At 44.6% G+C, this 72,089-nt stretch overlaps 1 protein-coding gene across 1 annotated transcript; it reads left to right on the top strand.

The window, feature by feature from the left end:
- The first annotated feature begins 50,857 nt into the window (after positions 1-50,857).
- LOC143961563 (toll-like receptor 12) lies at positions 50,858-53,858 on the top strand. Its single transcript, XM_077470872.1, has one exon. It carries the CDS (start codon positions 50,915-50,917, stop codon positions 53,726-53,728), a length of 2,814 nt encoding a protein of 937 aa, XP_077326998.1. The 5' UTR covers positions 50,858-50,914; the 3' UTR covers positions 53,729-53,858.
- Positions 53,859-72,089: the final 18,231 nt, after the last annotated feature.

Here is a 72,089-nt window from a genome sequence, read left to right as displayed (position 1 = left end):
TGTCAACACAAACATTTTGGAAATTGTTGCTTAAAATGTATTGGTACTTTTTTTCCATTTTTTTTATATTAGGAGATCACTGTGAAACAAAGAATCTCTTTATAACTAAAGGTCCATAGTATGTCCTTTGCTGTTTTGTCTAGCAAAAGCCAGCTACCACTTATGCATTTGATTAAAGTGGTTCTAAAGCCTTAAGGTTTTTCACATTAATCGGTCGCCAACCGCCCTATAGCACATTTACCGCTACAGGGCCGGCCGCGCTGCACAGGATCACATTTGTATATGTAATTCTGAACTTACGGGTATCGGGCGCGAGTGTGCACCGCCTGCGGCTCACTCCCGCTGTGATTCTACATAGCAGGAGCTGATCAGCAGGTGCTGCCGACTCAATGTCCGCCAGCATCCGCTGATTATTCAGTACACAGGCAGAATGGCAATCTGTCTATGTAAACAAGAGAGATTGCCGTTCTGTCAGTACAGAGGGCAACGCAGGAAGGCAAAGGCAAAAATCCATGCCATCCACTATTAAAAGCACCTCCCCTCCAGCTAGAAAATACATTTTAGGCACACGTTTAACACTTTGATCGCCCCTAATGTTAACCCCTTCCAAGCCAAGTGTCATTAGTACAGTGACAGTTCATATTTTTAGCAGTGATCACCGTATTAGTGTCACTGGTTCTTGACAAAGTGTCAGTTAGGTGACTGCCATAATGTTGCAGTTCCGCTATAAGTGACCGCCACCATTACTAGTAAAAAATGAAAAATAAATAAAAATTCCATAAATCTATCCCATAGTTTGTAGACGCTATAACTTTTGCACAAACCAAACAATATACGCTTATTGGGATTTTCTTGTTATCAAAAATATGTAGCAGAAGACATATTGGCCTAAATTGTTAAAGAAATTTGAATTTTACATTCTTTTTTTATCTGATGTGTTTTATAGCAGAAAGGCAAAAATATTGTTTTTGGTTTTGTTTTTCAAAATTGCCAGCAGTTTTTTCGTTTATAGAACAAAAATAAAAAAAAAACAGAGGTGATAAAATACCACTAAAAAAAGCTCTATTTGTAAGATAAAAAGGGCATACATTTTGTTTGGGTACTGTGTTGCATGACCGCGCAACTGTCAGTTAAAGTAACGCAGTGCTCTATCGCAAAAAATGGCCTGCTCGGGAAGGGGGCCATTGGCTCCCGCTGCTGTCAATCAAATGCTGTGAAATGGGAGTGGGGGGGGGGCACGGGGCCGAATCACACTGTTTTTGTCAATGGACACAGCAGCCGGATTCGGGAGTGAGCACCCACGGGTGCCCCCATGGCAAGCAGCTTTCCATCAGGGGCACTCGAGGAAGAGATGGGTCCTCGAGCATGGGTGGGGGACCCCAGAAGAAGTGGATTGGGGCTTCTCTGTGCAAAAACATTCCACATAGCAGGTAAAGGTCCCTGGACTAGAGCTGAAGGATGGCTTTTTAACCAACTCCCGTCCATGCTATAGCCGAAAGACGGCTACAGCATGGACCTAATTTGTCAGGAGGATGTCCATAGACATTCTCCCGTACTCAAGCGGCCAGTGTGCACCCCTGCAGGGCAGGCGCGGCACACTGTGTGATCAGCAAGTCTATGAGACTTCCGACCCCTTACCACGCGATCAGCTGTCAGCCAATGACAGCTGATCATGTGACGTAAACAGAGCCGGTAATTGGCTATTTTTTCTCCTCCTGCTGGTAGCGTCTGGAAAAAAAAAGTTGATCACCGGCTGCTGTAAGAAGGACATCAGTCCCGATTGTGGAGAGCCTCTACAGAGGCTTCTGTGCCCCCCAGCGCCACCTACCAGTGTTCACCAGCACCACCCACCAGTGCCCACAGTGTCACCCAGCAGTGCCCACAGTGTCACCTATCAGTGCCCGCAGTGCCTACTATAAATGTCACCAATCAGTGCCTCATTATCAGTACTGTCTATCAGTGCCACCTACCAGTGCCCATCAGTGCCACCCACCAGTGCCCATCAGTGCCACCCATCAGGGCCCATCAGTGCCGTCTTAGTGCCTATATGTGTCGCCTTATCTGTGCCCATCAGTGAAACCCATCTGTGCAGCCCATCAGTGCCCATCAGTGCAGCCCCCTCAGCGAATATCAATAAAGGAGAAAAATTACCCATTTGCAGAATTTTATAGCAAACTATGAAACATGTTTTTTTTTTCTGTCTTTTTTTGTTTGTTTAGCAAAAAATAAAAACCCCAGTGGTGATTAAATACCACCAAAAAGCTCCATTTGTGTGAAAAAAATGACAAAAATTGAATTTGAGTACAGTGTAGCATGACCGCGCAATTGTCATTCAAAGTGTGACAGCGCGGAAAGCTAAAAATTGGTCTGGTACCTCCCCTCAGAGCGATTCAGATTCCAACAAATATCACATTACTTACACTCAATCTGGTCAGAAAGACCAATGCTGCCTAGGTTTACTCCTTATGAACTATGGTGTGGCCAGGGATTGGAACAGAGGGGACGGATCTCGATCGTTTACTAGTACTACAGTACACGAAACTCCCCTATATGACAGCCTGGGAGTCAGATTTCCAATTCTGCTGGGAAACCTGGCAGTTGGCATGTTTTAAATTTTTCAAGGGCATTTTAAATACCTCCCTCGCAGAAGCCAGCTTGAAAGTGCTCTCTAGATGGTATCACATGCCCTCCAGACTGGCCGCCATGTACGAATCGGCAGATCCTCTGTGTTTCAGAGGCTGCCAACTGACAGGAACAATGGCCCACATATGGTGGGAGTGTCCCAGAGTGCGTCCATTCTGGAGGAAAATGTTTAACATTATCGATAAGCTCATTGGCAGCCAGGTGCCCAGGTCTCCGATGGTAGCTCTCCTCAATGGAGTGATCCCAAAAATCCCCAAACACACGCCAAGGCTGATACATTCCATTTTGGTGGGGGCTAAACTAACCATAGCTAAGGCCTGGAAACAACCAAAAATCTCGATCAAAGCAACCCTCAGGAAAATCTCCTGGATAATGTCCCAAGAAAAGTTATCCAGTTTACTACTGAACATGGTCGGCAAATTTGAAACAACATGGGAACCATGGCTCCAACATGTGGGCATATCCCTTTCCCCTAGCACTAAGCCTGTCTGAGACTTCTGCTAAACCCTTTGATAGACAAGTTCAATCTTATGTTCTCTTTCTCCTTCTTTCTCTCTACTTTTCTTTCATTATCCTGCTGCTCTCTCTCGATATTCAAATATGTGGGATGTCAGAATTTTTTTTTTTTTTGACGTTTTGTTGCTCAGTTGCACATAAGGCCAGCCATAATACTGGTTGCAAATGCAGATGGTGGGATGGGGTTGGATTCGGGGGTTTTGGGCCCTGCTCGGCACAGCTTGATCCCCATTGGGGTGCCGGGTGTAAAGGGTTCTACCCTGGCCTGATCTCTCTATGTCTGATTTTGCCTATACGGCACCCAGAGATCCGACTTAGTCTCCTGAAATTTTTCTTTGAGTCATGCCTCGGGTTCAGACACACGTCGTATAACTATACAATTTGCCTATTGTTTCCCCCGATATGTTTTTGTATTCAACTTGCTGAGTTATTTTTCGCTCCCTCAGAGTTACTCCAACACTAAACACAAAGCTCTGTTATCAGTATACTGATGTCGAATTTCTAAATGTATGTTATATCTTACACTGAAATTTTTTTTTTTTTTTTAGAGAAATAAAAATTGGTCTGGGCAGGAGGGGGGTTTAAGTGCCCAGTAAGCAAGTGGTTAATAATAAATGGTGGATCTTCTCTGAAAAATGACACAGTTGCGGTTATTTTGTGACATATCCGAAATCTATTTATGCAGACCTGCAAAGTTACTGACAGGTCCACATTACATGAGAAAAATATGTTATCATATAGAGTTTGCTGCAATAGCTGCAAGATTATTATGCGCTTATTTTTACACAGCAATAAGCAATGGGGGTTATTTACTAAAGGAAACTCCACTTTGCACTGCAAGTGCACTTGGAAGTGCAGTCGCTGTAGATCCGAGGGGGACGTGCAAGGAAAATAAAAAACAGCATTTCAGCTTGCACTTGATTGGATGATAAAATCAGCAGAGCTTCCCCTCATTTCAGATCTACATCTTAGATTCAGAGCGACTGCACTTTCAACTGCACTTGCAGTGCAAAGTGGATTTGCCTTTCATAAATAACCCCCATTGTGTTCCTCTTTCTATATTCTCCCTGATTTCTGTCACAGAAAAAAAGGAACTAATATAACGCTGATCTAGAGTAATGGCTACGCTGAAAATAAATTTTGTTCCTTTAAAGGGAAATGATAATGTTTGTGGGTGTAGCGAAGGCTTGAGTGATGAAGATGTGTGAAGAAGGCTGCAGCTATAGAAACATATGAAATAGACATATGCACTATTGTATATTTACATTATTTATATTATATTTATTGTAAAACAATTAAAGTTTAACTCCCCAAGAAAACAAAAATAAAGGAGCTGCAGGTGGAAAAAAAAACCCAGCTCCGCCCCAGTAATGTCCAGCTTTTTATTCTTGAAAGTTAATTATTTTTTTTTATTTTTTTTTAGCAGAACTCCGCTTTAAGTCAGCAGCTACAAATAATGCAGCTGCTGACTTTTAGTAATCGGACACTTACCTGTCCCAGGGTCCAGCAATGCGGGGAGCTCGTCTCCCCCTCCTCTCTGCGGCGCCAACATTGTAACTGTGGGCGCCTGGCTGTGACTCCACAGCCGGGCACCCACTGCGCATGTGTGCATCATGCGCCATGACTGACTGGGCAATCATCTGGGACCTGTGACGTGTCCCAGATGATTGCCGAGAGTGCGACGGGAGGATGTGGGAGCTGGGACCCTATGAAAAGAGGGTACCGGTCCCCCTCCAAAGAAAAAATGACATGCCAAATGTGACATGTCAGGGGGTCACCTCCCTTAAAGCGGAAGTTCCATTTTTGAGTGGAACTCCGCTTTAAGCTGTTCCTCAACTTTTACTTACATTTACCATTGGACATCCCTCTGTTATTGGTGACAACCTTCCCCTTGACCCTTCACACCTACCCACCCTCTAACTCTAACCCCCACAATAAACTACTTTGTAACCCCAACCCTAACACCTCTTCACACTAACCCTGCCTGTAACCCCAACCCTAACACTTATTCACACCAACCCTAACACTTATTCACACCAACCCTCTCTGTAACCCCAACCCTAACACCTCTTCACACTAACCCTTCCTGTAACTACAACCCCAGCACTTCTTCACACTCCTTGTAACCCCATCCCTAACATTTCACACTAATCCTATAAGTAACCCCTATCCTAACACCTCTACACATTAACCCACCTTGTAACCACCAACCCTAACACATTTTCACACTAACCCTCCCTGTAACCCCAACCCTAACACCTCTTACATTAATCATCCCTGTAACCCCAACCCTAACCCCTCTTCACACTAACCCGCCTTATCACCCCAACCCTAACCCCCTTCACATTAACCTACCCTGGATCCCCAGCCTTAACACCCTCTTTACATTAACTCACTCTGTAACCCCAACCCTTACACTCCTTCACACTAACCCTTCCTGTAACCCTAACCCCCATTACACTAACCCTTCTTGTAACCCAAACACTAACACCTCTTCACACCAACCCACCCCCCTGTAACCCAAACCCTAACACCTCTTCACACTAACCCTACTTGTAACCCCAACCCTAACACCTCTTCACACTAACCCTGCTTGTAACTCCAACCCTAACACCTCTTCACACTAACCCTCCCTGTAACCCCAACCCTAACACCTCTTCACACTAACCCTGCTTGTAACCCCAACCCTAAAACCTCTTCACACTAACCCTCCTTGTAACCCCCAATCCTAACACCTCTTCACACTAAACCCTCCTTGTAACCCCCAATCCTAACACTCCTTCACACTAACCCTCCCTGTAACCCCAACACTTACACCTCTTCACACCAACCCCCTGTAATCCCAACCCTAACACCTTTTCACACTAACCCTCCTTGTAACCTCAACACTAACACATCTTCACACCAAACTTACTTGTAACACCAACCCTAACACCCACTTCACATTAACCCACCCTGGATCCCTAGCCTTAACAGCCTCTTTACATCAACTCACCCTGTAACTCCAACCCTAACACTCCTCCACACTAGCCCTCCCTGTAACCCTAGCCCCCCATTACATTAGCTCTTTGTGTAAACCCTAGCACCCCTTCACACTATCCCTCCTAGTAACCCCAACCTTGGCACTCCCTTTACACTAACCCAACCTATAACCTCAACTCTATCACCCACTTCACACTAACCCACCCTGTAATCCCTACCCTACTACCCCTTCACACTAACCTATCCTGCAACCTCAACCCTAACACCCCTTCACACTATCCCACCTTGTAACCCCAACCTTAACAATTACTTTTCCCTGTAACCTCCTATTAAAAGAATGAGATTCTCTTCTGTAAATATTTAAACAAAGGATTCCGTGTTTAGGTAAAAATATATAGCTGCAGCCTCCCCAAACAAAGACTCCACAAAGTGGTGATCCCCATTGATCCCCCATGTCCCACCCACTGCTTCTGCATTCCCCTGAAATCAACAGATGCCCGTTTCTGATTTTTATGTGGATACCGCACTATATGCACCTTGTTCCGGAGTTAGAGAATGTATCGGGCCCAGGGACACCAGGACTGGATATCGCATATACTACATGCTCTTTATCCCTGCAGGGGTGAGGGCTTCTGGTGAGTGTATATACCTAAGGGGAGCACGAGAAGTCACCTTGTTTGTCGCACAGTCGAGATAAAGTCGCATCACTTGAAAATAATCACTTTATTGGGAATATGGATTTTTAATATTAAGAGACTTTCTTTTATATTATCTCACTGATGGACTGAGTGTTTATTTCATTTAGTTATTTTTACACAGATATTTGTGTGTTTTTTATTGACTGTGCTTGCTACAAGTTTTTTTGCAGCACAGTTTTTTTTCATTTATCGATTGCATTTTCACTTTTATTATTTGTTTGTTTTATGCACACATCTTTATTTGGTATCAGTGGGTCACTTTGCTACGTATATACATTTTTTATATAGCAATTATACATATTATCAGTCCTCAATTTCATGGTGGTTACTTACACTATTCAGGTGTGAATAAGGTTTTTTATTTCCTTTTGCACTGCATTAGCTTTTGTGTATGAATCATTGCATTGTACAGGGACCTACCTTAACATATATTTTTCACTGTCCCATATAGATCTCCCATTGTTACATCAATTTATTATTTGTCTTGATTAGGCGACACTTATGCATACTTCCACAATTTGCTAGCAGCGCCATTTCCCCTTTTTGTGATTATCTCTTCTATGAATACATACATTTTTTTTAATACTGCAGTTTCTGGCTTAAATTGACCGAATGTCTGTCAGCAAATTAGCCTCCCATTAATAGTTATAAGATTCTCTACAACAAACCTGTACCATATTTATTTCATTTCTACGTAAAAATGATGTCTGTTTTTTTTTTTTTTTGTCTTTTGTTTTTTATTGCTAAAATCTCCCTGCTCTCTCCCTTAGAAATAGCTGTCTATCCAAAATCACTTAAAAAGTGTACTTGATAGCACTAAAAATTTTCTGCTTTAACCAGACCTTCTGTCTGGGAAAAATAACCCAATATTTTTTTATTTTTTTTTTGGTGGATGCAATCTGCCTTTTATATGGCTGCCAAAAGTCCATAAAATATCAAAGAAAAAAGTGAAACAAATGGTGTCTTAATGCAATGTGCACTCTCCCCCTTCAGGTATGCCCTCGCCTTAAGGGCTTTAAAGACAAGCCTGTGGTAAATGGTAACAGCTTAGATCTGGGATATGCAATTAGCGGACCTCCAGCTGTTGCAGAACTACAAGTCCCATGACGCATAGCAAGACTCTGACAGCCACAAGCATGACACCCAGAGACAGAGGCATGATGGGACTTGTCGTTTTGCAACAGATGGAGGTTCGCTAATTGCATGTCCCTGGCTTAGATGGTCATCATCCATATAGTGGCTGGTTAATGGTAAACACAGATCCCATATTCACTCCACCTCCTGGTAAGAATGCTGATCAATAAAGCCACAACTTCCATCTGGCATTTTCAAAGATCACCTCATATGCATACAGGGAATAATAGAGGCGTGCAATAGTGTAATTCCGTTTAAAAATATTTAATGGCAACTAAAAACTCTGCAGATTACACTCACATTTAATATATATCAAAACCCGCATTAAGCTGTGATGGTGTGAAGGGGTGAAATGGTCAACTGTATTCCGGTCTGCAGTCCCGGCATACAGCGTTTCCCCTGTCCTATTTTCTCCAAGTTCCTTGTGCATCAGTCAGCCAGACTCCTCCTATTGGTTTTGTCACACCTCGTGACTTCCTTCTACCAGTTTCGTCACACCTCGTGACTTCCTCTGGGAGATATGATTGGCTGATGCAAATTTCATGCAATTTTAGAAGTGATAGCCGCCATTTTTTCATAGCCCACAATCACAAGCTCATTAATAATAGTTCATTACTGCTGATCTAGCTACAATGTTGATATACACACCATCTTTATAACAGTCAATATAAAACCAGGCATAATGCCCCGTACACACGAGCGGACTTTTCGACATCCAAACTCCGACGGACTGAGTCCGGCGGACTATCCGATCGTGTGTGGGCTGCAACGGACTTTAGCGAAGCTAAAGTCTGACGGACTTTAGAAATGAAGCATGCTTTAAATTTTCCCGACGGAACTCCGCCGGACCCGGTCCCCTTTGAAAAATCCGCTCGTGTGTGTGCTACTCCGACGGACTAAAACCGACGCTAGGGCAGCTATTGGCTACTGTCTAGGAACTTCCTACGTCGAATCCAGTCGTACGTCATCACGTTCGACTCCGTCGGAGTTTGGTGTGATGGTGTGTGGTCAAGTCCGTTCGGTCGAAAAGTCCGCCAGAACTCCGTCGGAACTCCGGCGGAACTCCTTTGGAGGTCTGTCAGACTTAATCCCTCTCGTGTGTACGGGGCATTAGGGATGAGCTGAACATCCCCCCGGTTCGTTTCGCACCAGAACTTTCTAATGGACCAAAAATTTGTGCGAACTTTAGAACCCCATTGAAATCTATGGGACTCAAACGTTCAAAATAAAAAGTGCTAATTTGAATGGCTAATATGCAAGATATTGTGCTAAAAAGGGTTTGAGGACCTGGCTCCTACCCCAGGGGACATGGGGTCAATGCCAATTTTTTTTTTTAAAACGGACGTTTTTTCGGGAGCACTGATTTTAATGATGATTAAAGTGAAAAAAAAGTGAAATATTCCTTTAAATATCGTGCCTGGGGGTATCTATAGTATGCCTGTGAAGTGGCACATGTTTCCCGTGTTTAGAACAGTCCCTGCACAAATTGACATTTAACGGAAAAAAAGTCATTTAAAACTGCTTGCAGTTTTAATGTAATATCTGGTTCTGGCAGTATGGATGAAAATCATTGAGAAAAATGGCATGGGTAGCCCCCCCTGCCCATTACCAGCCCCTTTGGGTCTTGTACGGATATTAACCACTTCAATACAGGGCACTTAAACACCTTCCTGCCCAGACCAATTTTGAGCTTTCAGCGCTGTCGCACTTTGAATGACAATTGTGCGGTCATGCTACACTGTACCCAAATTAAATTTTTATAATTTTTTTCCCACAAATAGAGCTTTCTTTTGGTGGTATTTGATCACCTCTACGGTTTTTATTTTTTGCGCTACAAATAAAAAAATACCGAAAATTTTGAAAAAAAATATGTTTTTTTTTGTTTCAGTTTCAAAACTTTGTAAATAAGTACTTTTTCTCCTTCACTGATGGGCACTGATGGGGCTACACTGATGGGCAATGATAAGGCGGCACTGATGGGCACCAATGTGGCACCAATATGGCACCAGTGAAGTGGCACTGATAGGCGGCACTGATGGGCGACACGGATGGGCGACACGGATGGGGGACACGGATGGACACTGATAGGTGGCACAAATTGGCACTGATAGCTGGCACGGATGGGCAGCACGGATGGGCGGCACGGATGGGCGGCACGGATGGGCATGGATAGGCGGCACAGGTGGGCATGGATAGGCGGCACAGGTGGGCACTCATAGGCGGCACAGGTGGGCACTCATAGGCGGCACAGGTGGGCACTCATAGGCGGCATCAGTGTTATACTATAGTAATGGATGCCAATCAGTGCCAAACAATAATGCATGCCAATCAGTGATGCCCATTGTGGGCACTGATTGGCATCCATTATGGGCACTGATTGGCACCCATTGTGCTGACTGGCATCCCTGGTGGTCTAGGGAGGATTATGACCTTTATTACCTTTTCCCTGTTGGTCTGGTGGCATCCCTGGTGGTCCAGTGTGGGCATCCTCGGGGGGGCTGTGCTGATAATCGATCAGCACAGACCCCCCCTGTCAGAGGAGCAGCCGATCGGCTCTCCTCTACTCGCGTCTGACAGACGCGAGTGAGGGAAAGCCGATCACCGGCTCTTCCCATTTACACTGTGATCAGCCGTGATTGGACACGGCTGATCACATGGTAAAGAGTCTCCGTCGGAGACTCTTTACCGAGATCGTAGTTGCCGGGTGTCAGACTGACACCCCGCAACAACGATCGCCGCGATGCGCGCCCCCGGGGGCGCGCAGCGGCTCATAATCCTGATCACGTCATATGATGTCCGGTCAGGATTATGAAACCACTTTGCCGCCGTCTATTGCCTATAGGGCGGGCGGCAAGTGGTTAAGGGGGATTCGGTACCCATTTAAAAAAAAGGAAAGGCGTGGGGCCCCCAGGCCCTATATACTCAGAACAGCAGTATACAGGCAGTGCAAACAAGACAGGGACTGTGTAGGTTTGTTTTGTTAAGTAGAATCTGTTTGTAATTTTGAACGGGTACATTTTTAAAGTGTAGCTCCAGTCTAAAAATCTATTTTTAAGATTTTTGGAAAACATAGGGAAGGGTTATTAACACCTGTTTTTTCATCTACCTTCCTGTTTTCTCCTTCCGTTTTGCAATTCGGAGATGTTTGTAAGTTGGAGGTTTGAAAGTAGGGACCTGCCCTATATGCTCTGCAATGTGGGTCTAAGGTTTTGGTGTTGCCACAACACTGTAAGCCCTTAAAGTGACTCTTGGTGGGCGCTGAAGCGCCCTGCTGTGAACGATTATATCAAGAATTGTAATTACATGCCATTGTTGAACAGTGGTAGAAAAATTGGGCCTGTTGTGGTGGTGGTGGTGCTGGTTCCACACTATAAGTCCTCACAATTACTCTCGGTGGGTGCAGGAATGGGCCCTGCTGTGAAATACTATATCAAGAACTGTAATTACATGCCCCTGTTAAACAGGGGCTGAAAAATTGGGCCTTAGGCACTGCTTTCTGGTGCCACGACACTGCAGCCTCTCCCAGATACTATAGTTGGAGTGAAGGAATGAGCCCTGCTGCAAGCATTGCATTCAAAATTGTAATTACACGTCCCTGTTAAACAGGGGCTGAAAAATTGGGCCTTAGACACTGGTGCTGGTGCCACGACACTGCAACCTCTCCCATATACTCTAGTTGAAGTGCAGGAATGAGTCCTGCTGCAAAGCATTGCATCAAAAATTGTAATTACACGCCCCTGTTAAACAGTGGCTGAAAAATTGGGCTAGTGGCATCCCCCAGAACCAAAAATGTTCTTCCAAGATATCAGCGGGATAATTGAGGAGGAAGAGGATAGTCAGTCAACAAAACAGGACAGTCACTCAGCATTAGCATTAGCAGTCTTGAAGGGATGTGACATTTCCAAAAAAAATATTCTGTTACATCAACTTCAGGCGCTTGGTAGCTGGTGGTGATCCAAGACTGATTCATCTTTATGAAGGTCAGTCGATGGACAGGCGCACCCTGTGATTGGATACAAAGCCACCAGCAGCACTGAAGGTGCGTTCCAAAAGAACGCTGGATGCAGGACAGGCCAGTAGCTCAATTGCATACTGTGCAAGCTCTGGCCAGTGATCCATCCTCAAGACCCAGTAAGCCAGAGGATTTTTGGTGGGAAAGGTGTCCAAGTCTGACCTTGCCCCTAGGTATTCCTGCACCATTTAAATCAGACGCTGGCGATGGTTGCTGGAACCAATCATACCTTGGGGCTACGGACTAAAAAATTGTCTGAACGCATCGGTCAGACAGCCACCTTCTCCACCGCTCCTTCTGACCGAAGCCTCAGCAAAACGTTGTCCAGGACCAGGAGCTTGTAACTTCCCAGTCTCTGGGAACGCATTGCACAGACCTTTCTGCAAGGCCTCCCGGAGATGTCTCATCCTCTGCTCCCTCTGCAATGGCAAGATAAGGTCTGCAACCTTACCCTTGTTATGTTGAGCCTTGAAATAAAGGACATCCACGAGGTAGCATTTGTCTTAATGTATATTTACTCAGAATACACGCTGTGCACAGGATCACACCTTCCAAGGGGTTGTGATAAAGAATACAAACTGTTACAGCCTTTTATAAGAAAATGATAACATGACAGTGTATTGCGGGCACAAACCCAAGTTACAAAATACGTAATACATTCAATAATAATTGGTCCCATATTACATATGGTCATATTGACCCAAACACAATAACAAGATGAAGGTCAATTTGACAGGATAGTGATTGATTATGACAAGACTAAAGTGTGTTATAAACAGGGACTTTCCATAAAAACATTTCACATCATTTCTGGGAATAATATCCTTTATCATCTTACTGGCAGAACATTTCATGTCATCCAGAGAGCAAGATACACAAACAACATATGTGTTGCAACATTTGAGAAATACCCAAAGAATAAAGAATAAAGAAACATTTAAGAAAGAAATACATTCTTATATTGAAGGGGAACTCTGAGTGGTATACAGATAGGTGTCATATATATCTTCATATCTTCACAGTCCCTCCTATGTTTATAATTCTTTGGGTGTTCCTTTTTAGACCTCCTCTATGTCTCTGGGTTGGTGTCCAGGAATGCAAGCCACCATTTCATGAGCCATCCTGACTCTTGACCTTTGGGGCTCAAAAGAACCAGTATTAGTACAAGCTTTCCAAATAGCATTACAAGAAGTTGTAGTTATTTTCAAACAACATTTGAATAACATAGGTGCACATTTGATTATAAGGATTATAAGTACTATGATACCAGCTTTCCCAACTTCCTTCAACCCAAGCAGTTTCAGTATGCTCTTTCCGAAAATTGAGCTTAAGCTGTTGCACCTGTTCCACATGTGAAATGATGGCATCTTCTGCTTTAGTATCATTTCCAATGTAGTTACAACAGCCTGTTCCCACTATGGCGCATATTCCTCCCTGGCTTGCTGTTAGATAATCCAGCACCAGTTGGTGCTGCAAAATCTCCTTTTTAACCATTTTTAGTTCTGTGGCAAGAGCCACAAAGTTCCTATCATACAATGCTGTAATATTATCAATCAAGTCAGCTAAATCAATGATAAAACTGAATGCCTTTTTAATACAACATCTATTTACCCATGGTATGGAGAATATTGGCTTTATTTCCTTATCATGTGACTCTACATTAGTGTTAATATCACTAGTATCAGTATCATTAGTATTTTCTTCAACAATAAATGGCGGTATCTCAATGTTAGTCTCACCCTCCTTGTTCATATCAGGATCTTTAACCTCATCATGATCCTCTTCCTCCCCCCCAGGTTCTAACTGAGAAGCTAAGTCTCTTTTGAGAAGATGGATGGGGATTTTACGGATTTGGGACTACTTAAACTCATTGTCACTCATATACCAAGTGGCAGGTATTACTCTACCAAAATAACAAACCCCCATAGAATTTAAAGGGATCCAATTATATGCTTTCTTCCCACTTATAATAACATAACCTGGGGGAGCTGCACAAGCCTTCCTGAAATTATACCCCTGCAAACACATTAATAATTTCATATTGTTTTGTCTAGAATGCTGACGATGCGTGTAGTCATGTAGTTCCTGATACCGATCCGTGCTCCATGCTGTATCCTTACCATCAAACCAATATCTGATCTCAGCATTGTCCATACAGTTGGAGTTCCCAATAGGTCTGGTAGTGCTTTGGAAACTCTGAGTAAGCAGCTCAGATGAATATTCTCGAGTGAAGTTTATACAGACCGAGGGAATTTTCATTGGAGCATTAGTGAACAACAGGAGTGAAACAACTCTGTCAACCATAGGTCTGCTTACATGTTCAAAGTGGGCATTGTTCTCTATTTCGGCCAATGTGCTGGGCACACCTAATAAGGGTATAGTCTTATGTGATATAGGTGCATGTGTGCATATCCAGCAATTAGAAATGGTCAGTCTTTTTGCTGCCTGTAGGTGCATAGACACAAAGGAGTTATGAAAGGGTTCACCCAATTTAGCGTGATACTCATGAGTGTCTCTTCTTGTTCTTTGATTGGGATTACGGCTCTCTTCAGATTGCAATTTTTCATTTGTGACAGTGGCATTGAAAAGGTAGGTGTCATGTATCTTACCCTTTTCTTTATGGTATGTCCATTCGAATGCCATGACTGTGATCCACACCACCGCTTCACCACAGAGGATAACGCTCCATAATGCCACATTCGGTCTAGGCCCCAGGAGATTCATTCTGGAGTCTTCTGGCTCTGGCACGAGTAATTGGCGGTGATGACCTAGAAGGCAAGGGTAAAGGAGAATGCCTGCTAACAGCAGAATGATCTGTATGTTCCTTCGGAGCTACAGTCTTTTTACAATGAGAATCATGAACCCAGTACTTGTAGTCTTTCAGCTTTACAGCAGTGGGAGATACAAGAATGATCTGAATTGGTGCTTTCCACTTAGGAGACAAAGTGGTCCAAATTGGTATTTGATTCTTGATGTACATGTGTTCCTTCACTTGTATCCACTGGTTGTCCTGCTTTGGCTCTGGAAAAAGTATCAGAAAACACATTGCGTACATAGTATATCATGGCATCTTGACCTTTTAGCAAAGTCACTGTCTCTGGTGGCACAAGGGTTGCAGGAAGTCTCTTAGGCGGTCGCCCAAATAGTATATCAAAGGGTGATAGTCCATGCTTCTCCTTAGGGGTGGTCCTAATGATAGCTAAGGCTATTGGCAGTGCTTCTACACATGTGCTTTTCCCATTAGCAGTTATCTTGGCCAGATACCCCTTTAAAGTTTGATTGCTGCACTCCATCATCCCGCTAGCTTGTGGCCTATATGGGGCGTGCAGCTGCGGTCTTATCCCCAGAATATTCACCACTTCTGCCATTAACTTGTTATCAAAGTGTGTACCTCTATCTGAGGAGAAAACAGCCCCTATACCAAATCTTGGGATTAACTCTCTAATGAGACATTTTACTACTGTTCGGGCATTACTCCTGGCACATGCAAACTAAAAGATACTTGAGCCGACCACAAGGGGGCATATCTGAGAAGTCAATCTGCACAATTTGAAATGGCTCCTCAGTATGTGGAATATGCTTCATATGGGTGGGCACTGGTTTTGCAATGTTATGCATTTGACATATTGCACATTCATTAAACTATTTAGCAGCATATGTATGAAAGCCTGGAGCCCACCAGTGTTTGTTCACCACCCAACACATCCCTCCTGTTGAGACATGGCAAGGCCCATGGTTCAAAGCAAACAAATAAGGAACCAGAGTTGGAGGAGCAACCATTTTTTCCTTCATAGTCCACAGGCCATCCTCATCACAAACAGCCCCTTTGGAGCACCAGGATGGTCTGTGAGGTGAGTTTTCCTGTAAGGCAGACAAAATGTGTAAATCAACAGGTAAATCAGTCAGAAACAACTTAGGCATGACACTGGATGGCTATTCGTAGATTGCTTCTTTAGCATATTCATTGGCTTGTTACACAAAATAGGTAGTAAGGTTTACTATAGTCAGGTAGCCCAAGATTTGGGGTTGTCAGTAAAGTTTCTTTAATTTCTTTATTCACTGCTGGGGTTAATTTGTCCTCGATAAACTTATAACTACCCTTTGTATGTCGCTTTAATAATACTTGTAAAAGACCTAATACTAGTGGAGGATTGAGTCTCCTTCATCCAGTAAAATTTTCATTTTTTATTTATTTATTTATTATCTATTCTTAATCACCGGGCAGCTTCCTCTGGTGACTTCTCTACTCAAGATACTGAAAAATTCTTGGTACTGACAGGGCTAAATCCCCATGACTTTTCACCGTGGCCACTTTCATATAGTCTGGTGAGAATTTCCAGTAATCCAGACTGCTGGATTCATAAGCCCCTTGTGGGCTTCTTGTAATCCCTCCTATTTAGAGTTAATAACGTTATGGCATAAGGAGCAAATTTAACATCTCCCTTTGCTTCAAGTATGTTTTACTCCCATCCCTTCAGGCATTAAAACTATAGTTACTCTTATATTTTCTCTGTCTAGCAGACTGCTAGGGGAGTATGGCGATACACCAACTCTTACCTATAGAGGTTTAGTGACTTTGGCAGTAATTACATCATTACTTACCTCAACCTGATTTGAAGTGGGAAAATTGCCATCACATATATTTTAACAAAGTATTTTTTGTCTTTCCCGTTTAATTTGAAGAGCTACAACCTGCACTTCAATACTTTCCATATGCAGTGCTGTTTTCTTAGGTATGGGAACTTGTTATACATTTACTATTTTTATCGCTATCCTTATTAATCTCTTAGATTCTTTAAGATCCACTATTCATTAATTCTAGCGCTGGCTTCTTTCTCCATTCTTTAACTTCCTATAACAATCCTCCCATGAAACTGTTAACCAGACCATGTCTTTACACTTTCTTTTAATTCTCCTTAAATTCTTATTGCCGAGTCAGAAACTGTAGCAGCAGGCTTCTGCCTGCACTGTTCCTTCACTCATTGACACGGAGCCTGTTGTCCCCTCCCTTTCAGAAAATCATAAGCACATCTGCAATTTCATTGCCGTCCCCGTGCACACCGATAGGGAGAGATTAACCCATTTGCTAACTCATCGCTTACTTTTCTCTAACATTTTATTGTTCACTAGCACCCTTATTCTTTGCAAATACGTTCCATACATCCACATACTTTTCAGGCACCACACAGTCAATCAAGATCCACATATCTGTATATGTGGCTTGTTGAGTCCTTTCCATCCACATCATTTTCCCATACCATTTCTTAGGACATTTTTCCATATTGGGCAGTTTTGCCACAATTGCTCTTATCTCACTAGGCTTCCATGGGACATAAACTTGAGCCATATTAGCTACATATTGATCTCCCACCACCCCTCCTGGCAGGGCCACTTCCCTTAGGGGCATAGTATCCCTAAAGCTTTATGCTTTGCTGCTGCTTTTTGCCTCGTATACACTGGGGTATAAGTCTGGCTTGTCTGTTTTATGGGGGTGTGTAATCTATCTATTTTTGCTAAAGCATTTGGTTTTGATGGAGTGAACTGCCAAATTTGTACATCTTTATCAAATATTACCCCCTCACTATTACCCAATGAGGATCCCAAACTCCTCCTCTGTTGAGAAGTCCCTTGGGCTCCTTCTAACCTTCGGCTCCTTCCCTCCTGTGAGAAGCTGGAAACAGCTTGTTGCTGCTGAGGGGTAGCCTGGAAAGGCATGTGGGGAGCACTCTGTTCTCCCGTGTCTTCTTCCCTTTCCTCCATAGGATCAACTTCATCTATAGGGGCAGACGCTGCTCTAGATGCTACTGCTAAATCCCTTCTGGCAAATTCATACGGGGATGCCCAAGCATTGGGAAGCTCCTCTTCATCTTCCAGATGTAGAGCAGCTTTCTCAGTACACATTTTATAAGGGGGTGGTTATACATTCTTTCGGGAAACTTCTTCCCAAGCAGCTAAACATTCAATCCCCCCACAATCAGACATTTTAAAGAGTAAATTAAATAATGCATTAATTGTTGGGGTATCGAGAGAACCTTCCGGTGGCCACCATCTTGTATTCCCTCTTTGTAATTTTACACCATTTTACATGATGCTTTAAAGCATCTGGCTCTCCACTTACCATCATCTTGATGATAGGAGCACTTGGATGCAATTTCGCTACGCTTAATCCTGTTTTCTTTGCTATTTTTAATAATTTCTTTGCCCTCTCCTTTGTTAACCCAAAAGTATTCATTACAGGTAAAATATTTTTTTCAAGCAAATTTCCCATTTTCTTTGTATTTCCCCTGTTACTCTTTTTCAGAAATGACAATAGTTTAGAGCTCCAGGACTGAGAGCTCTACTGTTTACTTCTTATGGCTGTGTACCAGCAGCCCAGTACATATATTGAGATATCTCACTTCGTTCTACTCTCAGAAGGACGTCTCCTTTCTGAGTGGTAATAGGCTAGTCCCTATCTCGACTCCCTATTCCAGAGAACATACAGCAGGTCATTCACCCATTTGTGGCTATCCGCTGAAGGCAAACCTATCCGCCTTAGGACCACAAACGTTTCTCAAAAAATCACACAAAAATTCAACATCTACCACCTTCTATTCACTCATAGAAATTGTGGTACCTGCATTTTACACATCCCTTAATAACATGACTATATTCATTGTCATTTCTGAGAGTAAGAAGAAGGGCAAGTAAGTACTTTTGCATGCTTAAGTTGTAACTGGTACCATTAATATTCTCAGTAATCATACATAGACAGAATGCAGTAAAATCAAAAAGGAACGTGTTACCTTCTGTATTCCACAAGCCCCACCCGGCTCCTCAAAACCGCACAGAAAGACAGTACTTTATAATATGAGAAATAAAAGTTTTCTCACCTGAGGCTTCTTTGCTGTCCCTCCTGTTGCGGGTTGAGAGCTGATGGTGGGGGTGCAGATAAGAAGACCATCCTCGGGGTCACCAACTGTTATGTTGAGCCTTGAAATAAAGGTCATCTACGAGGTAGCATTTGTCTTAATGTATATTTACTCAGAATACACGCTGTGCACAGGATCACACCTTCCAAGGGGTTGTGATAAAGAATACAATCTGTTACAGCCTTTTATAAGAAAATGATAACATGACAGTGTATTGCGGGCACAAACCCAAGTTACAAAATACGTAATACATTCCATAATAATTGGTCCCATATTACATATGGTCATATTGACCCAAACACAATAACAAGATGAAGGTCAATTTGACAGGATAGTGATTGATTATGACAAGGCTAAAGTGTGTTATAAACAGGAACTTTCCATAAAAACATTTCACATCATTTCTGGGAATAATATCCTTTATCATCTTACTGGCAGAACATTTCATGTCATCCAGAGAGCAAGATACACAAACAACATATGTGTTGCAACATTTGAGAAATACCCAAAGAATAAAGAAACATTTAAGAAAGAAATACATTCTTATACTGAAGGGGAACTCTGAGTGGTATACAGATAGGTGTCATATCTTCATATCTTCACACCCTTGTACCATGGATCAAGGAGAGTGGCCCGCCAGTAATTGTCCCTCTCCTTGATCCTAAGAATACGAGGATCCTTCCGCAGGCTTTGCAGGATCAGGGAGGCCATGCAGTGTAGGTTAGCTGAGGCATTTGGTCCAGAGTCTCTGGGTCACTAAGGACAACATGATCCGCAGCCACCTCCTCCCAGCCACGTACAAGTCCATGGGCTTCTTGGGACTGTAAATCCTCCCTAAAAGACTGATGCTGATGATGCTGATGATGCTGATGATGCTGAGTGCCAGGCTCCACCCCCATGCTGACACAATCCTCCTCCTCCTCCTCCTCTTCCTGTGTGATGGGTGGCACAACAGGAACACTGTCTGGATAAAAGGGGCCTTGAGAGGCAAGGAAGTCCTCCTCTTCCTGCCTCTGTTCTGCCTCAAGTGCCCTGTCCATTATTCCACGCAGCGTAGGCTCCAACAGGTGGACAAGAGGTACATTGTCACTGATGCATGCACTGTCACTACTCACCATCCTTGTGCCCTCCTCAAACGGCGACAGGACAGTGCATGCATCCCTGATCATGCCCTACTGGTGTGGTGAGAAAAAACCAAGCTCCCCTGACCATGTCGGTGCCGTAGTTGCACAGGTACTCATTGATGGCCCTCTGCTGCGTGTGCAGCCACTGCAGCATGACCAACGTTGAGTTCCACCTGGTGGGCATGTCACATATAAGGCGGTTCTTGGGCAAGTTCAACTCCTTCTGGAGCACAGCCAGCCGAGCACTGGCATTAAATGATCGGCAGAAATGCACACAGACTTTCGTGGCCTGCCTCAGGACATCCTGTAAGCCCAGGTACCTGCCCAAGAACCGCTGCACCACCAGGTTAAGGACATGAGCCACACAGGGCACATGGGTCAGTTGTTCCTGTCGAATGGCGGGGAAAAGGTTGGTGCCATTGTCGCAAACCACCAATCCTGGCTTAAGCTGGCGTGGCGTCAACCACCTCTCAGCCTGCCCCTGCAGAGCTGACAAAATATCTGCCCCAGTGTGGCTCCAGTCCCCCAAACAAACCAGCGCAAGCACGGCATGGCATCTTTTTGCCTGCGTACTTGCATAGCCCCTTGAACGCCTATGGAGCACCGCTGGTTCCGAGGACAGAGCAATGGAAGAGGCCATGGAGGAAGAAGAAGAGGAGGGGGTGGAGGAGAGAGGTGTGTCACAACCAGTAGTAGCATTTTGGAGGCGTGGTGGCGGAACAACCTCTAACACTACTGCACCTTGTCCTGCATCCTTCCCAGCTGCCAGAAGAGTGACCCAATGGGCCGTGAAAGATAGGTAACCTCCCTGTCCATGCCTGCTGGACAATGAGTCAGTGGTAATATGCACCTTACCGCTGATCGCCCTGTCCAGCGAGGCATGGACATTGCCTTCCACATGCCGGTAGAGAGCCGGAATCTCCTTCTGTGAGAAAAAGTGGCGTTTGTTGACCTGCCACTGAGGAACCACACATTGCACAAACTCACGGAAGGGGGCAGAGTCTACCAAATGAAAAGCAGTTGAAGCGCTATCAATTTAGCCAAGCTAGCATCCACTGGGCATGTGGATGGCTGAGAGTGAACTTCTTTCAGTGGGGTAGCAGCTGGGGCAGGGAACTTTGCCTGGTACAATTGGATGTCTGTGTACCGCTAGCAGATTGCCCGCAAGTACTTGGCTGTGACACACCTAATTCTACACCATTCCTCTCAGTGCAGGTTTCATAGAGGACTGAAGGTCTAGTGGGGTTGGAGATCCCAGCTGATGAGGAGCAAGGAGAGGTCCGCTTTGTTCTTTGGTGTGGGTCTTTAAGGTACGCTTGCCAATGAGCTGCATGGCAGGTCAACATATGTCTGGTCAAGCATGTGGTGCCCAAGCGGCTGATGTTTTGGCCACACGAGATACGCTTGAGACATATGTTGCAAATAGCAGCGGTGCGATCTGATGCACTCGTCTCAAAAAAGGCCCACACCAAAGAACTTCTGGAATAACGCACAGAGGCAGCGCCCTGCACAGGCGGAGCTCTGCGGTGTGATTCAGTCGGTGTGCTGCCCCTAAGCTGGCCCCCAGAGGGCATCCTGCCTTGTTGGAGATGTGCCTCCTCCTCCTCCTTCTCTCTCCTATCAGGCACTCACTTGGAGTCAGTGACCTCATCATCCCCTCCCTCTTCATCACTGGAGCAAATTTGGCAGTATGCTGCAGCTGGTTGAACATGACTGCCAGTTTGCTGTCCTTCTTGAGCATCCCCTCTCTCTGCGCTCACGCTACTGCCTTCCTATAGCTGGGTATCATCTTCCTGGAGCATGTACCCAACACTGTGCTCAAACAGTTCAGGGAACTCCTCAGGAGGACATGGTGGGTCTAGAGAAGGAGTGACTGATGAGGAAATTGAGACGGGGGGAAGAGGATGCCATGAATTTGGCGCGAATGTCCCACAGAGTTCTGGCTTAACCGAACGGGCGAACAGCCAATTTTTCGAGTCGAACATGCGTTCAACTCGAACACCAAGCTCATCCCTACCGGGCATCATGAGCCCCTATGGATACATATGCCTACATTGTACCTAGTGGTGAAGACTAAAATGATGTTAAGCAATTATCCATGAGGAAATACTCTGTGCAAAATAATCACGGAGCCGTGAAAACCACCAATTGCTGCATAGTGGTGTCACGGACACCATGACTGACAAGAAAAAAGAAAAAGCGCATTTTTTTTTTTTTTTTTTTAAAGACAACATGCATACCCAGAACACATACTAAGATTAAACAATGGATAGCATGCCCACCTTACTCAATACAGAGGTGGAAACATGATTAAAAATCCCTTCATCATATATAATACTAATAAGACCCCTATATATTTATGGGGCCAAACTCGAAAAATAATTTATAATAGGGTAATATTAATCAAGAAGATTATTATATACTACATTAAAACATAAAATATTAAAAAAATTGCTATAAAACAATTAAAATCAAGTTCCCTATTCAGGCCTTTGGGCGCTAAAGAGTCCAAGTCGTATACCCACCATGATCTCCTTTGACTGAGTGTCCTAACACAGTGGCTGCCCCTCCATTGTTTCTTGTACTTTTCTATACACCAAAAAGACATCCCTGTTGTTTTTCTATTATGTACCAATCTAAAATGCAGGTTGAGGGCCTATAGCATACTCCCAGTATTATTTTCCCCTTAGCTTCATCCCTTTGGGGCTCTACCCATAAGGATTCCACCTCCTCCCTAGCTCTCTTAGTGATGTCATCTCTCACATTCACTTGTACATTATTCTTGATATATAGGCATACCCCACCCCTTATTTTACCCTCTCTATCCTTGCGATAAAGGGTATACACTTGAATGTTTGCCAGCTAATCATGAGAGCTGTTGAACCAGGTCTCTGAAATTCCCACAAATTCCAAATCCTCTTCGTACAACAGTATCTCTAGTCCACCTATCTTGTCCACCAAGCTTCTGGCATTGGTGAACATGCCACGTAGTGTAGACCGGTCGCATCTTATCCTCTTATTGGGTGTTCCAAGATTGCAACTAGGACTTGCTACTATACTTACCTTGGGTTTATGTGCTTTGGTCAACCTACCAATAATGCCCCCAATACTCCCCCCTCCCCCCATTGCCTAGTTTAAAAATCCCTCTAACTTTTTGGCCATCTTCATTCCCAGCTGATCTGCACCATCCTCATTTAGGTGCAGTCCGTCCCTTCTAAAGTACCAGTTATCAACTGAGAAGTCAGCCCAGTCCTCCAGGAATATGATCTTATGCCAAGTACATGGATACCAAACACGACACACACAAACGTGCATCAGCGACAAAATACATACATTTTTAAAAGCCTTTACAGGTTACCACTTTAGATTTACAGAGGCGTTCTACTGCCAAAATTACTGCCCTTGATCTGACCTTCGTGGTGATACCTCACTTGCATGGTGCAATTGCTGTTTACATATGACACCAGACCGACGCTTGAGTTCGCCTTTGTGCATAAGCACGGGGGGACAGGGGTGCTTTTTTTATTATTTATTTTGCTTTCTTATTTTATTTTTAAACTGTTCCTTTCATTTTTTGTAATCATTTTTATTGTTATCTCAGGGAATGTAAATATCCCCTATGATAGCAATAGTTAGTGACAGGTACTCCTTTTTTTAAATTGGGGTATATTAGACCCTAGATCTCTCCTCTGCCCTCAAAGCATATGACCAGACCAAGATCAGTGTGATAAAATGCTTTCTCAGTTTCCCAATGGCGATGTTTATATCCGGCGAAACCAAAGTTATGAAATGCTCATACCTTCCGTTTTCTTAGGTCATAGAGATGGAGTCGCCGATTTATTTATCGTGGAAGCAAATGCTGTTGCTGCCAAGATAGATAAATCAGTGCTGCACCTGAATGGCATACTTGCTAAGCAAATAATGGTTAACAATAAAGAAAAGTAACATTACAGTATAACAGTAAGACATACCATGCCTGCAAAGTAAATACAAGAAAACATAGTAAAAATAAAAAAATGTTGTAATGTAATCTGTGGCTTAAAAATATATGCCCAAGCATGTTGGCAATCCGCCCCTGAGGTTAGGAGAAAATTGCTCCACCACCCCTGCCCCATGCTTTGGCATATACGCTCTTTTTTTTAAAATGTGGTGGTTGAAATCACCTCCGACAGAGCTGGAGTCATGGCTTTATGTATTGTGAGAGCAAACACTGTTGCTGTCAGAATAAATAAACCTGTGCTGCAGCTGAATGGCATACCTGTAAGCAAATGACGGTTAACAATAAAACAAAGTAACATTACAGTATAACAGTAAGACATACCATACCTTCAACGTAAATACAATAAAACATAGTAAAAATAAAACATTAAAGTTCTAAAATACAGTAACAATAGAAAGATAACAAAAGATATAGAACAATAGTGAGTGAACAATAGAGCAGACAGTAGAGAGCGAACATAAGAGAGGGAACAATAGAGAGAGAAGAAAAATAAAACCCCAACTATTTTTGGCTTTTTTATGTTATTTTTTTGTGTTTTTGTGTGTGTTTTTTTTTTACTTTTATAAAAACTGTAAACTGTGAACGTTCCAGATTAGGGTCTCTCAAAATGTGATGACCATCTCATCTTTCGAGACCCTGTGTAAGTGTGCCCTAGGACTGTGTAGTGCTGTACCCTATGCTAATACTCCACTAGTGTGTGGTAGCATTTGAAACAGTCACCGATGCAGAGACCAGGTTGGTCAGGACAGGAGGGACAATAAAAGCCGGTGTAATGCCTAAATCCACGTTTCCTGCAGGCACAACATCTTCTTTGGGGTGTTCTTTGGACAGGGGTACCAGGGAGGGAAAATGCCTCTCATGCAGCAGTCTCACTGCATTTTCGTTGGGAAGGTGGGCCACAGCACCTGGGAACAGGACAGCTGTGACGATCTCTTCCTGGAATTCTAGGAAGGATCCAGTTTGTCCTGAAGCTTTGTATAGCACAAAAGCATTCAGCAGAGCCAATTGAAATAAGTATACACTAAAGTATATACTTTTTTGTACCAGCATCTGGCCATATGGGCAATTAGGTACGGCGATAACAACTGGTTGTTGAGGTCCACCCCTCCCGTGCTAAGGTTTTATTCATGGACACAGAGGGGTTTCTCCACAACACCAGTCGCCGTAGGAAGGGAGGACAGAATGAAAACATTCCGTGAATCCCTCCACTTCACTGCTAACAAATTAATACACTTCAAGCAGGCTCTTTCCCCCATCTAAGTCGGGATTTTACAAGCCGCTTGTGAAGCCCTGGCAATTAGATTGCACTGTGCCACATGCGCCAATTCCATAATCAATTAGGTAACTAAAAGTGGCAATAATTGAAGTCCCACACAATCTTACCAGCACTCCGTATGTAGTCTGGGCAGTTCTTCGGCTCTACGTGACTACGTTTTCCCACGTAAACCATAAAACTATATGTATAGCCTGTGGCCCTGTCACAGAGCTTATACATCTTGACCCCATATCTGGCACACTTGCTGGGAAGATACTGTTTGATAGACAAGCAGCCAGAAAACGTAATCAGGGACTCATCAAAGCAGACACTATGAACCGCATGCTTGGCCAATCACAGCGCCGTCTGTCTAGCGAGCTGTGGCTTTGAACAGTTATGGCTCAGGGGGTTTAGTACACGCCCCACACTATATAAGGCCTTGTGTAGTGTGTTCCAGCGTGATGATAGAAAGAGAGAGATAGACAGTGTCATTTAATTTCATTTGAGTTAGATAGAGCAGGCAGGAGGCTAGTCAGTTATCTGCAGTCAGTGTATTGTGTGTATATATATATGTATGTATATATATATATATATATATATATATATATATATATATATATATATGCACTGTATTCAGTTTATCTAGATTATCTAGAACAATTGCTGGGGTTCTGATCCTATCCGCAGGCAGCTGTATTAATTACAGTTGGTGTATTGTGTCATCTGCACAGTGTGCACCTAAAGCTACCCCAATTTCTGGTGTATTGTGTCATCTGCACAGTGTGCACCTAAAGCTACCCCAATTGCTGGTGTTCTTCTGATCCTATACTACAGGCAGCTGCAGTAATTTCAGTTGGTGTATTGTGTCATCTGCACAGTGTGCACCTAAAGCTACCCCAATTTCTGGTGTTCTTCTGATCCTATACCGCAGGCAGCTGCATTAATTACAGTTGGTGTACTATGTACTCTGCGCAGTGTGCACCTAAAGCTACCCCAATTGCTGGTGTTCTTCTGATCCTATACCACAGGCAGCTACAATAATTACAGTTGGTGTACTGTGTACTCTGCACAGTGTGCACCTAAAGCTACCCCAATTGCTGGTGTTCTTCTGATCCTATACCGCAGGCAGCTGCAGTAATTACAGTTGGTGTACTGTGTACTCTGCACAGTGTGCACATAAAGCTACCCCAGTTGCTGGTGTTCTCATACTAATAATACTACAGGCAGGCAGTTGATTCTGCTAGCTGCAGTATAATCAGTATATATGTCCCAGCTTTGTGCAGCTACATCTCCATTCAGGCCATAAGTATTTTTGGAAGGTCAACAAGGAGAGGCAGACAGTCAAGAGCCAATAAAAGAGGGCAAGCAGGCTCTGTGTCTAGAGATAACAGTGCTGGTGAGGGACACGGTGCATCCTCAGCAGAACGTGGCCAGGGGACATGCGTGTCCTTTTTTTTGGCAGCTGGGCACGTTGAGCCGCAACATGCTGAAGACTTGGAAGAGTGGAAGACCAAGCCGTCCTCATCCTCCTCATCCTCTCTTACCCAGGCTCAGGGTACTGGCAAAGCAGCTGCCAATGTGGCCTCTTCCCTCGGCTCAATGGCATCAGTCACTCCTTCCCACGGTTTGAGCACATTGTTGGGTACATGCTCCAGGAGGATGCCCAGCGTTTTGAAGGCTCTGATGATGATACTCAGCTAGAGGAAGGCAGTAACATGAGCCTAGATAGAGGGGGTGCCACGGAAGGACTGCAATCTGGCAGTCATGTTCCCCCAGCTGCAGCATACTGCCAGGTTTGCTTCAGTGATGAGGAGGGAGGGGATAATGAGGTCACTGACTCCACGTGGGTGCCTGATAGGAGAGAGGAGGAGGTGGAGAATGAGGAGGAGGAGGAGGCACATCTCCGAGACAGGATGCCTGCCAGGGGCCAGCTTAAGGGCAGCACACCGACTGCATCACACCACAGAGTTCCTCATGTGCAGGGCGCTGCTGTCTCTGCGCATTATTCCAAAAGTTCTTTGGTGTGGGCCTTTTTTGACACAAGTGCATCAGATCGCACCGCTGCTATTTCCAACATATGTCTCAAGCGTATCTCGTGTGCCCAAAACATCGGCCGCTTGGGCACCACATGCTTGACCAGACATATGTTGACCTGCAATACAGTTCTTTGGCAAGTGTACCTAAAAGACCCACACCAAAGAACAAAGCGGACCTCTCATTGCTCCTCATCAACTGGGATCTCCAACCCCACTATACCTTCAGTCCTCTCTCTGAAACCTGCACTGAGAGGAATGAAGGTGTAGAATTAGGTGTGTCACAGCCAAGTACTTGCGGGCAATCTGCTAGTGGTACACCGATGTCCGATTGTACCAGGCAAATTTCCCTGCCCCAGCTGCCGCACCACTGAAAGAAGTTCACTCCCAGCCATCCACATGCCCAGCGGTTGAATGCTAGCTTGGCTAAATTTCTAGCACTTCAACTGCATTTCAGTTCGTAGACTCTGCCCCTTCCGTGAGTTTGTGGAATGTGCGGTTCCTCAGTGGTAGGTTCCCAAATGCCATTTTTTCTCATGGGAGGCGATTCAGGCCCTCTACCGGCATGTGGAGGCAATGTCTTGCCCTCGCTGGACAGGGCTGTTAGCGGTAAGGTGCATATTACCAGGACAGGTACGTTACCTATCTTTCACGGTGCATTGGGTGACTCTGCTGGCAGCTGGGAAGGATGCAGGACAAGGTGCAGTAGTGTTGGAGGTTGTTCCACCACCACGCCTCCAAAATGCTACTACTGGTGATTCTGACACACCTCTCTCCTCCACCCCTCCTCTTCTTCTTCCTCCATGGCCTTTTCCTGTGCTTTGTCCTCGGAACCAGCGGTGCTCCTTTTGCGTTCAAGGGGCTATGCAAGTACGCAGGCAAAAAGATGCCATGCGGTGCTTGCGCTGGAGTGCTAGGGGGACAGGATCCACACTGGGGCAGAGATTCTGTCAGCTCTGCAGGGGCAGGCTGAGAGGTGGTTGATGCCACGCCAGCTAAAGCCAGGAATGGTGGTTTGCGACAATGGCACCAACCTCCTCTCCGCCCTCCGGCAGGGACAACAGAACCATGTGCCCTGTTTGGCTCACGTCCTTAACTTGGTGGTGCAGCGGTTCTTGGGAAGGTACCCAGGCTTACAGGATGTCCTGAGGCAGGCCAGGAAAGTCTGTGTGCATTTCTGCCGGTCATATAATGCCAGTGCTTGGCTGGCTGACCTCCAAAATGCATTTCATCTACCCAAGAACCGCCTAATCTGTGACATGCCCACCAGGTGGAACTCAACTTTGGCCATGCTGCAGCAGCTGCACACGCAACAGAGGGCCATAAATGAGTACCTGTGTGACTATAGCACCAGGACAGGGTCAGGGGAGCTTGGCTTTTTCCCCACACCAGTGGGCCATGATCAGGGTTGCATGCATTGTCCTGTCACCATTTGAGGAGGCCACGAGGATGATGAACAGTGACAGTGAATGCATCAGTGACACTGTCCCTCTTGTCCACCTGTTGGAGCACACTGTGCGTGAAATAATGGACAGGGCTCTTAAGGCCCCCTTTATCCAGACAGTGTTCCTGCTGCCCCGCCGATCACACAGAAAGAGGACGAGAGGAGAAGGATTGTGTCATTATGGAGGTGGAGCCTGGCACTGAGCATCAGCAGCAGTCTTTTAGGGATCATTTATAGACCCAAGAAACCCATGAACTTGTACGTGGCTGGGAGGAAGTGGATGTGGATAATGTAGTCCTTAGTGACCCAGAGGACTCCGGACCGAATGCCTCAGATAACCTACGCTGCATGGCCTCCCTGATCCTGCAAAGCCTGTGGAAGGATCCTCATATTCGTCGGATCAAGGAGAGGGATCATTACTGGTTGGCAACCCTCCTTTATCCACGTTACAAGGGTTGCGGACCTTATCTTGCCATCGCAGAGTGAGCAGAGGATGAAACATCTTTGGGAGGCCTTGCAGAAAGGTCTGTGCAACGCGTTCCCAGAGACTGGGAGGTTATAAATTCCTGGTCCTGGACAATGTGTTGCTGAGAAGGTGGCCATCTGACCAATGCGTTCAGACAATTTTTTTAGTCTGCAGCCCCAAGGTATTATCAGTTCCAGCAACCATCACCAGCATCTGATTTACATGGCGCAGGATTACCTAAGGGCAAGATCAGACTTGGACACCTTTCCCACCGAAAATCCTCTGGGTTAGTGGGTCTTGAGGATGGATCACTGGCTACAGCTTGCACAGTATGCAATTGAGCTACTGGCCTGTCCTGCATCCAGCGTTCTTTCGGAATGCACATTCAGTGCTGCTGGAGGCTTTGTAACCGATCACAGGGTGCGCCTGTCCACCGACTCAGTTGATCGACTGACCTTCATAAAAATGAATCAGTCTTGGATCACCACCAGCTACCAAGCACCTGATGCTGATATAACCAAATATTTTTTTTTTTAAATGTCAGATACCTTCAAGACTGCCTATGCTGATGCTGAGTGACTATCCTGTTATGCTGAGTGACTATCCTCTTCCACCTCAATGGTCATGCTGATAGCTTATAAGAACATTTTTGGTTCTGGGCGCCGTCACCAGTGCCTAAGGCCAAATTTTTCAGCCCCTGTTTAACAGGGCGTGTAATTACAATTTTTGATGCAATACATTGCAGCAGGGCTCATTCCTGCGCTCCAACTAGAGGGGTTGCAGTGTTGAGGCACCAGCACCAGTGCCTTAGGCTCAATTTTTCAGCCCCTGTTTAACAGGGGCGTGTAATTACAAATTCTCTCCTGTAAGAGTTGATATGGGAAAAATGTGTCTCCTCTCCACTGATGCTTTATCACCAATCCTTGTTTCACTAAAAACCCCAAATTTTCAAAAAAACATTTGTCATTGGGACAGAAAGTGAGGTGAAATCTTCTGAAGAGGTGCACAGACAGCAAGAAAAAAATGTTACTGGGGTGATAACCCTTTCCTATGTTTTCCAAAAAGTTCAAAATTACAAACAGATTCTACTTAACAACAAACCTACAGTCCCTGTCTTGTTTGCACCACCTGTATACTGCTGTTCAGAGTATATAGGGCCTGGGGGAGGGGGTAGGTACCCATGCCGTTTGTCTCACTGATTTTCATCCATATTGCCGGGACCAGACATTACATTAAAGCCGCAAGCAGTTTTATATGACTTTTATTCCTTTAAAAATGTAATTTTGTGTAGGGACTGTTCTAAGCACGGGAAACATGCGCCACTTTACAGGCATACTATAGACACTCCCCAGGTATGATATTTAAAGGAATATTTCACTTTTTTTTTCACTTTAAGCATCATTAAAATCACTTCTCCTGAAAAAATGTCAGTTTTTAAAACTATTTTTGGATTGATACATGTCCACTGGGGCAGGACCCGAGTCCCCAAACCCTTTTTAGGACAATAACTTGCATATTAGCCTTTAAAATTAGCACTTTTGATTTTGAACGTTCGAGTCCTATAGACTTTAACTGGGTTCTAAAGTTCGCACTAATTTTCGGTCCATTCGCAGGTTCTGGTTCTGTTCAGCTCATCCCTGGTCACTAGTACTGTCTCTCTGCTCCATACGAGAGCTCTGTGGTTCTTGCACCTCAACGACATCAGAAGAACGGGGTCAGGTATGCCTGACCTTGGCGGGAACCATCAGAGCTATCTGTCAGGGTGCTGCTGCTGTCTACAGGTTTGTATTCTGAGCCTGAATCTGACATATGGGTGACTTCCACTTTACTATCTGTCATTCTTAGAAATATGTAGGCCTCTTCATTACTGTACCTTGACATTTTGGTCTCTAAATTTACTGGTACAGTAGTGGGGCTCACAGGAAAATGAGCACCTGATTGTCAGCGACTGCTTTAAACGCTACAAAAAAAACTGTTAGCATTCGCAGGGATCAGGCCTGACTCTGTGAACGCTGCAGTTATGTGTTGTGTTTTGTAAGTGACAGTAATCGATCGATACTGCACTTGGGTGGGCTGGGCTGGGCGGAGGAGCTAAACGCTGGTGCTAGCAGGTATCTTGGCTGATCCCAATAACACTACATTTTTGGGAACCCTAAACTTCTGGGGATGCTAGTATAGATCTTGTCAGATCAGATATCGATCCGTTCAGACACTATACTACTAAGGGAGTCGTATGGTGTGTGCATGGGTGTTAGCACTACTGCCACTAATCTGACTCTGCCTGGGGTGACGCAGACCCTATCTGACACTAAAACCTAACTGATATGAAGGGGTTAAAACTTTAATAGGGGGGCTTAGGGGGGTCCCTAGAGCAATCTGGGCCATCCACTAAGTACCCTAACGCTGATTTTTGTCACTAATGACACCAGTACAGCGATCAAAAAAAATAATAATTAACACTGCACTGGGTGACACAGTGACAGGGGGTGAAGGGGTTAACTGGGGGGGTGATCGGGAGGTGACAAGTGTACCTACGTGTACTGGTGTTAGTGTAGTGTTGGTGCACTTACTCTTAGATGTCTTCACTCCTCTCTCTGGAACGGAAAAGAGTTCCACGAGGGGAGATGACATCAAGGATTTCATTCGCAGGGACAGATCACCAGGTCCAAGCCAGAAATCCTGGAGACCTGGAGACTAATTGATTCTGAAGTGAATCAGATCGCCGTGGCCGCCTAGGGTAGCGAGTGCGATGTATAGCTACGTATAACTGCGGCGGCTGATCCAGAACTGGTTAATACATTTTAATGCAAAATAAAATACCATAGATAACACATTTTTTTTTTGTAAATCATAAAATATGATGTTACGCCGAGTAAATAGATACCTAACATATCATGCTTTAAAATTGTGTGCACTCATGGAACGGCGACAAACTAGGGTACTTAAAAATCTCCATAGCCGACACCTTAAAATTTTTTACAGGTTACCAGTTTAGAGAGGAGGTCTAGGGCTAGAATTATTACCCTTGCCTCTAATGGTCGCGGCGATACCTCACATGTGTGGTTTGAAAACTGTTTATATCTGCGACTTATTGCCTAACTTCTGTGTTTCACTTCTTATTGTCTCACTTCTTAGGCTGGATTCACACCAATGTATTTTTAGAGCTTTTTACATTTTGCAGATTTGCACTACAAAACGTGTTCCATAGGAAACCAAGTTAAATGGACTGTAGTGCAAATCTGAAAACTGCAAAAAGCACAAAAATGCATAGATGTGAATCCAGCCTTAGTGTTTCACTTCTGCATGCGAACACAGAGGGATGGAACGCTTTATTTTATTTATTTTTTCTGATTTATTTTACTTTTAATTTTTACACTGTCTCTTTATTTTTATTTTTATCTTTTTTTTTATTCCTATTACAAGGAATATAAACATCCTAATAGAAATAAGGATGACAGGTCCCCTTTATCGAGAGATTTGGAGTCAAAAAGACTTCAGATCTCACATTTACCTTTAGAAGCAAAATATCAAAAAGAAAATTTTTGCTTTAACCACTTACGAACCGCCCGCAGCAGTTTTACGGCGGCTGTTTGAAAGAGGATGTCATTATGGCAGCAGCTAGCTTCTTCAGCGGGCAGTCCACTACAAGATAAAAGTGTTCCCTGCGGCGGATTCGCCGCAAGATCACTTTTATTGGTGGCGGGAGAGAGGCCCCCCCCATCCCGCCGCGATCCGGTGCCTTCCCCTGCTTATTAGAGCTGTCGAGCTGTCGGCAATGGTGGAACCAAACGCGTCCTTTCAGTAGCTGTGCATGGAGACGAGTGAGGGGAAGATGGCCCCCACCCGTCTCCATACAATTGCTGGGCGGAAGTGACATCAAAACGTCACTTCCGCCCACAGCTCTTAAAGGGACAATTTTTTTAATGATTTTTTTAAATTACAATTTTTTTTTATTGTCTAAATATGAGATCTGAGGACTTTTTGACCGCGGATCTCATATTTAAGAGGTCCTGTCATGTTTTTTTCTATTACAAGGGATGTTTACATTCCTTGTAATAGGAATAAAAGCGACCGTTTTATTTTTTAAATAGTGTAAAAATAAAAGGTTAAATAAATAATAATAATAATAATAATAAAAATGTAAACGTGCCCCGTCCCGCCAGGCTTGCGCGCAGAAGCGAACGCATATGTGAGTAGCGCCCGCATATGAAAATGGTGTTCAAACCACACACGTGAGGTATCACCGCTTTGGTCAGGTAAGCCCCGGAATGAGCGGGAGCAGGAAGCGATTGAAGGGGCGCACCCCTCCCGCTGCTTCTAAAAGTGATCCCGCTGTGAATCTGCCTGTGGGACCACTTTTAGCTGAAAGAGACTTGGCTATAGTAAACAAAAAAAATACAAGGGTTGTGGCAGATAGCTGCTGCCATAACCCCGGTATTTAACATCAAACAAATAACGTATTATTACTATATACTGGTCGGCAAGTGGTTTTAACCTTTTTGCTGCCAGAGCTGTTTTTGCTTTTTTTTCTGCACACAGGTTTAAAATATAATTTTAGATGTGAATATTAGTTGAAACTGCCAAACATGATTTGTTTCTGAAAGCAGACGCCCTGGATAAGAAAATGTTTGTGCACAAAATTTTGGTAAAAATACACACAATTTTTCTTAAATTATTAAAATTGTACATCAGTGTCCCCATCAGAGTTTGCCCTTACACTGCTCTTCGTACAAGCAAAACCTGTGTCTTTTATTTTCACAGTGGCATGGCCTTGGACTGTCACACAAGTTTTTCTTAATAAATTAAGGCTGCTACGACCTATTTACCAGAAGTTGTTTGGCTCTTATTGATAAGGTGGGAAATAAGATAATAAATAAATGATTGTGCTGACACGTTTTTCATAAAACAATGAAAGAGAGATAAATAAATAAAATTTAAAGCGAGCGAGAGAGAGAGAGAGAGAGAGAGAGAAGAAAGAAAGAGAGAGAGAGAGAGAGAGAGAGGGAAAGAAAGAGAAATAAATAAATAAGGAATAACAGGAGAGAGAAGAAAAAAATAAAGAATGAAAGCATGAGAGCGCAAGAGAAATAATAAGAATAATTAAGAATTCAAGAGAAAGTGAGAGAGAAATAAAGACAGACAGACAGACCGAGAGATAGACAGATAGATAGACAGACAGATATGGGCAACTCGAGTGCTCTGAAAGCTAGTTCTCTCTGCTGTTACTAAAATTGCCATACTCATAGTAATAGGCACGCAGGTTTTGGGTTTTTTGGCTGCCTAGACCGTGTATTTTCAAATCATGGCTGGCTTGACTGCAGTGGGAGAGGCGAGGGGTCTCCTGGGAGTGCAGGGTAGGATGTATAATATAATTGTTCTGTGTAATGTAAATGGGGGGGCTTTATTAATAAATGGGCTATGTAATGTAAATAGGGGATCTGTATAATATAAATGGGCTGTGTAATGTAAATAGGGGATCTGTATAATATAAATGGGCTGTGTAATGTAAATAGGGGATCTGTATAATATAAATGGGCTGTGTAATGTAAATAGGGGAGCCGTATAACCTACATGGGCTATGTAATGTAAATGGGGGGGGCTGTATAACATAAATGGGCTGTGTAATGTAAATGGGGGGGGCTGTATAACATAAATGGGCTGTGTAATGTAAATGGGGGGGCTGTATAATATAAATGGGCCATGTAACGTAAATGGGGGGGACTGTATAATATAAATGGGCTGTGTAATGTACATTGGGGGGTTGTATAATTATAAATGGGATGTGTAATGTAAATGGATTGTGTAATTCATTTTTTTTATGAAAACCACGGGCAGTAATCATGGTGCTTCGTGAATCTTTGGCATGATAATCGTAATCAATTCGAATCGGGAGACCAGTGAAGATGCACACCTCTACTGCCTACCTGTGTAAGACCTGGTCCGTCCTTGACCTGTCTCTGGATTTCTGCCTGCCTGCTGTGACCTCGGCTTGTACTCTGACTCTGCTCCTGTCCTGTATTCCTGTACCTCACTGCCTGGCTGTGTACCAATCCTTGCTTGTATCCTGACTCTGCCTCTGCCTGATATTCCAGTACTGTGCTGCCTAGCTGTTGGTGACCTTTTGGCTTGTGTACTGGCTTTACTCCTGTCTGCTGATCAAGGGTGACCATGTTCCAGGTCCTGGTTCCTGCTTGGTGATCTACAATCATCTGATTCCTGCAAACACCAGCTGGCTCTGCCTGTTACACTGGCCCTTGTGCCACTCTATACTCTCACACTTCCTGTCATCACTACCAAGGGTGTTGGACAAGAGGTGCAAGAGAAGCCCCCTCTCCAGCTTGATCTCCACCAGGTATGTGACGGGTTACTTTGCTGATATGGTCAGGGATTCCTACCAACAATTCCATGTGTGCTGGGGCTGGCTGGGGGTACCCCACTTAACCACTTAAGGACCTAGCCTCTTTTTGAGATGTGTTGTTTTCAAGTTAACCGCTTGCTGACTGCCGCATGTACACGTCGGCACAATGGCACGGACAGGCAAATGGACGTACAGGTACGTTCCTTTAAATTTGCTGCCTTGTGATTACGGGTCGCAGTCAGGATAAAAATCGTCGCCATTACTAATGAAAAAAAAAATATTAATAAAAATGCCATAAAACTATCCCTTATTTTGTAGACGCTATAATTTTTGTGCAAACCAATCAATAAACACCAAAAATATGTAGAAGAATAAGAATCGGCCTAAACTGAGGGGAAATCGGTTTTTTTTTGGGGAGGGATTTATCATAGCAAAAAGTTTTTTTCTAAATTGTCGCTTTTTTTGTTTTATAGCGCAAAAATAAAAACCGCAGAGGTGGTCAAATACCACCAAAAGAAAGTTCTATTTGTGGGAAAGAAAGGACGCCAATTCTGTTTGGGGGCCACGTTGCATGACTGCGCAATTGTCAGTTAAAAGCGACGCAGTGCCGAATCGCAAAAAACGCTCTGGTCTTTGGCCAGCCAAATGGTCAGGGGGTTAAGTGGTTAAAAGCTAAAAAATTACTTAAGACCCCCAAACATTATACATTTTCTTTCTAACACCCTAGAGGATAAAATGGTGGTCATTGCAATATTTTCTGTTATACCATCTTTGCACAGCGGTCTTACAAGCACACTTTTTTTGGAAAAAATTAAAAATTTTGAATTAAAAAATAAGACAACAGTAAAGTTAGCCCAATTTTTTCCATATTGTGAAAGATAATGTTACGGTGAGTAAATTGATACCCAACATGTCAGGCTTCAAAATTGCACCCGCTCGTGGAATGGCGACAAACTTTTCCCCTTAAAAATCTCCATAAGTGAAGTTCTACAGGATGCATGTTTTGAGTTACGGAGGAAGTCTAGTGCTAGAATTATTGCTCTCGCTCTACCGATCTTGGCGATATCTCATGTGTGGTTTGAACACCGTTTTCAAAAGCGGCGCTACTCACGTATGCGTTCACTTCTGCGCGTGAGCATGGCAGGACGGGGCACGTTTAAAAAAAATTTTGTTTTTTTTTCTTATTTATTTTACCTTTTTTATTTTAATTTTTTTAGACTGTTTAAAAAAAAATTGTGTCACTTTTATTCCTATTACAAGGAATGTAAACATCCCTTATAATAGAAATAAAAAAAAAGGACAAGTTAAATATGAGATCTGGGGGTCAAAAAGACCTCATATCTCATATTTACACTAAAATGCAATAATAAAAAAAGGCCCTTTAAGAGATGTGGGCGGAAGTGACATTTGGATGTCGCTTCTGCCCTGCAATTTTATGGAGCCAGGTGGGGGCCATCTTCCCCTCACTCGTCTCCATGCCCAGCCAGGGGGAATATCCAATCACCTCCGACAGATCCGGTAAGCGGCGGAGGGCACCGGAGCGCTGTGGGAGGGGGGGGCCCCTCTCCCACTGCCGATATAAGTGATCTTGCTGCGAATCTGCCGCAGAGACCACTCTTATCGGAAAGCGGACTGGTGGCCGAAGAAGAGGATACCGGGGTTATGGCAGTTAGCTGCTGCCATAATAACAATATTCCACTTCAAATTAAGGATCTATGTTGGTCCAGAAGTGGTTAAGGAAGCAACAGAACACTTATTGAATTATTGGATTTAGTAAAGTAAAGTTTAACCAGTTCCCGACCGGCGCACGCCGATGTACGTCGGCAGAATGGCACGGGCAGGCATATTGGCATACAGGTACGTCCAATCTTCAATGCCGCCCTGCCATCGCGAGCGCGTGCTGGTCGGGACCCCCGTGGGTCTGGTCGGGACCCCCGTGAGTCCGGTCGCGGGTCCCGCGGACTCGATCGGGGCATACCCGCTACATGGCCCCTTAAGGCACAGAAGTGATGGAGCAGTATAGTTAGGCTGTCTGACACGGGGATAGTGGAGACTTTTATCACAGACATGCAGCAGAATATCCTCAGGCACAGTAGGTCACAACATAAACAGGAGCAATATTACCGGGGCAGCATCTGCTGGATGAATTGGAAGAACACTGGAAGAAATATCTTAAACGGCTGTATGGTAGATGTTGGTGACCATAGGGACAGAGAAGTCATAAAACTATAAAGATCGGGGGCGTGGCTTGGCCAGCGGCGAGGATGGCGGCACGTTAGTTGAGCTCCGGGGAGAGAGTCGGCAAAGAGCCTATTTTGTCACACACCAGCAGCCTAATATGGGTCGGAAAACCCAGCTCACCCCTCACTCAAGTGCCCGGCGGACCCTGTCCAGCGGTACCGCTCAGAACATGAAATCTTCTGCTCTCAATCCATGCAGCGTCAGAGCGGGCCGGACAAGATGGCACGGGAGCATGGCAAGGAGGAGGATTTCAGTGAAGACTCACAGTCCGCCACAGAAGATGCAGGTAGGAGTCTTTCACTTTCCTCCAAACCGCTCACATATGAACACATGTCGGGCTTTGCAGCAGACATAAAGTCCACGTTTTCGGCCGCCATTACGGACTTAAAATCAAATCTGCTCGTCCTTACGGAAAAGATTTCGGTGGCAGAGACGGCAGGGAAGCAAAGAGATAGAGAGATACGGTCCCTGGAGTCAGTGGCAGAGGTACATTCATCACACTTCATTGACAGGAATCGCCATTTGGAAGACTTAGATAACAGGGGGAGGAGTAATAACATTAGGTTACGGCTGATACCCGAGTCGGTGGAAGCAGAACAAAATGTCCCAGCACTGCAGAGACTCTTTAACAGCCTGCTAGACAGGCAAGAGGACACTGTAATAGAATTCTTACGAGCGCACAGAGCACTTAGGGCAAAAGGCCCCGACTCAGCGCCCCCCAGAGACATTATTTGCTGCCTCCAGAGCTTTCCCCTCAAGGAGGACATAATGAGAAGAGCCAGGAGGAATAATCGTATAGTTTTTAATGGCGCCTCCATTATGCTTTTTCAAGACTTATCACAAATTACACTGCGCAACAGAAGAGCTATGCTGGAGGTCCTTAGGTAAAAAGAGATCCGGTACTCATGGCGCTTCCCATTCGCTTTGGTAGTCATGCAGGGAGGGAAACAGATTTCTCTCCGCACTCCCCAAGACCTTCCAGGATTTTGTGAAGCCCTGCATATGGACCTGGTGCCTTTACCTGACTTGTACCAGGAGTTCCAGAGGCCGCTACGCGACAAGAGCCCTCCCAATTCGCCCCTTTCTACCCCTGAAAAGCGCCTGACGAAGCGATCAAGGAACAACAAGGGACCTCATTCCTCCATGGGGACTCCTAATTCCAGACCCACGCCGTCCAGGCCCAGAGATGAGGACCAAGACTAATTTCCAAGGTACCCTATAAATGGTCACTGTTCTCGGGGAATTCCTTTATTGCCCTCATAAATCATCGAACTTTGGAAGTTCCTCCCATTTGCCTTCAAATGACTGGGTCCTGTTATCCATTTTTATGTAATATGTATTACAACCCCAGATGACCAGTGACTTACAGCTAAGGGCTGCATCGAACACTTGGTATTCCCACTCCATGTGGGAGGTTAAGCTTTTATGACAAACTCATACAGCAATATTTGGTTGACTAGTTGCTGATTCTCTCCCCATTCCCAGTGTAGTTATTACTGACATTTTCAAGTTGTGTTGGTACTCTGTACCCGAATTGTCTAGTTATTTGCTGGGTGTATATTCTTTTATTTTTTTGATTTTTCTTTATTTCTGTTTTAGTGAGCGATTAGCCGCATAATCTGGTTGGATCCTTAGATAGCAAGATACGCTATCTGGCCTGACCCATGTCCCTGCCAAGCCTTTCTGGATCGGGATTTTTTTTTTCTTTTTTCTCGACCTCAGAGAGGCTATTTATCCACCCTGTCAGTTGGGCTCAACTTACAGGGGTTATATAAGAATTCTCTTACTAGTTGGGGACAGCTCTCTACTTTCAGCTGTTCCCTCCTTACTATCTTCTATTATTTCCTTGCCCATCCATCCCCCCTCCCTCTTTTCTTCCTCCCTTCCCCCTCTTTTTTATCTTTTTCTTTTTCTCTCTCTTTCTTCTATCCACCTCTTTTCTTTTTCTCACCCCCCCTTCTCCTCCCCCCTCCCCCTCTTTCACTCTTGTTCTGTCTTATCGCAACTCTACTATTAACATTTTTTTTGGAATACAAAGTCAAGGAGTAAATTAGCCTTATTGTGGATCGTTTTTGCACTGTTGTCCACTAACCTTGTATTTTATGCCGTTATAGACTGGATTGTACTGACTAAATTATTGAGTGCCATTGACTCACATAGTTTAAGGAATGGCATACGCTAACCTGGGACGCGCACCATTGGTGATTTCACACAACGTGAAGGGACTGAACATCCCAGAAAAGAGGTCCACTTTGCTTAGAGAACTACAGAAAGGTAGGCCACAATGTGTCTTCCTCCAGGAGACGCATTTCGTTTCTCACCAGACGCACAGACTGACAAATACATTTTTCACGAAGGCTTTCCATGCAACAAATAACCTGTCTAAGACAAAAGGAGTCTCAATACTCCTGGGTAGGGATACCCCTTTTGAGGTGACTGAGACGTTGTCAGATCCAGAGGGGCGATACGTTTTTCTGAGGGGTTCCTACAGGGGCAGACTTCTCACCTTGGCTAACGTTTATTTCCCCAACACCAGTCATCTTCAATTTTGCAGACACCTGGTGAGGGAACTACAAGGCTTTGCATCGGGTTGTATCATTTTGGGAGGGGATTTTAACATCCCACTAGACCCTCTGGTGGACACTTCCTCAGGTAGCTCATGTGTCACATTCCAAATCTTGAAGAAGATCAAAAAACTCCTACAGACCCTGCATTTGGTAGACTCGTGGCGCCTATTAAATCCAGAAGGGAGGGATTATACATACTATTCGAGCCCACATAATAAATATTCCCGCTTTGATTACTTATTTGTGACCCAACGTGACCTGCCGGAGATTGTCGAAGCCCACATAGGCACACAGGCCATTTCTGATCATGCCCCAATTGCGATATCTATGGATTTCAGTAGACAGAGACAGGGAAACAACCAGAGACAGGGAAACAACACATGGAAACTCAACCCTTCCCTTCTGACAGACCCTACGATTTTACCCCAAATCGTGACGGCCATCAAAGAGTATTTCACGCTTAATGACCTCCCGGAGACGGATCCTTTAGTGCTATGGGAAGCGCACAAATGTACTATTAGGGGGGTACTGATCAAGTTAGTGGCTAGACGTAAACGCGCACAAGAGAAAGAGATGGCAGGTCTACTTGAGAAAATAGCCAGACTGGAAACACTGCACAAACGCACATTATGCGAACGTACGGCCACGGACTTACTGAACACTAGGAAGCAAGTAAAGGACTTGTTGCACATGAAAACCAAATGTCTACTTTTCTTTAAAAAAAAAATCTACTATGAGGGGGGAAATAAAGCAGGCAGGCTGCTAGCCAGAGCTCTGAGAGAAAACAATTCAGGACAGGTCATCAGCGGCATTCAAAATGCGGAGGGTTCCTTAGATGTGAAAAATGATGATATCGCGGCCCATTTTCACAAATATTACACGCGGTTATATAACTTACCCCCACAACATAGACCCAAGAACCTAGATGGTAATAGAACCCAAATTATTAGTGAATTCCTAAGAGAAAGCGGACTCCCTGCCCTCGAGGAACATGACTCCCTATCACTCGACGCACAGATCTCAGACGAAGAAATTAAACGAGCTATAACTGACTTAAAGACAGGGAAGAGTCCGGGGCCTGATGGCTATTCGGCCATCTACTATAAAACTTTCTTGGATATTCTCTCCAATGCCCTTAAAAAAGCTTTGAACTCCTTGTCCTCACCCAGAGTGGTAACTCCTGAGTTTTTGTCGGCCCACATAGCGGTGATACCCAAACCCAATAAAGACCCATCTTCGTGCGCAAATTACAGACCAATTTCCCTCCTAAATTTGGATCTTAAAATCTTGACCAAGATCTTGGCTAATAGATTGAGCCTACTTTTGTCGAAATTAATTGGTCCAGAACAGGTGGGCTTTATGCCAGGGAGGGAGGCCAAAGATAACATTATAAAAACACTATTATTGACTCAGAAAGCACGGCTGGAGAAGATCGGAGGCCTTCTCCTGTCCACAGATGCGGAGAAGGCCTTTAATCGGGTGGCGTGGGACTACATGATGGCCACGTGTGAACAGGTGGGACTGAGGGCTCGGATGATGTCCTGGATATCAGCAATTTATCAAAACCCCACGGCCAGAGTGAGAACTAACAGCTCCTTGTTGAATCTTGTGAACATTAGGAACGGAACTAGACAAGGTTGTCCTTTGTCGCCCCTTCTGTTTATTTTATCCCTCGAGCCGTTTATTAGAGCAATCAATAACGATAACTCGATCAGAGGATTTGGGATACAGGACAGGGAGTTCAAGGTTGCGGCTTATGCCGACGATCTGATGTTCTTTTTGACAGACCCACATACGACAATCCCCAATTTAATGGAAGCATTTACAAAATTTGGCTATATTTCAAACTTAAAAATAAACTACTCCAAGTCGGTAGCCTTAAATGTAGATCTGAATCAAGAGGAGCTTAATAGAACTAAACTTAATTGTCCCTTCCAATGGGAGGATGTGGCACTTAAATACCTGGGAGTTTGGGTTTCCCCGGATACCAAAAAAAATTTCGCACTCAATTTTACCCCGCTCTTGAAAACCATTGAGAATGACTTACGATCCTGGGATGTAGGATGGTTCTCCTGGTTTGGCCGGGCAGCAATCCTGAAAATGTCTGTTTTACCAAGGCTGATCTACCTGTTTAGAGCTCTACCAGTCCACATTCCTAGAAGTTTCTTCCTTAAACTAAATTCCTTGGCCATGCGATTCCTTTGGCATAAGGGGAGAGCAAGGATCAAATTTGCTTTACTCACGAAACCTAAAGAGCAGGGAGGGATGGGGCTAACAGACTTTAAGAAATACCAGTTGGCAGCACACATCACTAGGATAATTGACTGGCATTGTCATGAAGCGGACAAGGACTGGGTGAGATTGGAGGGAATGCTATCAGAAAATAGACTGCGCTTTTTGCCTTGGACTGCCTTGAGCGGACTCAGGGAAACGCTCAGATTAAACCCTCTGACAGAGACTACGCTGATGATACTGCATGCCAACACGAAGCGATTTGCTGTGACGTCCCCTCTCAGTCCCTTGACACCGCTCCGGGACAATCCTGATTTTACCCCAGGTATGGGGAACGTTCTCTTTCATAAGAAAAATGCTGCTACCTCAAGAGTGGTGAAAGATTGTTTAGAACGGGGCAAAATGAAAGACTTGGAGACTCTTAGGAGGGATTGGGAGGAATCTTCATTTCCCATGTGGGTATACTTTCAGGCTAGAAGCTTTGTCACCTCCACAAAACATAAAAAACACTTCAATAGACCGATGACTGATTTGGAGTTGGTCTGTGCGTCTGGTGAGAAACTACAGAGGGCGACCTCAGTGGCTTACAGTTGGCTGCAGAAGCTAACAAGTCATGTGACAGATGCAGAGTAAAGTGGTCTCTTGGACTACAGAGGGATATTACAGTTTCCCAATGGGGGATTGCCTGTACACTGGCCCACAAATGCTCTATAAGCACAAAAACACAAGAGACATGTTACAAGCTGTTGACCAATTGGTATCACACACCTGACAAAATATATAGATGGTTTCCACAGGTCCCAGAAGTGTGCTGGAGATGCCAAGGAGATGTGGGTACTCTCACGCATATTTGGTGGAGTTGTGCTAAGCTGTGCCCTATTGGGACGAGGTGAGAAATTTGATCGTACACATTACTGACACCCCAACCACATTGGATGTGGCTTGTTGTCTTTTGCACATTAATGATGTTCCCCTGAAGAGATATAAACATTCACTGCTTAAGCATCTCCTTAATGCAGCCAAAGTGCTGGTGCCAGTGTACTCGCGATCCTCCAGAGTCCCCACGTTGGTTGATTGGTTGAACAGAGTTGCAGACACACACTCAATGGAAGAAACGGTGGCCCAGGCCAACGAATCTGTGGAAAAATGTCATGCTACTTGGTCTCCATGGATAGCGTTCCGATACTCCAAAAAATATGCTGAAATTCAGAGTGCCAAATGCAATATAATTTGGCCTAGTCAGAGGATCTAGTCCTACCTTGTTTCGGTTACTTAGGTTTTTTTTCTTTTTTCCCGTTTGTTCTCCTTTTTGTGTTCACTTTCAAATTTCAACTGAGAATAATACTGTAATACCAGCTCGGTACATATAGTTGAGGATCACTTTTAGCTTTCCTTACCACCAGGTTTGGGCCTTATAACTAGAGGCAAGCATACCAGATACTGACTTTGGTTTTAGGAGGGGTTACCAACATCTCTTTAGCAAAGTTGGGGGTTTTCACATGGCCTTGTACTGGCATACCTGATGAGGACACGTTCCCAAATACCCCAAACCATATTGAGCTTAAATGCCCTATATGATGTATAATACTCTATATTGCTGTACGAGTGTGGAGCAGTGATGTGGTATAATGACTGTAAAATTATAGATATTTCTTTGAAATGTCAGATCCCAGTTGAGCTGATGTCAATATCGAGGTAAGGAGGCCGAGATGCTGAGAGGGCTCCCCTTGCGGCCGAGTGCAGTACAACCCTGAAGGTGACACAGGGATGCAGTGCCCACAGTAGCACAGGTTGCCGGGTAGCAGCAGCAGGTGGAAAGCTGAGTAGACAGTCTCTGGAGGCAACTGTGCAAGGAAGTCCAAGGCAGGGTCAGGGTCAAGCCGAAGGTCAAACACGGGAGATCAATCCGGAGGTGAGAGCAATGGGTCCTGAGCTAGAGACCAGGAAACGGGAGCCAAGCCAAGCCGAGGTCGGGTGCCGGGAGCAGACAAGGAGTATCAGGGACAAGCCAGAAGTCGGAGCCAGGAGAGTAGCAGAAGCAGGTCAAACAAGCCGGGTCGGTAAACAGGAGATCAGACAGCAGGGATAACAGGCACAGGTACTCAGGAGAAGCTGACGATAAACCAGCAATGCGGCACTGTCAGGTGAACGTTTAAATAGGCACGGCGCTTGGGTTACGTCGTGAGCGCGCCATCGCGTTCGTACGCCTACGACGTGTAACGTTATGCGTTCGTCCTACCCCGCGTACTCGCACTTGAACAGAAGCTACATCAGGCGTTCGTCTGGGAATCACATTGCGTCTTCGTGAGCGCTGACGCGCGTTAACACGGTCGTATCTTCCGAGGTAACGCCTATTTCCCTGACAGTGCCCCCCCCCAAGGGGCAGCCTCCGGATGCCTAAACGAGCCCATTTTTCGGGATGAAGACTACGAAACCTGTGTATGAGCCTAGGTGCATGTACAAAACTTGCAGGTTCCCAAGAATTCTCTTCAGCAGAATACCCCTTCCATTTAATTAGAAATTGGATTGTCCTACCTCTCCGACGACAGTCAAGGATAGATTCGACTTCAAATTCGGTTTCGTCACCAACCTGAACCGGAGGCGGGGGCACTTCTTCTCTTCCTGAAAAAGGACTGGAGATGACACGTTTGAGAAGAGAGACATGGAAAACGGGATGAATTCTGAAAGATTTAGGTAAAGCAAGTTCAAATGCTACAGGGTTAATTTCACGTCTGATCTCAAAAGGGCCCAGGAACTTGGGTCCCAACTTCCGAGATGGACATGACAATTTTAGATTTACTGCAGAGAGCCACACTTTGTCCCCTATCTTAAAGGCAGGGTTAATTCTCTTCTTCTTATCATAATGTTTCTTGTATTCCTCCTGAGCCTTCTTCATAGTATCCTGGAGCATCTGATAGTTAGCTTGGATAAGGTTTACTCTGTCCTGAACTGCTGGGACCGTGGATTCAGGAATGGTATTGGGTAAAAATGAAGGGTGGAACCCGTAATTTGCCCAAAAGGGTGATTGGTTGGTAGAGGCGTGTACTGAGTTGTTGTACGCGAATTCCGCACAGGGAAGCAAGGAAACCCAATCATCCTGGGAAAAAGAACAGAAGCATCGTAGATATTGTTCAAGCGTCTGATTGGTCCTTTCCGTTTGTCCATTACTCTGTGGATGGTAGGCCGAGGATAGACATATTCTAATTGACAACAACTTACAGAGCTCCTTCCAGAACCTGGAGGTAAATTGTACCCCTCTATCTGATACAATGCTGTCGGGTACACCATGTAATCGGACAATTTCCCTAATGAAGATTTTTGCGGTATCCAAGGCGGAGGGGGTCCCTTTCATCGGCAAAAAGTGCGCCATCTTAGATAAACGGTCCACCACCACCAAGATGGTAGTGTACTCTTCAGAAGGGGGCAACTCCACAATGAAGTCCAAAGAGATTTCCTTCCAAGGTTGTTCTGGGACTGGTAGCGGCCTTAGCAGGCCCCAGGATCTAGCATTAGACCCCTTGTTTCGTTGGCAGGTTGTACAGGAGTCAACGTACTTTTTACAGTCAGATCTCAGGGTAGGCCACCATAAGGACCGCTGCACAAGGTCAATCGTCTTCCGAACTCCGAAGTGGCCGGCTAGCTGATGGTCGTGGAAGGTCCTTAATACGGGTAACCTGGCTTGCTGAGGAACAAAAATTTTATTCTGATGCCATAGAAGCCCTTCTTGGCTTCTCAGGGAAGAAGCTTCTATTTCTGTACACTGGCTAGAGGCCTGGACTAACGAAGCTCTTAGATCCGGTTGGATTAATAGGAAATTCTGAGGAGATAGGATAGTACTGGGTGTAATTTTTTCTGAGGAATCTGGGAACATCCGGGACAAGGCATCTGCCTTGCCATTTTTTGATCCTGGACGATAGGTCACATGGAAATTGAACCTCGAGAAGAATAAGGCCCATCGGGCTTGTCGGGGTCTTAGACGTTTGGCCGTGCGGAGATATTCTAAGTTTTTATGATCAGTGAAAACCAGAATGGGGTGAGCGGCACCTTCCAAGAGGTACCTCCACTCTTCAAGGGCGGTCTTGATCGCCAGAAGCTCCCGGTCACCTACATCGTAGTTCCTTTCTGGGGAGCTCATCTTCCGTGAAAAGAAAGCTACGGGGTGCAATAATGCCTTGGGACCTTGACGCTGGGATAGAATTGCCCCTGTGGCCACCTCTGAGGCATCAACCTCCAGTACGTAGGGTAAGGCAGGGTCTGGATGCTGCAGGATAGGTGCGGTAGTGAAGAGGGTTTTGAGCTGGTCAAAGGCGGACTGTGCTGCTGGGGACCAGAGGAACTTGGTATGCTGACGAGTGGTCTGCGTGATGGGTGCTACGATGGTGGAGAAGTTCCTTATGAATCTTCGGTAGAAGTTTGCAAACCCGATAAACCTCTGAACGCCCTTCTTGTCGGAAAGGAGCGGGCCAGTCTAGGATGGATTTCACTTTCTGGGGGTCCATGGCGATTCCACCTGTGGTGATGATGAGTCCCAGGAATTGAATGGATTCTTTTTCAAAGTCACACTTCTCGGCTTTAACGAATAGTCCATGGGTCCTGAGAATACCTAGCACTTTCTTAACATGTATTCTATGGAGTTCCAGAGTGGTCGAGAAGATAAGAATGTCGTCCAAGTAGGCGACGACGAAGTGGTCCAAGTACTCCCGGAAAATGTCATTAATAAAGTGCTGGAAAGTTGCTGGGGCATTGCACAATCCGAAGGGCATGACTAAATATTCGAAATGCCCAAATCTTGTTCTGAATGCCGTCTTCCACTCGTCCCCCTCCCGAATACGGACAAGGTTGTAGGCTCCACGTAGATCAAGTTTGGTAAAAACGCGGGAAGTGTGGAACCTTTGGAAAAGTTCTGGGATGAGCGGAAGTGGGTAGCGGTTCTTGAGGGTGATATTATTTAATTCCCTGTAGTCCACACATGGTCTTAAAGTCTTGTCTTTTTTTTCTACGAAAAAGATGCCTGCACCAGCAGGGGATGAGGAAGGACGGATGAATCCCTTTGCCAGATTCTCGTCTATATACTGTCTCAAGGCCCCAAGTTCAGTCTCAGAAAGAGGGAAAATCCGGCCGAAGGGAATGGGAGCTCCTGGCAATAATTCGATGGGGCAATCATAGGGACGATGCGGGGGTAAGATGTCCGCCTTTTTCTTGTCGAACACATCTCTGAATTCCTGGTAAGCTGCTGGTATGTTGGGAGCAGGACTGGGTACGGGTTGAACAGTCAAACAGCTGGACAAGTTTCTTGACTCGGGATCCAGGCAGTATTGTTGGCAGTAGGCAGAAGTGAAGGTTATTTCTTTCTTGAACCAATCAATCCGAGGGTTGTGTGCCTGAAGCCACGGGATTCCTAGGATGACAGGAAACATGGGAGAACACAGGACGTCAAATTTAAGAAACTCCCGATGCCCTGAACCTGTGGTCGTTAGAATGGGTCTTGTTTCCCTGGTGACATGGCCAGAGCTAGGTAGGGAGCCATCGGCCAGACGGACAGTCAGTCTTTGTTTCTTTAAGAGAAGCGGGAGAGCAAGACTTTCAGCCAAGGATAAATCCAAAAAGCAGCTGCAGGCCCCAGAGTCAAGTATTGCCTGTAAGTGGACCTCCTGACCTGCCACCATCAGTGTGACAGGAAGGGTGATGTGGGCTGAAGCGGGCTTCGTTACTTGGAGGTGAAATGGAGCACAGAGGGTCGGTTTACTTGGTCTTGTGGGACAGTTGTTAATACGATGTCCTGACTCCCCACAATAGAAGCAGAGGTGTGCCTGACGGCGGCGAAGCCTTTCCTCAATGGTCAAGGGGAGCGGAACAGGCCATTCGGAACAGAGGTTGCCACCGGGCAGACCGGGGATGGAGCCTGGATAGGATTAAGAGTCCAAGTGCGTTCAGACTGGCGTTCACGTAGGCGCCTATCAAGCTGAATGGTAAGTTGGATAAGTTCCTCAAGTGTTGAGGGAACCTCCAATCTGGCTAGCTCATCCTTGAGGGCTTCGGACAACCCCATCCGGTATTGATATTTTAGAGCTGCCTCATTCCAGCCAGCATCTGTAGACCAAGTACGGAACTCCACTGTATAGTCCTCTGCAGGCCGCTCACCCTGGCGAAGGGAGTACAAGGTTGCTTCGGCTGTAGCTGTCCGAAAGGGATCATCATATAAGCGAGCCATGGCTTGAAAAAACTGATCCAGAGTACTAATGAAGGAGCTGCGTTGCTCCAGTAGGCCGTGAGCCCATGTCTGGGGATCGTCCCTTAGTAGTGAGATGGTAAAACCCACCTTGGTCACTTCAGAAGAAAAAGTCTGAGGCTGCAGGGAGAAGTACAAATAGCATGAGCTCCTGAAGGACCTAAATTTTCGTCGGTTCCCATGAAAATACTCTGGTGCAGGGACTCGTGGCTCTGGAGAGGTTGAGATTATAGTGGTAGAACCTTGGCCAGAGAGGATAGGTGACTCAGGAGGGTGCTGCAGACGTTCCTCCAGCCGGAGATATTTCTCTTGGAGTCCCTGAATCGCTGGGGTAAGGGCCATGACTTCCCGTAGGATGGCCTCTATCGGGGAGTTACCTCTGTCGGCCTCTGACATATGGCTGGTTTATACTGTCAATATCGAGGTAAGGAGGCCGAGATGCTGAGAGGGCTCCCCTTGCGGCCGAGTGCAGTACAACCCTGAAGGTGACACAGGGATGCAGTGCCCACAGTAGCACAGGTTGCCGGGTAGCAGCAGCAGGTGGAAAGCTGAGTAGACAGTCTCTGGAGGCAACTGTGCAAGGAAGTCCAAGGCAGGGTCAGGGTCAAGCCGAAGGTCAAACACGGGAGATCAATCCGGAGGTGAGAGCAATGGGTCCTGAGCTGGAGACCAGGAAACGGGAGCCAAGCCAAGCCGAGGTCGGGTGCCGGGAGCAGACAAGGAGTATCAGGGACAAGCCAGAAGTCGGAGCCAGGAGAGTAGCAGAAGCAGGTCAAACAAGCCGGGTCGGTAAACAGGAGATCAGACAGCAGGGATAACAGGCACAGGTACTCAGGAGAAGCTGACGATAAACCAGCAATGCGGCACTGTCAGGTGAACGTTTAAATAGGCACGGCGCTTGGGTTACGTCGTGAGCACGCCATCGCGTTCGTACGCCTACGACGTGTAACGTTATGCATTCGTCCTACCCCGCGTACTCGCACTTGAACAGAAGCTACATCAGGCGTTCGTCTGGGAATCACATTGCGTCTTCGTGAGCGCTGACGCGCGTTAACACGGTCGTATCTTCCGAGGTAACGCCTATTTCCCTGACAGCTGATGTATAACATGTTAATGCCTTTTTCAATAAACGCTTTTGATGTAAAAAAAAATAAAAAAAAACTATAAAGATCACCAATTTTATAATCAGGAAGCAGAGAAAAAGACTAGACTGATGACTGTTATAAACAATTGGTCAATTAGATCAGGGATGCTGGAAAAGTCCCCACTTTGGTAAGAGTGATACAATCTATGGCAAGGTTCCATGGAACCCTAGGTTTCCTCCAAAGGTTGCTTGGGGTTCCTTGAGCAATGAGCAATTTATGCCCCTCAGAAAAGTTCCTACAACACCATTTATCTTTTTAGCTATCTGTAAGGGGATAATTCTTCCTAATGGCCACAACTGTAGTGAGCATTCCTCCCGCTGACCAACACACTAATGTATCATGAGTTGTAGATATAGTCATTTTTACATTTTTATCAGAAGTTCCTTGAGCTTGGAAAGTTATTTTAAGGGTGTTTCTGTGTTGCAAAGATTGAGAAAGGATGTAGACATACAAATCTACAGCAATCACTGCACTACAGGTCCAAGGCTTCTTTACACATCCTGCTACCTTTATGGAATCCTAATACTGTTTCCCCAGAGTTAAGATGCTCCCCTAACTTCTCTAATGCAGTGTTCCCTGTATAAATTAGACTTGTTACCCATTTCTGGGTGTTAAAACGGTATTACATTTGCCAAGCCTTTATTGATTAGTTCCTGAGAGTATAATCCCCCTGATAAATACACGCTTCTGACAATATGCAAGTGACATTTAAATAGTATAGGTTTCTACTACATACAGTTATGGGTAAAGTGAGACTTGAATCTTCCTTTGAAGATATTGTGGGTGTATTTCCTGTTTTGCGTTGGTTATCTTGCACAATTAGGAAAGGGAAGTATGATCAGATAAATATCTTGAACACTAGTCAAGTCTCTATGTCAGCTAATTTTCACAGTTGGTTCTACATACCAACCACAAAAAGTCATCATGAATATCTACAGCTCGGTTTTCTCACAGCTTCTTTGCTTGATTTTTTCTTGTTCTTTTTGTCAATCTCTCCTAAGACAGAACTGTCAGGTTCTGGAAAAGAATTATTATGCACAGTTCATGGATCTGAAGTTTGACGCATGTGAGGGATTTGAGAAATTCAGTTTTTCCATTGCTGTCCATTGTGACCAGGTGAAAAACCTTCACTTGGCACTGAAAGATGCCCCATTGGAAACGGATTGGCTTTGTCTAAAGAACTATCGTGGTGTGATAATGGAACCTGGAGTCTTCTCTCGATTCACAAGACTGAATGCTCTCTACATAGAAACAAGGGATGTTGACCTCGAACCTGGTACCTTCAGTGGTCTTCCTCAACTAACCACTCTTTGGATCAGTGCAGCATCTGTGTCTAATAACATTACATTTCATAAGGATACTTTTTATGGATTAAATTCACTGCAAGAACTGAAAATATCTTTTATACAGTTATCAGCATTCAGCATTTCCATATTCAACCATCTACATCTCTTGGACAATCTTATTTTGGAAAATAACAACATCAGTTATCTATCTGAAGTAACAGCATCACTAGGAATATTCAAAAACCTTAAAAAACTTTCTATACTTGGCAATGAGATTCGTAAACTTAGAACAGCTGATTGTCTTACTTCACAAAATCCTACAAGTGATGGGCAGTTTGTAGATTTCAACATCAGCCACCTTGACCTGAGCGCCAGTCCATTAACCATCATTGAAACTAAGTCTCTCTGCAACTTTCCACATCTGGAGCGTTTTACTGCTGACAGATCTGGCACTGATATTGAAGAACTCTATAAATCAGGTATTAAGACAATCAAAACTATTTCATTACAAAATGCTGGAATTCATACATTTCCAATCTGTGCTAGTGCTTCTTATTTTAAAACAGAGGAACTTCTTCTCATGTTTTCTTCCGTACATAAAATTAACACTTCTGGGGGCTCCTGTAAAAGCATAAAGAAGTTAAATTTATCAGGCAATGAAATGGGTAAGTTTGGGGTAAAACAAATGCAAAAAATAGATGATTTATTGGAACTGGATTTATCAAATAATAACCTGGAAAGTTTAAAGTTGTGCAACAACGAATCTGTGCCGATGTTGAAGCTAGTTTACCTAAATGCATCTTTTAATTATTTACTAAGGCTACAGAAGGGACAGTTTGCATGCTTAAAAGAACTTAAAAGCTTATCCCTGGAGAGCAACAAAATTAATCACATCGATGACTATGCCTTTGATGGTTTGCATCAATTACAGCTTTTGAATCTTCAACATAACAACATATTCAGAATTGGTGAATTCACATTTTCCAATTTGTTCATGGTAAGACATTTAAATTTATATGAAAATGTGGTAAATACATTTCATTCTGACGCATTTAGATATCTCTTTCTTGAAGATATAAAGCTAACCTTTGTTTTTAAAGTTGATTTGTATTGGTGGGATAATATACGAAGGTCCTTAAAAAATATCTCACTAAAGAGCAATATTTTATTCCTGGCAAGTGACGTTTTAGATGAATTTCCTTTTCTTGAGAGCTTACAAATAGATTCACCCGCCGTAGCCCTCAGCTGTGCTTCATTCACTGAAGTTAAAGAATTACATTTGGAAAACACCTTAGCATTTACAAATCTGGATGGACAGTGGAGTCCATTTGCCAGTTTTACAAAACTTGAAAAACTGTATTACTCTGTACAGCCACAGGATCTTTCTAATAGCAGTATTATTATCAACTCCTTGAAAGACATATCATCATTAAAGTTCCTTTATTTGCACAATATTAATAGCATCATTAAATATAATCAGATAAACATCAATAAAATCTTTCAAAGACTATTACATCTCAAAGTTTTACATTTAAAGAATGCCGGAATAGATCATTTGGATTCCAAGGATGTTTTTAGCGATTTACAGGATCTGGAATTTCTCATCATTGAAAATCAGAACATGCAAGAGATGGAGTCCATTGTATTTGATTCAATGCCCAACTTGAAGTACATTTATTTTTTGCAGACAACTTTTCCCTGTAGTTGTAAGTTCTATGGGTTTCTCTTATGGCTGGAATCTAACACACGTGTGTCCGCCATTGGTTTTTGCAATCAAAAATGTATCATCAAGGACGTCAGCATGAATTTTATATTTTTTCTAAATAGTAATTGTCGGAGTGATTTGGATTTTATTTTGTTTGTACTGAGTTTTTTGTGCACACTGCTGTTTATGTGCTTATCTCTTTTTCATGAAAGTATCCAATGGTATATTCTGTACATAGTCTACATTGTTAAATGCTGGCTAAACCACAGGCTCCAGCAAAAAGAAAAGTACGAATATGATGTTTTTGTGTCTTACAACACAAATGATGAGCTTTGGGTCACAGAGCAACTTCTTCCCAACCTGGAGCAGAAGGGTCCTCCATTCTTCAAAGTGTGTATCCATAACAGGGATTTTGAGGTAGGCAGAGACATTGTGGAGAACATTATGGACAGTATTTATAGCAGCAGATGGACGGTCTGTATCATTACCCATAATTACTTGCAGAGTAACTGGTGTTCCCTGGAAATGAGGATGGCAACGTACAAGCTACTAACAGAGAGTAAGGAATCTCTGATACTGATCTTCCTTGATAAGATCTCCAGAGAAGAGCTGCTGTATTACCATAGACTGACTAAGCTTTTGAATAAGAAGACGTATCTGGACTGGCCAGATCATGAAAATGGACAGCAGCTATTTTGGGCAAGATTACGTAAAGTGATCGCTAATTCTGGAAGAATAAATAAATAGAAGCATATTCATGTTTCAACTGTGAATTACAGGAGAATATTGGGCTTTAATAAAAATTTCTGACTACAGATTTTATAAAATTATGAAAATGTTATTGGTTTTTCAACATATGTTGTTAAAAACTTGGCAATTGTCCTAAAACAGGGGGGAGGGGGGGGGGAAGACAGAGAGAGAGAGAGGAGGGGAAGGGGGCGAGAAATAGGGAGTAAATCAGAGAGAGAAGAAAGAGGATTGGATAGGGAGAGGGGGGAAGAAGAGAGGGTGAGAGAGAGACAAAGCAAGAGGGTGGGAAGTAAAAGTGAGAAAAGATAAGGGGAAATAGGTGAGATTGGGAGGGAGAGGGGGGAGAGGATGGGGAGAGAGAGAAAGAGAGGGGGAGAGAGGTTGGGGAGAGAGAGAAAAGGAAGGGAGAGTGGAGGGGGGAGAGAGAAAGGAAGGGAGAAGGGAGGGGGAGAGAGAAAGGAAGAAAGGGGGAGAGAGAAAGGAAGGGAGAAGGGAGGGGGGAGAGAGAAAGGAAGGGAAAAGGGAGGGGGAGAGAGAAAGGAAGGGAGAGGGGAGGGGGAGAGAGAAAGGAAGGGAGAGGGGAGGGGGAGAGAGAAAGGAAGGGAGAGGGGAGGGGGAGAGGAGAGGGGAGTGAGAAATAAGGGGAGAGAAGGGGAGGAGAAGGGAGAGAGGGAAAGAGAGTGTGTGTGAGAGAGGGAGCATGAAGGGGAAGGGGAAAGAAAGAGAGGGAGGAAGAGATAGAAAGAGAGAGAGAGAGAAATCAAGAGAGAGGAGAGAAAAAGGAGTATGAGGGGAGGGGATGTGATGGCAATACGATAGAGAATAAAAAAGGAGGAGAGGAAAGAGGGAGGAGAGAGCTAGAGGCAGAGGAGGGAGAGAAGGGAGAGTGTGGAGAGAGATTGTGACAGAAAGGGAGAGGGGAGGGATGGAGAGTGAAGAAGGGAGGGGAAGAGGGAAGGAAGGAGGTGGGGTAAATGGAGGGGGATAAAGGAGAGGGCGGGGGGAGAAGGAAGGAGGGGGAATGGAGACAGAATGTTCCCAGGGGTGTGCATTCATATGCTTACACATACAACCATATCCTGTAATTCAGGGGTCTTCAAACTTTCTAAACATAAGGCCAGTTTACTAATCATTAGTATATCCAGTACTCGTAAGGTTGGGCTCTCCCTTTCCATTTTGTTTTGTTTACAACCCCAGCACATATGTACTTCACAACCAAGCCTCCCCCTTACTTTCCCCCTCCCCCGACCCATAAGGAGACACTCTGACATCTCTTTAGAATAACGAAATTACCTTGAGCTCAGTTAACATCCAATTACAAGCTCAGTTATGGAAATACTAATTTAACATCAATTGCACAAGATAGATGCAACATGACGTCTATATATGTTTGATGGACATGGTATGTCAGCTGTTCATTTTTGGATATGGCAATACTCAATTATCCTGATATTGTTGAATACTTTAAAAGGATGAAGAGAGGGCGCATTACCCAAGTAATAGTTATTAAAATCAAAAAGAAGGGAACATACTCGCAAACAAGTGGATAGTAAAAGCACATCAGAGTCCATAATGAACAAAAAGCAACCAGGTCACCAGGACTGTGTCCGACACGCTGGAGAACTTTGCAGATGGCTGACGCATTTCAAGGGGAGATTCCCCTCTTCCTCAGAGCCTCAGGGACTCTGATATGCTTTTACTATCCTCTTGTTTGTGAGTACGTTTCCTTCCTTTCGATTTTAATAAATATCACTTGGGTAAGGCGCAGTGTTCCCATTGGGTATCCCCTGATCCTTGGAGGGCAGCAAGGTCTGTGAATGGAATGGGAGACATAGGAATTCCAGGCTTCTTCCATTGCCATTGCGCTACTGTTGAGTGCAGGTGATTTTGTTTGACTGTGATTGTTGATTACTTGCCATAAGTTTTCTGTTCTCCTAACTGTATATGACTGAGCATTTTGAAATACTTGCCAGCGTGGAATTACCTGTTGTAAACTTTGAAAAAAATTCTAATAAAATTCTTGAGAAAGGAAAAAAAAGAGCATGTTTACTGTCCTTCAGACTTTTGGGATGCCAGACTATGGCCAGTGGGAGTAGAAAATGTCCTGGTGTCCAGTAGGAGTAAACAATGCCGTATCTTTGGTGTCAGTGGGAGGAGTAGTGACCCATCGTTTGTATCATTGGAAGAAATAGTGCCCCATTGTTGGGGAAATAGTGCCACATGGTTGGTGTCAATGAAAAGAAACCTTCCTTATCGTTGGTGTCAGTGGGAGGAATAGTGGCTCATTGTTGGTATCAATGACAGGAATTCTGCCTGATTTTTGATGTCAACAGATGGAAGAGTGCCCCAAAGACCAAGTAAAGGCAAGCAAAGGACCACATCTGACCCCCAGGCCACAATTTGGAGACCGCTACTGTAATTCATTTTTACTGGCGGCTGCATTCAACACCTGTGGATCCCCAGTGCTGAAATATGGCCATATTTTACATATATGCCCCAATACACCATTGTTTGTGAGCCCTAAACAAGTACCATATTCAATTACTACATAATACACAAGCCTCATCAAGTAACAAATACATTTAAAAAAAACACCTTACCTTCCGTGACTAACCAAAGTCTTTCTTCATTTTTGTCTCATGCGTTCCCCCTTTAAGACACTGCAGCTCACAGTGTGAGAACTTCAGCAACAGGGGCAGTGTTCCCAATACGGAAAGCAGCGGGCAAGACAAGGTGTGACCAGGTGATAATGGAAATTCCGCCAGCAAAAGACCGACGTGAGCTTTTGGTCAGAAAATGCGACCGTGCGTAGGCTCCATCGGGCTTTTGCTGGCGGAATTTCGGCCAGCAAATGATTGAGAGCAGGTTCTCAACATTTTCTGACGGAAAATTCCGATCGTCTGTGGCAATTCTGACGTGCAAAATTCCGACGCATGCTCGGAAACAATTTGACGCATGCTCGGAAGCATTGAACTTAATTTTCGTGGCTTGTCGTACGTGTTGTATGTTACCGCATTTTTGATGGTCGGAATTTGGTGTGACCTTGCATAGGCAACACAAGCTTGAGCGGAATTCTGTCGGAATTTAGTTAGAAAAACCATCCAAGGCTTTTCCAACGAGAATTCCAATCGTGTGTACGCGGCATACGAGATATATTTGAGTCCTGCAACACACATTTTTAGGAGGCCATTGTTCTGCTATAAAATATGTGATATTCCCAGTGATTTTCTGCAATGACTGTGGTAAATGAAAAATAAAAGAAATGTGGCTCTTAATAACCTCAAAGAGAATGTGTCCTTAAATAAATTAACAGTGACCAATAAACGTGCAACATATTGCAGTATTAACAACTAATTAATTGCAGTGCAAAAATATTAATACTAATAATAATGACTGTACAAACAACCTAAATTAATACAGGTACTAGTAATCGGTGATTTTGAAACAAATATCCAAATAAAGTGCAAAGTGACAGTTCACAAAAAGTGCAAAGTGACAATCGGTGCAAATAAATTCTTCTGCAAATATGAAAAAATTTGTGACACAACATTTTCAAAGTGCAGAAAGTAAAGTAAAGTGCTGGATCTCAATATGCAAGTCAGTTCATCCGATAAAGTGCATCCAGTATAAAGTGCATGTGCCACACTCTAGTTAATGTACTCCATCCAAAGTGAGTGATATTGTTTCCCCCACCTCTCACCTCATGTAGCAGGTAAATGAGCACAGCTTAACCACTTGCTTACTGGGCACTTAAACCCCCCCTCCTGTCCAGACCTATTTTCAGCTTTCAGCGCTGTCGCATTTTGAATGACAATTGAGCGGTCATACAACACTGTACCCAAATTAAATTTTTCTATTTTTTTCCCATAAATAGAGCTTTCTTTTGGTGGTATTTGATCACCTCTGTGTTTTTTATTTTTTGTTAAAAAAATTGAAAGACCAAATTTAAAAAAAAAATAATTATATTTTTTTCATATTTTGTTATAAAATTGTGTAAACAGGTAATTTTTCTCCTTCATTGATGTACGCTGAAGAGGAAGCAGTGATGGGCACCAATAGGTGGCAGTGATGGGCACTGATGGGTGGCAATAATGGGCACTGATCAGCACTGATTGCTTACACTGACAGACTGCACTGCTAGGTAGCACTGATTGGCACCACTGGTGGGCATTGATAGGTGGCACACTTGGGCATTGATAGGTGGCACTGGTGGGCACTGGCAGGTGACAATAATAGGTGGCACTGGCAGGGAGTACTGAATGGCACAGAGAAGGCATCTTTACCTCCTTCCACTTCGGGACTGATGTCCCTTTAACATAAGCCGGTGATCTGCCGGTAATCTTGCATTTCTGTCAGATAATGCACCACTTTGCCCAGAAAATTGTTGCAATTACAAATGTTTAGGCATTCTCATGTTTATTTATTTTCTTTGTATTGGTATGACACAAAAAAGTGGAAAAACAAAGAGCCAAATCTGACGCATTCCACGCAAAACTCCAAAAATGTACTGGGCAAAATTATTGGCAACCTCAATTTAATATTTAGTAGCACACGTCATGGAAAAAATAACTGAACTCAATCTCTTCCTGCAACCATCAATTCATGTCTTACACGTCTCTACTGGAATTTTGGACCACTCTTCTATTGCCAACTGCTCCAAGTTTTACAGATAGGAAGGGTTCCTTTTCCCAAATGCTGTTTTGAGATCCCTCCACAGGAGCTCTATGGGATTTAGATCTGGACTCATTGCTGGCTAGTTCAGTATTGTCCTGGATATTTTATTGATAGGCAACTCCTATCCTTATATTGATTAGTGGTTCCAAATTATTAATAACTACTGCAGTAGGGAACAGACACAAAAGATACACTCCGCATCTTTCCAACATAACTGTTCTGTTTATTTTGACGCAATTGAAGGTTTTTAAAAACATGGTTACGTAGGTATCACATTAATATTACAATTGTATGTTTATGGTAACAAGGGGCGTAACATAGGCAGACTAACCTTAATCAGGACTCGAAAGAATGCAAACATGTAATGAAAACATTATTAGTGCCGTGTATGCAATACATACAACATAGAATACAATTATATACAGAACTTATGATTTTCCTTTACAATCTCCTCTCTTTTGATCAATATTTTGATCACTAACCATACCTTCTATCACCTTTAACCGGGAACCTCCACACGCTTAGATGGAGGTAGTCCTGGCCAAAGAGGAAAACTCCATTGTGGAGAATATAATGGCTGAGCAGCTTTTTCATTACAAAATTACTTTTCATTGTGAAAAACAAATGATTGATAAGGAATATTTACAGAGTATTGGGTGTACACTCCTGTGGCCAGAATGGCCTTCTAACTTAATTGTTGACATGCTGACTTATCAGCATAGGTAAACACAGACAATTCTACATAAAGTGGAAGACATATAAAACATATCACTTCAACATGGCTGAACTACTTTTCAAATCACATTAAATATATATGTATATCCCTTACAATTAAAGCATTTAAACAAATAGTACCCCAGACTGTGATTCCAAAAGGAAAACAAATCAAACAGAGACAGGGTCTAGTTTTGGTTCAGGTTGAAAAAGAAAAGAAATATGTGTCTGACAGCAATATGCATATAAAGGATGTTCAAAAGGTATTTCTAGTGGGAGTTAGGAGGGTGTGTAGCTATCGGATTCAAGAGGGTATGTTGAGTCATCCCAAACTTTCCAAGTTTTATCAAACTGGGGTAGGTTACCATCAATCTTGCAGTCATGTGTCCCATCCTGTGTATATCTGCAATTATAGAGAGAAAAATGGTAGACAGTAGGAGGAGAGAAAGAGAGCCAATGTCTAGGGATGGCTCGTTTTGCTGTTAGTGGTATAAAGGACCCAAGTTTCTGTAATGGTTTGGAAATGCCTGGGAGAGGGAGGCCCAAAAGGAAATGTACAGGAGTCATTTAAACGGTTGTGGAGAGCAATGATTATAACAGCTTGTGGACCTCAGACCAATAAGGACCAATGACCGTACATTCCCAGAAGGGTGCCCACAGATTCTCCACATCTCCAGCTTAGATTAGAAACGGAAGGGTTTTGAGCATGTAATATATCGGGAGTTCTGTACCAAAAAAAAGTATCTTAATGGCAGTTTCTTTTTGAGTAACACAGCGTGAAATTTTAGAGGATGCGTCCCAAATGTTCCCCCAGTATAGCAATGAAATTGGGCGATTTAATATCCGGGAACATTTTCTTCTGTGAAGAGTCTGTCAGAATGGGGGTCTCATGAAGCATTTTATATATAGATGAAATTAATTTGGGTTCGTAAGGGCCATTTGCACATAATATTTCAAAATCTGTGGGTTTCTTTAAGGATAGGGAGGGGGAATTGGCAAGTAAAAAATGTTTAAATTGTATATACGAATATTCCAGGGAGGCAGGGAGATCGTGTTTCTTTTGAAGTTCAATGAAAGTAAAGAGTTTGCGTGATATCGGATGTACCAGGTGTTGCAGCTGAAAGATGCCAGCTTGAGTCCACGGGAGTGTTCTCAGATAGGACAGTCCATCCGGGATGTCCGGGTTAAAAAGGAAATTTCGAAGTGGAGAGCCGGGAGAGGAAAGGGAGAAACGATCTGCACACTTCCTCCAAATAGATAGGGAGAAAAGCATGGGGGCCAGATAGAGATCTCAATTGGGCCATGAATTTATTTGAGGATGGCCATAACATGTAGCAGAGGTATACTGGGGCAGTAGTCCCCATTTCAATTTCAGCCCATCTGCTCGGGGCTTTCCTAGAAGTCCAGGTAGCCATCTCCCAGAGGTGAGAGGCGTAGTAATATTTAATGAGATCTGGGGCTGCCAGTCCACCTTTAGATCTGAGGGTGAAAACTACTGATTGAGCAATTCTATGGGAGGTATTATTCCAAATAAAGTTTAGACACTTTCTCTGGAGATTTCTCAGCTGCGACATCGGGACCGGAATAGGAAGTGTTTCAAATAGGTACAACAGTTTAGGCAAGATTGATATTTTGAGAACATTAATTCTGCCCAAGAAGAGAGATTGGGATTGAAGACCAGAGGTTTAGAAGTCTGGTTATTTCTGCAAGCATAGGAGGAAAGTTGGCTTGGTAGAGAGAGCTGTATGAGGGGGTAAGGTGGATGCCTAGGTATTTCAACGAGGATGTGCACCATCTATATTTGAATTTGTTTTGTAAAGAAACAAGTGATTCTAAGGTAATATTGATGGGAATGACTTCTGTTTTGGACTGGTTGATTTTAAAACCTGATATGGCTCCAAAAGAGGATAAGATGTTGTGTAGAAGAGGAAGGGAAGTGTCAGGGTGGGTAATAGTCAGTAGAATATCGTCTGCGAAAAGTGACAACTTGTAATCCTGTTGTTGCAGCGGAACACCTTGTATTTCAGAGTGAGTTCTGATGGCTGTTGCAAGTGGTTCAAGACTCAGTATAAACAGTAGGGGGGACAGGAGGCAGCCCTGTCTAGTACCATTACTAAGGGTGAACCGCTGCAACGTGTAGGAAAACATCTGTACTTGAGAGGTGGTGGAGGAATATAGGGCTTGTAAAGCCTGTGCGAAGGGGCCCGAGAATCCAAATTTGGCTAAAACCGCAAACATAAATGGGCAACTTAAACGGTCGAAAGCTTTTTGTGCATCTAAGCTTAAAATTATGGTGGGTTGTTTGGTTTTGGTTACTAAGTCAATCAAGTCTATGGTTCTTCTTGTGTTGTCTCCAGCATGTCTCGTTGGGACGAATCCCACCTGGTCTTAATGGATTAGAGTCATCAGCGTGAGTGATAGCCTATTGGCCAGTATCTTGGTGAAGATTTTGTAGTCTGAGTTTAATAGAGCAACGGGGCAGTAGTTGTCTGGTAGTGCGGGATCCTTACCCAGTTTAGGGATAACTGTTATGTTGGCGTGCATAAATTGTGAGTGTGGGATGGTACCTTTAAGGAGGGATGTGTATAGGGGCTGTAGATAGGGGTTTAGAGTTTGTGAAAAAGTCTTGTAATAGGCGTAAGGGAGGCCATCTGGATCTGGGGATTTGTGAGCTGGCAGGTTTTTGATTACTCCGGCAATCTCCTCAAATGTCGATCGGGGATTTGAGTATGGAGATTTGTTCAGTGGATAGTTTAGGTAGTGTTAGGGAGGACATGAACTCATCAAATTTAGATTGTGAGAATTGGGTATTTGGGTCAGAGCTTAGGCAGTTATATAGTTGGTTGTAAAAATCTCTAAATGTTTTAGACATAGCTTTAGGGCAGTATGTAGGGGTGCCATCAGATTGCATTAAGTGGTCAGTTATTGACAGGAAGGGTCGTGGTTTTAATCTGTTAACTAGCATACTATGCGGTTTGTTTGCAAATTCATAACATTTTTGTTTGGCCCACAGTATAGATTTAGAAATTGTGTTCATATCAATTGATTTGATTCGGTTTCGGAGTGAGGTGACAGGTCTCAATTTTTCCACCGCGGGGGATGCCAACAAATGTTTCTCTGCAGATAGTAGTTGGGCAAGGAGATCGGTCTTTAATTTTGCATAGTCTCGTTTTAAGCGAGAGCCTGTAGATATGCATTCGCCTCTAAAAAAAGCCTTGTGGGCTTTCCACAAAGTGGAGATCTCCGAAACCGAGCCATTATTTCGTTGAAAAAATTTGGTGAGCTTTTGTTGTAGGTGGGATTGGGATATTGGGTTTTTGATCATGGATTCATTGAGATGCCAATGACAGGTTTTGGGAGTAGAAGATGTCAGAACAATGTCGAGTTCAATTGGTGCATGATCCGACCAAGTAATAGGATTTATCTCTGAGGAAATTACATAGGGGAGGAGGGGAGCTGTGAGTAGAAAATGGTCCAATCTAGAATATAGCTTATGTGAGGGGGAGTAGAATGTATAGCTTTTTTGAGTGGGGTGTTTTAATCTCCATGTATTAAAGAGGTTATGTGGCGACGGGAGCGGACGTACTGTGCCAGAGCTCCGACACAGCCGCCGCTTCATCCACCGACATCGGGACGATCGGAGCGGGGAGAGAGCCCTGGACTCCCTATGCTGGGTGCCGGAACCCTCCCGCACCATCCCGGGGGGTTTTTTGTATTTTTTACCGGCCGCTCGAGCCCCATCCAGGCTCGCGGCCTACTCCTGTCCGCAGGACTGCCGCGGCCATCTTGGGGCCTACTACATCCCCGGACCTCCGCGCCATCCAAGGTCTACTGCAGCACGGCTGACATCCCCTCACGGCCATTGGGGGTAGAGACAACTAGCGGAGGTGGCCTGAAACGGCTCCGGAATATCCAACCGCGCTGAGGCCTACTGCGGAGCCCCTTCCACGCGAGGCCAGCCGCCATCTTTAGGCCTCGGGCCTATACAATCCACCTACCCAGCGGAGGTGCTGGCAGCTGCTGTTGTGGAGGTCTGCACCCATCCTCACCCCCCATCTGCCGGAGATCCCTGGTGGATACCGAACTGCTCTCCTCCACTGTGATTGACCTCCATCTGGACTCACCGATACGCAGCGCAGTGTTCCTGCTACCTCAACAGGTACCTTTCTGCAACTACCCCCCCCCTTCATCCCCCTCTGTGTCCCTGCTTCCCCCCACGTCCACCTGGGCTGACTGTTTTGCCCCCACCCCCCCCCCCCCAGATCTCCCTGTATCTCCCCTGCCCCCCTTCAACTCCTGTGCCTACTTGTCCAGGCCTATTGACTGCCAGACCATGTGAGAACCCCTCTACCATGACAACCATGTGATTTTGGGGCCATGTCCCCACCCCCGCCTTCCTGAGGCTCCTTCTCAGCGTTTTGCAGCTTTACTACCTCTGGGAGTCACATCCTCACCCACTCAGCCCAGCTGTGCACCCCATGGGGAAGATAGGAGACCAAAGAAAGACCTACGCTTCTGTACTTCTCCCCCAATCTTCATCCACCATGGACCGTTATCTACAAAAATCCATCCCCTCCTCCCAACCGGAGGGAGACCCTGCATCAGACCCTTAAATTCGCTGTGAACCAGATTTCAACTACCCGGACGCTCCTTCACCCACCCTAGACCAGGGATCCCCCACTTTGCTGACGGCAGATGTCCTGGACGCTAAGCTCCAATCCCTGCTCATAGCTATCACTCACTCCATAACTCAGGAAATTGGGAAACTTGCCAAGGAGCTGAGGGGTGAGATTGACCAACTAGGCGGCCGAACAGACACCCTAGAGACTAAATTTGATGAACTGGTCCAACTGGTTAGAGGAAGATAACGCCGCTGTTAAACACTCAGTTTCTCAACTCCAAACGCAACAAGAAGACCTCGAGAATCGTGAACGCAGGCAGAACCTGCAGATCAGAGGCATCCCCGAAGTAGTGGAGGACAGGGATCTCCGCTCCTATCTTCTAAGCTTGTTTAACGTGGTGGCCCCCCAAGTTCCAGATATTGATTGGCGATTAGACAGGGCCCATAGATCACTGGCGCCTAAACCTCCTGCAGGTGCAAACCCAAGGGACGTGGTGGTTCGGTTCCACTACTTTGACAGTAAGGAAGCACTTACACTCGCTACTCGTAATCAATCCAAGCTGGACTTTAAAGGTGCCAAAATTCAAATATTTAATGATCTCTCGCCCATTACCTTGGCAAGACGACGGAACCTTCATCCCTTGACGCTTCATCTCCAATCCCACAAAGTTCCATACAGATGGGGTTTTCCTTTCCGCCTCTCGGTGACCCGAGAAGGCACTCAATTCTCTCTTCGTGATCTACATGAAAGCGACGCCTTCCTGCGTAGTCTTGGCCTCCCTCCTCTTCCAGATGAAGAACCTGCTCCGCTTCCCTCTACACCTCGGCCGTCTGCACTTCCTGCCTGGATCTGGACCCCAGTTCGACCAAAGCCTTCTAGATCCAACCTCACCCCTCAACGAAGGCCTTCCTTCAGACCCCCGACTTGAGGAACACTGCATCGGAACGCGATTGAGCCTATCTACCCCCTTAGATGGGGCCTTGTTGGATTTTCCATGGTGCAGTCTCATGCCGTTATACCATGGTGGATCCCCCATACCTACTCCCCGACGCCCACGGGGTGCACTGTTCACTGTTTATTGCTCTTTTTTTTTTCTTTTTTTACTGTTTGCAACTCTGATATATTGCCTTTTGACTGTTATATTATTACACAGTTGCTATGCTCGCTTTTTGAAAGTTGTCTGAATTTGTTTTTCCAGCTATGGAAGGTGGGGGGTGGCCTGTGGGCTCCCCCCCCACGCTAGGTGGTCCTCGTGACCCCTGTTTTGGTCCCGGTCTCGGACCTGGGCTTCCTGGAGGTTGTTTTTCTCCAGGCTTCTCCTCGGATGTCTTTTTCATTTTTGGTTTTTCTTCCTTTTTTTTGCCCTTTTTTGTGGTTGCTGCCCATGCAGTCTCCCCATAGGCTGCTTTTTTTTGTTTTTCTTAGTGTTTTTGAAATTTGTCTACAGCTATTTTCCGGTGATTCACTTATCTTTGTGACACCGCTCACCTTTACACTAGTTTTTCTTGGGAAGTTCTTTTTAGTCAGGCCTCGGTCTCCTTTGTATTTCTTGGTGACCGACAGCCGCAACTCTCTAGATGTATGTAATTGTCAATATTACTGTCACACCACTGTTTACCAAAATGTCAGGCTCTCTCTCTTTCTCTCCCTTTGTTTCTTTTTCTCCTCTTACTTCTTCCTCCCTACCGCTTGGGACTCAATCTCCACTGACTGTTTTATGCTTCTTTTTATGCTCTCTCTCCAGTCTCCTTTGATATGTCGTTGAAATTTTTTACCTGTAATGTGAAAGGTTTAAACTCTGTTCGGAAAAGGTGGTTGGCTCTGAAAGAGTTTAAAGCTTCTAAGGCGGACATGATACTGATCCAGGAGACACACTTCCATCCTGGGGGTTCCCTTAAATTTGCCAGCAAAGCATTTCCGACCTCTTTTTTGGCTTCGGATCCGTCTGGCAAGGCGGGCATTGCGATCCTGATTGGCCGCTCCTGCCCGTTGCGAATCCAATCTTCTTACCTGGACCCCCAGGGCAGATTTATTATTCTGGATTGCATGTTTCAGTCTCAACCTGTCACGATCCTAAATGCATATGCTCCCAATTCTGGTCAAGTTCGCTTTCTCAGTGCTGTGTTTGACATGTTAGATAAGTATGCACATCCTTTTACAGTGATTGGTGGAGATTTTAATAAGGTCATGTCCCCTGGTAAAGACAGACATGTTTTGTTTCCCCCTAAGACCCCCTCCAATGTAGACTCCCTCTCCAAATCGTTTCGCAAACTTATCAGAACCCGACGTTTATTAGACATATGGAGAATTAAACATCCTACTCAGAAACACTATACTTTCTACTCCCATCCTCACAAACTTTTCTCTAGACTAGACCATTTTTTCATCTCCACACCCCTCTTGACAGCTGCAGTATCCTCGGAAATGAATCCTGTCCCCTGGTCGGATCATTCCTCTGTCAATTTAGAACTCTCCCTATCCTCGGCCTTCCCCCGCACCTGTCATTGGCGGCTCAATGAGACTCTTCTACGTAACCCTGAGACTAAAGCCCAATTGACCACATGCCCTACTGAATATTTTGAGCTTAACGCTGGCACCATCTCCGAGCCCTCGACTCTGTGGGAGGCACATAAACCTGTACTCAGGGGGCATTGTATTGCAATAAGCTCCCGACTCAAAAAAGATGCCACATACCAAAGAGCCTCGGCTCTTCTCAGGCTTCGCAAGGCCGAAGACCGTTTGTTCTCTTCTCCCACGGTGTCAGGGCTTAGGACTGTTGTCTACTTACGCAATCTCCTTAGATCACTTGATATGCAGAAAATAGACAAATCCCTCCTATGGTCAAAACAGAAATTTTACGAGTACTCTAACAAGCCCCACCGGATCCTAGTAAACAAACTTAAACCCAGACCTTTCCAAGCCTACCCTGACTCCCTTAGACAACCCGACGGTTCCTCCAATTACTGCCCTCTCACAATGTCTAAAACATTTGGCCACTTCTATCATAAGCTGTATAACTGTTTACTCACTGATGATCAATACACTTTCACCCAGGCGAAGTTTACCTCCTTCGTGGAATCACTGCCCCTCCCCCAGCTTTCTCCTGACCACCTCCCGTCTTTAAACTCCGCTATCTCCCCTGAGGAATTAGCTGAAGTAGTGGAGAATCTTCCCACTCAAAAAGCCCCTGGCCCTGATGGCCTACCTTACTCCTACTACAAAACTTTCCTCCCGTTTCTGAGTCCACACCTTCTTTCCCTATTCTCTTCCTTACTGAAAGGCACAATCCCTGACCCCCAGTTTCTCCATGCCCACGTATCTGTGATCCCGAAACCGGGTAAAGACCCCTCCCTCCCAGATAATTACAGGTCTATCGCGCTGCTAAATTCCGATTACAAAATTTTCACTAAAATCTTGGCGAATAGGTTGTCCCGTTTAATACCGCAACTCATCCATAAGGACCAAGTCGGTTTCGTACTGGCTAGGCATGCGGGAGACAATACTAGACGTACCGTAGATTTGATTGACTTACTAAATAAAACAAACTGCCCAGCTCTAATACTGTGCCTTGACGCTCAAAAAGCGTTTGATAGACTCAGCTGGCCATTTCTGTTTGCTACGCTCTCTCACTTTGGCATTGTGGGTCCCTTTGTCGATGCCCTGAGAGCACTGTACTCCAGACCCTCTTCGCAAGTCCAGCTATCCTCCTATTTATCACCATCCTTTTCCCTCAGTAATGGCACTAGGCAGGGCTGTCCATTGTCCCCCTTGCTTTTTATTCTCTGTTTGGAACCCCTGGCAGCGGCTATCCGCAATCACCCTGACATTCGAGGGGTACAACTACGCCACACAGAGTATAAATTGTCTCTATATGCTGATGATATTCTGCTAACTTTAACCAGACCCCACACCTCCCTTCCCTCTCTCCATGCTCTCCTGCACCAATTTAGCTAAATCTCTGGATATAAAATCAACACTACCAAGACGGAAGCTCTACCTATCCTTATTCCCCCCACAGACCTTGTCCCTTTGCAGCGCAACTATGCTTATCATTGGTGTACAGATTCCCTCAAATACCTAGGGGTTAACCTTACCTCTTCCTACTCTAGCCTATATCATGCTAACTTCCCACCACTCTTTCGGGACATTGACCGACTCTTGCGACAATGGGACTCGTATCCCATCTCTCTCTTGGGTCGCATCAATGTCCTGAAGATGTCTATCATGCCCCGACTTTTATACTTATTTGAAACGTTACCGATCCCCGTTCCAATGTCCCAACTCAAAGCGACTCAGAGGTCCTTCCTTAACTTTATATGGTGATATAAGGCCCACAGGATAGCTAGTTCCGTAGTGCTCATTCCCAGAGCTAGAGGTGGACTGGGGGCCCCAGACCTCCTTAAATATTATTTTGCTACACACTTGAAACCGGTTATAGTATGGTCGCATAGAATGTCGTCCAGTGTATGGTCTGACATTGAAATGAACATTACTACTTTGGTCCACCCCTGCTCGATGATTTGGGCAGAATTGGAAACTTCCATACATCAACTTAGGAACCTATCCCTGCGCCCCATGCTCTTTACTCTTTCTATATGGAAGAAGTGTGCCCAGAATTTCTCCCTGACCTCTCCGTGCTCACCTTTATTAAACGTATTGTTCAACCCTGACATTCCGGACAGCCTGTCTTACCCGCGCATGCTCCCTTGGACACATGCAGGCGTCTTCCAACTTCGTAACCTGGTACATCCACTTACACATTCGCTTCTTTCCTTCGCTGATATTCAACGTAAATTTCAGATCCCCAAGGGTTTATTTTACTCCTATCTTCAAATCAGACATTACTTTAGCTCCAAAAATCCTACCCTTACCTTAAATAACCCTACCCCTTTTGAACTTCTTTGCTCCCAAGGTCCATACCAAACGAGACTCATCTCTGAGATTTACAAGTATTTACAGGCCTCTCCCTCTCTTTCTGGCCCAGGTCACCTCTATATGCACAAATGGTCTCGGCTTCTTGGCCAAACCATTACCACCCCCCCAATGGCTGAAAATTTGGGAGACTGCCTCTAAATCGTCTCGATGTGTAGAACAAAAAGAGACAATCTATAAAATCCTAATGTTTTGGTACAGGACCCTCAGCTCCTACATAAATACGACCCCCGGGTTTCCCCACTCTGTTGGAGATGTCGGAAGGCTGTTGGATCTCTTTTTCACATCTTCTGGGAATGTTCTGTTATCCAACCTTTTTGGTCCTCTGTCCATGTATATCTGCAAGAACTTTCCGACACCACCCTCCCTCTTACCCCAATCCACTTTCTGTTAGGCCTACCCTTTCCTGACCTGCCAGCCAATGTCCAGAAACTTTTAGACTATATTCTGCTGGCAGCAAGACGGGCCATACCAGTCAGATGGCTGTCTCGATCTCGGCCAACGCTTCCACAGATATTACAAACTCTGGAACAGATCCGTAGGATGGAGCACCTTACCGCTGTTATTCATGACACACTACCTAGGTTCTTCCGGGTCTGGGACTTATGGGACCATTCCCAGCTTAATCCGGGACTCCCTACAGCCCCCCCCTAGAGATTATTTGACGTTCCTCTATACCCTCCCGCCTGTACATGTCTTTCCTCGAGGAGGCCTCAGTCTGGTATAGGCTCCTCCCGGAAATGAGCTTACCCCAGGTCCAATGGTTGGCTATGCTTTCCTTGTAGACATGTAGCTATCTGGCCTACTCACCCATTGAACTCTTTCCTACCCCCCCCCCTCTCCTCCTGACTCTCCCCCTTCGTCCCCCTCCCCGTTATTGAATACATTACTGCTTTAAATGTGCCTGTGACTTGATATTGCCTGACCATCACATTTTTTTTTTTTTTTCTGTGTTTATTTTCCTATTCTTGCTCTCTGGCCTATGGTCTGTAATATTGTTGACACTGACAATTATTTGTTGTTATACTTCCCTTTGTATGTTCTCTCTGGAAAATTTTCAATAAAAATACAATTGAAAAAAAAAAAGAGGTGATGTGATCTTGTTAGTTTTTGCGAAAAAAGGCGGATAGTAGGGAGTCTTGGAATAGAGCTCGTCTGTCCTTGGTCGGGGACATGCACACATTGAAATCGCCTCCCAATATCATAAAAGGTTGAGAAAAGGACTGTAACTTCTCAAAAATCTATGTAAGGAAATTGATTTGTCCTACATTAGGAGCATATATGTTAGCGAAAGAGAAGTGGGCATTCAGGTGGCTACAATTCAGGAGTATGAAACGACTGTGAGGGTCTAGATAAGATGACTGGATCTGGATCGGGCAGGATCGTTTGATGAGAATTGCTACTCCCGCCTTTCCAGAGGGATCTGAGGCCATGTAGGCCACGGGGAAATGTTTGGAGGCAAATTTGAATGAGCCCCCGGATTTAAAGTGGGTCTCCTGAATCATAACCACCTCTGCCTTGGAGGACCTAAACTCCTTCAGAGCTTGCCATTGTTTCTTGATGGACTTTAGGCCCTTAACATTGCATGAATATACTTTAAGAGCCATATCTGGTCAGGTGAGAGTAATGCTAAGTAATACATTTTACACATTATCAATAAGCAAATGAGCATCCTTGAGATAAGACACATAAGGGTATATGTATACCAAAGTCGATAAAGGATTATAAGCAATAAAAAAAAAATATATGTCAAGAAAAAAGAGACCTGTGAGTTGAAACTTCAAAAAATAACTGAAAAAAAAGAAAAAATTATAAAAATGAAAAAACAACACAAAAAAAACAAAAAATTCTAAACATTTTGTTTGAAAAGCCTGAAGATGAAAAAAAAATTCAGGCTACCCAGGCAGAAGCCATGGGTTATGGTGAGGTGCATGGTAGCCTGCAGGAATCAGCGGCAAAACTAGGCAGAGGTATGTAACTAATCAGCTGTGAAATATAAAAAAAAGGAAAAAGAGAGGTGACCAGTCTCTAGGAAGGTCACTGTCATAGCCAGAGGGAGAATTCTCTAGCCATGATATGAAAAAAAGTCACGATCAACGGAGAGAGGACTTTTCAGGCCGGGAATCTGTGGGAGTTAGCTCGTTGTGGTGTGGAGAAGGCTTCTGCGATCTTCTTTGGACTGGGGTCCAAATCTTGGCTGGGGTGGTGAGTGGTTTAGGATTCAGAGATTGGGGTTGGAGGTCTTCTTCAGGATTGGTGGGAGACCCAAGTTGCTGACGAAAGCTTCACATTCATAGAGGTCTCTCAGGGAATATTGAACACCATCTTTGGAGGCGGATAAGCGAAAGGGGAATCCCCAGCGGTAAGGAATCTGGTGGTTTTGTAGATGTGTGGTGACAGGGCGAAAGCTGCGTCTTTTGGTTAAGGTGATCGGAGATAGGTCACTAAATATCTGGATCTTGGATTGTTTAAAGTCAATGTGTGACTTGTTGCGGGTTGCAACCGTGAGGGCTTCTTTGTTTTCGTGGAAGTGGAAACGGACTATGATGTCCCTGGGGTTAGCACTGGGGGGAGGTTTTGGAGCCAGGGACCTATGCGCCCTATCCAGGCGCCAGTCTATATCAGGGATATGGGGGGCCAGAGTGACTAACAGGCCCAAAAGATAGAGGCCAATCTCCTTTTTACTAACCGTTTCTGGGATCCCTCTGATTCATAGATTTCGGCGTCGTTCACGATTTTCCAAATCTTCTTGCTGTAGTTGGAGCTGGGAGATTGTATGTTTCATATTAGCGTTGTCTTCCTCAAGTACATGCATGTATTAGGTTAATTCATCGAATTTGTTCTCCAGGGTGTCAGTGCTTTCCCCCAACTGATAAATTTCTCCTCACAGCTCATGTGCTATCTTACCGACTTATTTAGCAATGCTGTGGGTCAGGTCACGTAACAGTGAGTTCATTTTGAGGTCTAATACAGCCACTGTCTCCATATCTGTGGGAATTTCAGATGTGTGTGGTTGTTGGGATTGCTGGGATCTGTTGTCCTCTGTGAGCGAGTTTCCCGCCATCATGAGGGGTGTGGATGTATCTGACGGACCGAGAGGATCACTTGAGGCCGGGGATTGTGATTTGTACAGGAAGCGCTCCATACCTTGTGTAGGCCACGATGGCGGCAGCGGGATAAAGCCTCTGTAGGTACCTTTCTGGAAGGCAATTTTACCCATAAGGTGCCTGGGAGCCTCTGGCAATTGGCGGTGTCGCTCCTGTGCTTTTTGGTGCTATGTTAGCTGTGTAGGAGCCGCGGATTGTGAGACGGAGACCGGAGCTCTTCTCTCACACGTCCACCATCCTGCACTCCGTGCATGCGCCCTCTTTTTCCAATTTCTATTCTCAAATCCTCAGACAATTCTTTGCTGCTCT

Source organism: Lithobates pipiens, unplaced genomic scaffold (assembly GCF_037356315.1).
Source record: "Lithobates pipiens isolate NorthernLeopardFrog02 unplaced genomic scaffold, aLitPip1_a1.2 Scaffold_8, whole genome shotgun sequence".
NCBI lineage: Eukaryota > Metazoa > Chordata > Amphibia > Anura > Ranidae > Lithobates > Lithobates pipiens.
The sequence above is the reverse complement of the archived record's forward strand: the minus strand, read 5'-3'. Positions and strand labels throughout refer to the sequence as shown.

Bases quoted from the DNA above. Each gene is read 5' to 3' on its own strand.
- LOC143961563 (XM_077470872.1), top strand. From the start codon at position 50,915: ATGAATATCTACAGCTCGGTTTTCTCACAGCTTCTTTGCTTGATTTTT.